The following is a 53158-nucleotide window of genomic DNA, read 5'->3' as shown; positions in this document are numbered from 1 at the left end:
CCGCCCTCCGCCTGGCCGGTCCCCGCGCAGCCCGCCCACCTCAGGCGCTCGCCGCCGGCCACGGTCCGCTCGTCTGCCGCCGACCTCCGCTGCGGCTGCCCGATCGTCAGCGACCTCCTCCGCCCGCGGGGAGTCCGGAGACAGAGGAGACGGGGGAGGACTCGCGACTCGTCTCCCTGACGGCCGGGACGGAGACGGAGACGGAGACGAGACGGAGTCCACTGAGAGGGAGACAGAGACTCGCGCGACCGGCGCCGAGGCGGACGGTGCCGCGGTGACGGGCACAGGAAGAGTCGGACCGATCGCACCACCGCCAGCTCTGAGCCAGGGAGGGAGTCAGCCACCGCTCCGAGCTCAGAGTCAGACGGTGCGTCCGCCACCGCTCCGCTCCGGCGCTCGGCGCGGCCGCGCTCGGCCAGGACTCGTGGGGTGTCGTGCCGTCCCTCCGCCGGCCCGTCTGACGGCCGCCGCGCTGCAGACGGAGCTCAGCTCCGAGCTGCACTACCTGCAGAGCGTCGACGAGTCGCTGCTGGCGCTCACTGTGGCGGAGCGACTGGAGCACGGAGGCGCGGCTGAGAGACGCGCCACAGGACTGCAGACTATATGCAGGTGAGGAGGTAGCCCGCGGCCGCAGTGGTGTTGGATATACATAGTTTCAGGTATTGATACCGTAGATGGGAAAGTGAGCATCTGAAAATGGTTAACTAGCTGGGTTCGGACCTACATCGTTGTGAAGGTTAGTAGTAAAACAAATCTGCCAGCACTGTTCCAGCTATCTGTCTGTTATCTTTCGCCGCGGTGCCACCGTTCGACTGGTCCTCGTACGAAATTACCCGTCCCCGAGCCAGGTGACCCCGCTGGTAGTCCCCACAGGACACGCTGTACTGTTTTTTGCTGTCTTCAATTAACTCGCGTAGCCTCGTAGCTAACTCGCGTAGCCACGCTTGGGCCCGGTAACGCATCCTAAACAGTAACAAAGGGCTAAGACTATCACAATAAGGTGGGCGTCATAATCCTCACAGGGAAGCCGTGCGGGAGCCGCGACCGCACGGCCGAACGGCGCAGGGCTGCTCACAGCTTTACACTGACTCAATGACGACTATAATACTGACTCACTCGCGATCTACAAATTACCGTAATGTGTAAGGGTAGCGGGACATCGCTTTCGCCCGGATCTAAGCATGTTACCGTCTGATTACTATCTACGAGTCTCATCCTCGTGCCGGAAGCTGATGGACTTACTCAGAGGCATAACATGACCTCTCTCGCATATAATCGGAGCACTGGTACTCTCATCACCTCCATGCCAGGCGCACCCTCGCCCTCAGCCGGATGGCACAGTCGCCCTACTGGCGTTACGTCAGGATGCTTCCGACTGCTGATCTGTGCGGACGACGTCGAGCTCTGTCGCTCTGACATCGCACACCCCCGCTTGCGAACAAGCCACTTCTTTGGCATTCTGGTGATCGCACCGGCTCGCACGTCATTTGATTGAACGAGGCTGTCCAGAGTGGCAAGCGATGAGGCTCAGGAAGTCTTATGCGTGGTCCTAGGTGACCGTCGAGATATCGCCGCCGCGCAACTCGCACCGGGCTGGGTTAGTTCGTCCTCATCACCCGGTAACTGGTCCTATCAAGGCGGTAAGCGCAGAAGTGTTGTAGGAAGTCTCCGCGTCCTCCCGGCAGACGGAGCAGGGTGCGACTCTGCAGTGCGGGTCGTCGCAGCAACCCCCGCCAGGGAGGGCGTCTCCCCGACTCTGTGGCTCTACTGGGTAGAGCCGCTCCAGTGGTCGGTGCGAAGCATGGACGTCCCCCCCGGCCGCCCTGTCACCGTTAGCGATGGCTGGTGATAGCTGTGGGTCCATTAGCTCTCGATACCATCCGACCGGCCAGGCCTGAGCTGTGCGGGATATAGCTCGGTGGGTGGTATGAGCTTCCATCGGGACTTGGTTTGGCAGAGAGAGCATGCTTCCTTAGTGATCAGTGACCTCACCAATCCATTAGGGCGAGCCGACAGATGTTATGCGGCTGTGACCCAGGGCGTCACTGCCATCCATTCCCGGGAATGAACTTGGACGTTCTTCGTAGTTCGCACCACGTCACGCACATTGATCCCACGAGACTGACTGTGATCGCGCTCTCCCACACCGGCTCTCCCTCGGAGCACTTCTCGAGCGATGTGTGTTAGTCACCGCGCAGACGCTGCACCATTGCGACCGTCGCTGCGCCATCTCCGACCAGGTGGTCGGATGTCCGTTCCCGACTGGCCACAGCTGTGTGCCATAAACCGGCGCTACTACGGCCGGCTGGCTTATGACACAGTTACGCGGCCGGTCACCTCAGGCTACTGGACAGTTTTGCACAAACAGAACCCTCTTACACACTGTTTTTTTTTTTTGTGATGACACTGGCGGTTTTGTTTTCACTCTTAGTTACCGCCAGACCGTAGTTTTCAGTCTCGTGCACGTTCCTCTTTCGGCAGAATCAAAAGGAGGAGCACGCCAAGGCGCTCAACGAAGCGGAAGAGAAGAGGAAGAAGCGGGAGGAAGAGGAGGATAAGCGCTGGCAGGAGAAGGTGAGGAAGCCAATGATCTCATCTGTCACAACAGTCAGTTTGCCTTTGCAACATGGTCATGTGAAGGTTATGCCGGCCACTTTTTCAGGGACTGGAATGTGTATTCTGACAATTTTTTCTTTTGTTTCGATTACTCTCCTCTCTCAACATTTTCACCTTTCACGTCGGTGTCTTTTCCGCAGCGTGAGGAGTACGCGGCGTCCACCCAGCGGGTGATAGAGGCTCAGGCCAGCGCCGCCCGGCTGAACGCTGAGGCCGCACGCCACCTAGCGCAGGCCAGTACAGCAGCGCCACCTATACCGGCGATAGTGGCGCCGCCTGCGGCGGACGCTGGAGTTGTGGCCGCCAGTGCCGTCGCAGCGGTGCAGGAGGCGATGAAACAGGCAAGTGTGCGTGCTAAGAGATGTCAGAGGGATGTTACAGACAACTGTTTTTAGTGGTAACTTGCAGTTCAGAATGCTGTGCTACAGTGAAGAACGTTTAGTTGTTCCTGTATGGGATGAGAGATTTCCCGTAATGTCATGATTTCTCCTAAGGTAGCATCTTGTGTCACCAGAAAGGAGTTAAGGATTTCGTTTCACCAATGATGTGCAGCGGTTGGCTGAAATCCGATTCTATGGTTTTCGAGTGATCAAGGGGGTTGCGAGGAACTGTAAGTATAAATAGGACACTCGAACCGCCAAACGTCAACCGGTCCTGGCGCTCCGTGGCGCTGGATCGTGTTGCTTCGAGTGGAGATGCCGCCAGCCAATCACGTTGCTTCGATTGGAATAGCGGCAGCCAATCACGTGCAAGCATTGAGTGGAGTCTCCTGGTAGAAAAATGCTCTACCGTTTCCGGGGCGTATTCGCCCAATACGTACACTGAGCTGAGAAGACCGCCAGGCTCTTCGGATACCGGTAGAGCCTGGAGTGGGCACTCGCTGCTTATTTCAGTATGGCCTTGATTTCAGTGACGTTTTGACAAAACTGGGTTGAGATAGTTATGTTTAACGAGAAGTTTTAAGCATTGAAACTATTATTTACAAATAGTACGTACCTATAAATTTATAATAACGGACACAAGTGTGGGAAAGTTCACAGCTTTATTGAATATAGAGGCGCAAACGTCACAGTCCTCGTTCAGCGTCCAATTAATTTTGTGCGTTAGGAGACCCAAGGCTGAGTAACAAACTCCGTAAGGTTTTGTTTTCATTTGGTTTTATAATTATGTTTTTTGCATTATCGAAGCACAGTTCGGTGAAATTTGTTTTTATTTAGTTGGTCAGGTAGGTATGGCATTGACCGACCCACCTTGCCTGGAAATGCCCTATTAATGTTCATAGTTAGCATAATAAAGGTGAGACCAAGCCGTGAATATCCTCTCCGATGCACCCTCATTTTTATTACCTATATTTCACTGAGTTCAATGCAAATATATTGGAAGAAAATCATTCATATTTATGTTTCCTCTCGTTTCATAAGGCGTTCATATTTGTTTCCTTTTGTTTCATAACCATATTTAGAAAAGAATGTAATTCTTTAACAGCTAAGTCCAGGTCTTGTGCATTCTGGGCCCTGTTTCATGGGCCCTAGCAGCGCTTTTTGCGAGCTGACGTCATATGGTCACGTGGGTGACACTAGAGGACGGGTTGTGTCATCCGTGAGCTTCTTCATAGCTGCGAATGGAACAGAGTTGCTGTCGCCTTGAATGCAAATGTATCGGCAACTCTGTTCCATTCGCAGCTATGAAGGAGCTGACGGATGACACAAACCGCCCTTAGTGTCACGTGACCATATGACGTCAGCTCGTGAAAAGCGTTTGCAGCGCGTTGCTAGCGCCCGTGAAACAGGGCCTTTGTAGAAGTGTTGGCTGGTATTCTTATTGGTACATTTTTTCATCAAAATACATTTTGCATTCAGAATTGAAATTTTCATGTTTCATCTTTTGCTTTACATCATCAGTTTGGCAAGTGCAAATCAACATAGATAATATAGCTACGTCTGGGCCCTGTTTCACTGGTGATAGCAGCACGGCTGACGTCATGTCATGACGCCATACTGTTGACGTGATGGGCAGTTCTGGCGTACGAATGCCGCGACCTTGGCCACGGCATTAAGTGACGTGTGTGCTTAAAAGTAAGAGTTTACACAGTCATGATAGTATATTTATTTGTAACATATATTTTTTAATATGATGTATTTAAAAGAAGTTGGGTTTAAGGAAAATTTGGACTTAAACTTCGACCATTTAGTTGATGACGTAAAACAATATTGCGGCAATCGTGCGCCAGAATTGCCCCTTACGTCAGCAGTACGACGTCATCACATTACGTCAGCTCGCGCAATTTGATAGCAGCGTGCTGCTATCACCGGTGAAACAGGGCCCTGATCTTATATGGCTCAAAGATGTTTATAGGTATTGGTACCTATTTTGCTGTTAATGCCAACCAAAGAAATCCTGGATTTTATCATACAAATTGTGTCAGGCATTACACATTAACATGTTATTTACATATTTAAACTTTGTACTGTAAAACAGGGCTGCTTTAAAACCAGGGGTATTGACAGGCCAGGGTAACTTTGATTCATGAGCACTTCTGAAAGTAACCCCACCCGGAGCTTCTTTGCTTTTGGCTTAGGTATATCTCAGGTTCCAGCTTAGGCAGTAGGCACTTATTATGTACCCTGCACTAAAGCATAGGTACCTAATTGGTTGGCATTTGAGCAAAATATCTTAAGCCATTTTAAAGTTCTGACCCAAAAGCCTTGAAATTTGTTAAAAGTCACTGTTTTATGATCAACTGTTGTTTATGAAAAGTTCATTTTGAGCAGCATATATTCATTCCACTTGGGCGCTCTGACACATTCTCAGGATTGGGGGGTTGGATCCGTAAATGCATCACTACCTATTGGTTGGCATTGCAGAAGCAAAATTATTGGGTGACTTTAACCCCTGCAACTCCTCCCCCCCCCCCATTGACAGAGCCCATGATTACGTTTTCCAGTCAGCATGTTCTTGATCTTGCAACTTGTAAATGTCTCATTTGTGTTGATTTAATTTCTTTATTAAATGCTATGTAAAACAAGCAAACATTTTGCAATGAAACACAACACATCAAATGCAATGAATGGTGGGGTTAAGATGAAAATTACTGTAACACTAAAGCACCAGATTTTTCCAAGATTAAATTTGCTCTTTTCCATGTTTTTCAATACTTGGGATCCCAAAAATAATGTTAATAAGTGCAGCAAACAGACATGTGCATGTATCCGAGTAATGGATCTATGATCTCAGTGGATGTCGAAGCAAAGTACAGGTTGGGATCTATGATCCCACCGGATCCGGTGTGAAAAATACATCTTGAATCTATGACATATGATCTGACGATAAATTAAGAACATGGATCTATGATCTGAGTGGATCCCACCATGTACCACATTTGAAACCATGTTTTAATGGGTTTCTATGCCAATAAGTGACACAAAACTGTGGATTATGACGTGCGATCACATAAAATCACTAAAACAGAACGTTTGTGAGTTGAAACTTGAAACAAGTTTTTTATATATGTTTTAATAAAAAAAAATAAGTGAGGATCTATGATCTCACTGGATCTCAAGCAAAAAATGAGACTCGGATCTGTGATCCCCATGGATCTCTCGATAAATTACAGAGTTGGATCTATGGTCCCGACGGATCCGAGATCAGTATTCGGGGGATCAGATCCCAGATCCATTTTCTCGGATCCATGCACATGTCTGGCAGCAAATAGGTATCATTATAATTCATTGAAGTGAAGTTACCTGACCTTGCCTAGCAAATCTGAGTAAGCTCAGCCTAATCCAACCTAACCTAACTTAACCAAACTTACCCTGACCAAGCCTGACAACCCAACCCTACACCCACCCAAAACCTAACACCTCACCTACCTTTGCATAAGCCCAGGATGGGTTGGGTCTGATGAGTTAGGGTTGGGTGACCTCCCCTCAATGGATTATCATGATACTCCTTGCACTAATGAGTATCATTCTTGGATTCAGGATATTGAAAAACATCCGATCAGATCAGATTTTTCTCGGGGTGTTGGCTTTGCAACGCCACCCCTTCCGTATTATCTTCGTCTGATATTCTATCGATTCTTGTGATCTTCCTCTTTGGCGTTCATTTGCTATTTCTATATCTCCATAATTGATATAAGTTGTTCTTTTTTTCCTCCATTGACTGGTAGCAGTCATTTTCAAAAATGACTGCCTGGAAAGCTTCATGAAAGAAACATGGAAAGCTTCAAAGCAGCGATATTTACCCTTTGAAAACCATGTGGACATCAGCTTCAGTCATACAAAAATAACCTTAAATTAATCCGCGCCAGGCCGGGGGTTGGGTGTTACCCTCTTGCGGTTTTTCGCAGATATATCGAAAACGGCGGCGCTGCGCCGCCATTTTTGGTACACCTGTTCATGCATCTTTTCCGCACATGTGAAAATTTCAGACCCAGGTAACTCAAGCACCTCAGAAAAGTTAGAATCCTCGTCATATCTGTAACGACCAAACGATCACCTTGAAACTTTCAGCGATTGATAATAGTAACAGTGTATACAAAATGCATATCTCGGAATTTTGATATTGGTGACCTAAGGTCAGGCCAATTTTGCGACCTCTCCATTTCAGGTAAGTTAATGGGAGATAATTGAAAGGCGCCTTTTTTGGACGAACGTCATTCCAAACATTCTCAAACATCGTGTTACCGGTAAACTCGACAAGCTGAACCGAAAAATGGCACCTGTGACCCCTCCTTTTGACCCAGAGGTCATATCAGGTCATATCAGGCCCCCAGGAGTTTTCTCTGACAATAACTTTTGATAGAGACAGCTAGAGCGATGAGAACACCTCAGATGTGTTAAGCTCGACGATACGGATCGACTGATATGCAACATGACCTTTTCCGGTCAGGCCATGACTTTGACCTGAGGTCACATTTTCAAAATGACCTTACAAGGTTAAATTATAATTCTTTCGACGCGTCTCGACGAGGGGAACACGATGCGCTGGCAAATTAAATGTCGTCTTTTCCCTGAGTCAAAAGTTATTGCAGAAAAATGTTTTTCATAAAACCGCCATTTTTGGAGTTCTTGCCCTCTGGAGGCTAAACCGTTGACCTGAGGTCAAATCTGAGGACATTATTGCGAAATCGCGTTAAAAGAGCTATCGAATGCGCTTTTCCGAGGTCAAATCTGGGGACATTATGGCAAAATAGCATTAAAAGAGCTATCGAATGCGCTTTTCCGCGCCGCTGTAGCTCTATCGGTTCCCAAGTTAGCCGCTGGCAGTTTCCAAAATTGTTGAAATGGACAAAATGTTACCTTTGATGGCCTCTGGCGACCTGGGCCCTGTTTCGCCGGTGACGTAATGGTTTCGCGCGAGCTGACGTAATGTGATGAGGTCACACTACTGACGTTTCGTGTAATCCGTGAGCTGCGTTTGGAACAGAGTTGCTGTCTCGTTGAATGCGTTTGATAACATTTGTCTGATCGCACGGCCGTAAAGATGTTAGCAGCAATATTTGATGACATCACACAGATTGACGGCGTCATGGTTTGTTGATGTTTCCATGGAAACCCAATTTGACACGTGTGATAGCAGCGTGCTGCTATCACCGGTGAAACAGGGCCCCGAGCTTTGACCTGATCTAAAAATGACCGAAGTGTTATTTTTGGCGTTCTTTCGAATGCCGCTTACTGCGTCTCGCTACGTGGCCCAGGAGCCGAGTTAGACGGGGGGGGGGGGGTTCAGAGTTCAGACCCCCCCTCCCGGCCCGGCGTGGAAGTCGCGGAGCACCGGCCCGGCGCGGGTTAATTGACAGAATATGAAAGCTACCCATGCCGTGTTGCAGCTACTGTGCACCATTAATTGTATTGCTTAGGATAAATGCGTTGGGTATACAGTGGAATCCGACAAAATCGACGGCGCCCGGGCTTCGAGCGAATGGCCGGTACCTTAAGTGAGTTTGCCTGCCGTGTTCTGCGACCGTGGAAGCTGTCCGAAGTCGCTGTTAGCTGCACTGTCGCATAATCTAACTAGCATTCAACGCACCCACCCGCGCACGAATGTGTGATACCTACCTGGAAGACACACAGGTCAAGTTTTTGGCATGCCTGAATAGCGTGAACCTTAGGTGCGAGGACGAAGGGACTACGATGCCTCACCCGGACGAAGTACGCCTGCATTATACACTGGTATATTTAATGTTTAACGACCAAACAAACAAACGAAGGAAGGGAATCGTAAACCTAAGTATCAAAGGAACAGGCAAACATTCACGAACAAAAACGCCAAACCCTGAAACAGTGTCAGGCGGTTTTAACTCGCTATTATCGTCGTTGTTCTACGCCACACAAACACCATGACGGCATCCGAAGTCAGATCTGGTTTATTTTTCTCCCCATCGACGGCGGCGGGGCGCCGAAAGGTGGCGCCAGCGGCGATCATGGGGGGGGGGGGGCGCAGCGCCTGAGCTGCGGCCGGAGAGAGCGGCCCTGAAGCAGTTCCGCCGGTGTCTGGCGTTGGACTTGCCAGGCATACAGGACACAAAACATAGACAAGACATACATACATAGGTACAAGACATACTTCTCACTTGAACTTTGCCAACCACTGATCGTATGTTAGATCAGGGTTGGCAACGGGACAGAAAACCTTGTTTCGGCTTGGGCCGCCCTTCCCCCGTCTGTGCCCCGTGTCCGCCGTCAGAGCGCCTTTGCACTGGCCGCAGGTGTTGGTGGGCTGCCGGCGCGTGTAGGGCCTCTTGGCGGCGGTGTCGTGGCCGGTGTCCTCGGCCGGGCGACGGCGGGTCTGCGCCTGTCCGACCGTGTCGGCAGGCAGGACGAAGTGGTGCGGTGGGCGGCGGCAGTCCACCCGCACCACCTGCACCTGCATCAGCCGCGGCGCCGGTGCTGGCAGGGCGACTGCGGCGATCGGACGGGCTGGCGGCAGCTGCACGCCCTGGAGAAGAGCTCTCCGCTCCGTCTCCTTCTGGTGCTCGTTGAACCTGGCGGCGAAACAAAAACAAAAATTGAGGGGTTTACTTTATACTGTTGATTGAAATGTTCGTTGGGGTCCTTGTATTCCAGAGCTCCTCTTTTGACGCTCCGATCTCTCAGGATGTCGACTTGCATCCCACCGCCTCATCCCAACTCGGTTCAGCGCATTTAGGGACAGAGTCTGGATGTATCCCGTCAGCATTGGCGTCCTCAGTAGGAAGACCATGCGGTAGATGCGCGCCGGTTTCCCAGTGCGAACAATTTTAATTTTCTGATACTCAGAAGTATTGTGAAACGTAATTGTTACAACACTGAATGCGTGTATTGTTCTGGCTTTAACACTCGCTGATAAATTTAGCAAAATCAGGTAATGAACGGGTCCGCCCCCCCCCCGCCCCCCCCCCCCCAGCAGTAAAGCCGCACACGGGCGAATATGATGGTAGTATTTTTATAACATATCTTACACCATTATTGATGAGAGGATGGACACTGGACATTCTATCAAGTCTCTGCATCTGCAGGATCGAGCGAACATATAACTCACCAGGACGTGAGCGTGTGCTGGTTCAGAGCCGCCAGGTTGACTCCAGTCCGCTGGGTGATTGCGGGACATTTGAGGAGAATGTCCCGCAGGCTGGAGTGGTGGGCCAGGATCTGCGCCCAGCGCGACTGGACCGACCCTCCGCTGCGCCTGGGGTTTCGGTACCGCTCGCAGAGCAGGCGGACGACCGTCTCAGCGAGCCGGTTCAAGTCGGGTCGTTGCGCGGGAACCGCTCCTCGCTTGAGTGAGACTCTGTCAAATAGAAATCCATCATTAAGTTCACTTTCACATGTGTTCTACGAAATTCTACGGAGCACACGTTGGACATACCTTCCAAATTGAAGGTCTCTGGCAAGCAGTATGCAAGTTGTGTTTCGTGAAAATCAATAATTAAATTATGTGATGACGTGGACGCGTTTCGTATTTCTTTTTCATCACATCAGCATGTCCAGGTTGTGACTAACATGCGTACAAAATCCTACCAGCATGGACAATATCTCACTTTTATTGCCTTTTAATAAATATGACATAATTTAATAGTTCCAATAATATGCGTGCAAACCCCAATTATTCTGCCCGATGGTGTTTCATTTGAGAACAACGCTTACAATGATAGTCCTATTTTAAAATGCGGGATCCTTACCTCCGTGCGCTGTCCACGCCCGGCACGACACCAGACAGCCGACTGGTCTTCGGCTGTTTAAACCGGCCGGTCGTCAGCCGGTGCTGGTACCGCGGGGAGGCCGCCACCTTGGCTCTGTCGCCGGCGGAGAGCTGGTGCCACAGGTGGACGATGGACTCGGCCTCTTCGTCGGCGACATACCCCCGCGAGCAGTCTAGGCCGACGAGCACCTGCGCCAGGCGGTGGCACTCGGCGTACCCCGGCTGGTGGTCGGGGCCGGTCACGTCCTTAAAACATACATGGAAAACGAGGGTGTCTGACAAGAGCATGTCACCTTCATGAACACATCAGAACATGCATTTTGCGCACTTACAGTTAAAGCAATTTGATTGTGAGACAAGTTACAACATACCTGGCGAGCCGGGTCGGGGTTCCCGAAACTTGAGGTGGTGGCGGAGCCAGCGACGGTGGGTGGCGCGGTGGCTGTGCCCGGGACGCCGGCAGGGACCGGGCCAGGGGCTCCGGCGGTAGTCGGAGGAGCCGACAGCAGCTGAACGCCGTGCTGAGAACAGACGATTTATCCTTTTATAGCAGACTGGTGTGACCGGGCCGGGGTGCATTTACACTCGTGTCAGCCGAGATACCTAATTTCATAATTAAGAAGAAAAAAAGATCCCGAGTGAAACAGAAAGGTCGAAGCAACTCGAAGCAGCCGCACCTCCGGAAGACCCTCGGCTGCCCAGTCTGGCGTCAGTGGGATGGCGGGCGACTGAGCGGCGGCCACTACTGCACCAGGGCCGGGTGAGCTGCGTCCCTCCAGGTCCGGCTGTGCGTCAGCTGGTGACCAGCTGGCAGCGTCGACGGCAGGAGGAGCCGGTGGAGGCTGGTTACCATGCTGAAAGTAGAACGGGCGAATTTAGCGCTCAGGGTGATTGGCATGATTAATATGTGCTTGCGCCCGGTGTATAGCTAACTGATGGACCATTCATCCGTTTGAGGTGGAACACACGGGACTATGTAAGCGAGCAATTAGCTGTCTGAATTAACGCTGATTTGCATATCGCTACTGGAAGTGTAACTATGGAAACTTTTGAGGTCGCAGGTGATCACTTCCAATCCTGGGGAGCTTAATGGTTTTATTTGATTGGACTCAAAACGGTCTGAATGACTGAGAAGTCCCGTCCTTAGATCAAACGAGGCTGACTACCTACCCGTGAGAGGTTGTGAGCTCTAGCGGCGGCGGGCCACGAGGCTGCAGCTGCGGCGGCTGCGGCTGCAGCGGGCCCCGGAGCAGCAGCTGTGGCGGCTGCAGCAGCAGCGGGCCCCCGAGCCGCAGCGGCAGCGGGCCCCGGAGCTGCAGCGGCAGCAGGCCGCGGGGCTGCAGCGGCAGCAGGCCGCGGGGCTGCAGCGGCAGCAGGCCGCGGGGCTGCAGCGGCAGCAGGCCGCGGGGCTGCAGCGGCAGCGGAGCCCGGTCCTGAAGGTGCAGCTGCGGCGGCTGCAGCAGCAGCGGGCCCCGGAGCTGCAGCGGCGGCCGGGCCCGGAGCTCCAGCGACGGCGGCTGCGGCTGCAGCGGCGGCGGAGCCCGGAGCTGCAGCGGCGGCGGGACTCTGAGGTCCGGCGGCGGGATTCTGAGGCCCAGCGTCGGCGGGACTCTGAGGCCCAGCGTCGGCGGAGCTGGGGACTCGGGCGGTAGCGGGTCCCTGAGGTCCGGCGGCGGCGAGGCTGGGGACTCCGACGGGAGCGGCCGGGAGAGGCGTCTGAAGCTGAAACACAAGCGATGTAGTCATGAGCTCAGTATGTTTCGCGATCCTAAGTTACCTGTACACCTATGAAATAAGTTATATGCTTGCTTCATTTGGGATGCAGAAAGTAATAGGGTAAATAACATCCATCAAAGGGTGCAGTATATCGCAAAATTGAAGTAGTTGCATTTTTAGCTTTAATTTTTAATCATATTGTTATGTTTTGGGTAGTGGGTGTGTCGATAGTCGCAGATTCGCGTTAGACAAAGATAAAAAGTGGCGCGAGCATGCCAAAACACTAGCCCTGCAGTTGGTTTTGCGTAAAAATGCGATTTGACGAGGCTCGGGCAGGTCGAAGTTACAGCGAAAAAGTCGCAGTGGACGGTGCTGTCACCTACATTGCCAATAACGGGCACTATCATATCGTGATAATTGGGGTAGTTTCAAATGAGAAATGACTTCTATTTTTGTTCAAACTGCTTGAGAAGAAATAAAACAATTCGGAAACATACATTTTTCCCAAATATCGCGTTCCATTTTTTCTTGTTGAGTTGTTAGGAAAGTGGTAAATTTCAAGGTTGACGGCTAAAAAACGAAACAGGAGGAACAGAGCAGGAATCACCAAGACGTGTGCCGCGCCGATGTTGTAGCCTGTAGATAAGGGGTGAGCAACAGAACCAGCATACCTAACGATTTTGATTAGTGATAGGTATTTTTCTCTAAATGAAAGACTATTAGTAACTCAGGCAAGCCTTCTAATATAGGTATCAACAGGGTTGCGGTAAAAGGTACAATCGATGGCACAATACAATTATTCTGAGTTGGGAAACAACACTCTTCAGATACCTACCATCAACAACCTCACTATCTCCTATATGGGAGCTATATCATCTGATTCCAGCGCCCTGAAAACAAACAGGTTATCACCAAAAATCTCTGTATTAGCGCCTACCGACATATGCTGAATGACGCTATCAATACCCGACATTTGTAAAAGGTGATTCGCCAATCGCCACACAGACCGCCGGCGTCTGAGGGGTTGAATCAGTGAGCCAGATTGCCAGCGACTCACCGCTGAACTACCGGGCATAACAAAACGGACGATGCGACATGACTCAGAGATCATCACAGACGCAACGACAAATGTAACCGAAGGTCATCTGATCTCGTGCGGAACCCTCGTTCAGATACGTAATATCGCTATCTGCCACCTCGCGGTTCCCTTGTCAAGCCGAACTCATAGGCGACGGAACGGGGAGGGCACCGCGGCACCGTGCCCCCTTTGATTTTGGCATTTTAACATTAGCCCTATGGGCGTTGCATAGAAAGAATATGGGACCAAAAGTCGGCAGTGCCCCCCTTAATTGAAGGTATTCCGCCGCTACTGGCCGAACTGATGACACGCAATGGCCAGTCAGTCACAGCTCAGCTTCCTGCGGAACAGGAAGACACATTCAGTGAGAGTCGGTGGTCATTCACTGTGTCAATATTATTGACACGGTGACTAAAGAACGGTTATATTGCGCCAATAATGTTGCCAGTAGCAGCACCACCAATCTTTTGAACTAAAATCACTTGCTATCGGTGAAAAGAAACCTTCTAGCTATTTTCAAGCAATACGCGAAATAGAGGGAATTAGAAAACCGAAAACCCAAATATTAGCACTAGATTACATCGATCTTAAATTTTGGCCAACATTTTTAAAGCATACATCAGAGGAGCTGTTGGCGGCTTACCGTCGCGTCTGTGATGATCTCTGAGTCATGTCGCATCGTCCGTTTTGTTATGCCCGGTAGTTCAGCGGTGAGTCGCTGGCAATCTGGCTCACTGATTCAACCCCTCAGACGCCGGCGGTCTGTGTGGCGAATCACCTTTTACAAATGTCGGGTATTGATAGCGTCATTCAGCATATATCGGTAGGCGCTAATACAGAGATATTTGGTGATAACCTGTTTGTTTTCAGGGCGCTGGAATCAGATGATATAGCTCCCATATAGGAGATAGTGAGGTTGTTGATGGTAGGTATCTGAAGAGTGTTGTTTCCCAACTCAGAATAATTGTAATGTGCCATCGATTGTACCTTTTACCCGCAACCCTGTCGATACCTATATTAGAGGGCTTGCCTGAGTTACTAATAGTCTTTCATTTAGAGAAAAATATCTATCACTAATCAAAATCGTTAGGGATGCTGGTTCTGTTGCTCACCCCTTATCTACAGGCTACAGCATCGGCGCGGCACACGTCTTCGTGATTCCTGCTCTGTTCCTCCTGCTTCGTTTTTTAGCCGTCAACCTTGAAATTTACCACTTTCCTAACAACTCAACAGGAAAAAATGGAACGCGATATTTGGGAAAAATGTATGTTTCCGAATTGTTTCATTTCTTCTCAAGCAGTTTGAACAAAAATAGAAGTCATTTCTCATTTGAAACTACCCCAATTATCACGATATGATAGTGTCGGTTATTGGCAATGTAGGTGGCAGCACCGTCGACTGCGACTTTTTCGCTGTAACTTCGACCCGCACGAGCCTCGTCAAATCGCACTATTACGCAAAACCAACTGCAGGGCTAGTGTTTTGGCATGCTCGCGCCACTTTATATCTTTGTCTAACGCGAATCTGTGAGAAAAACACCTCTGTCGACACACCCTCCGGTACTCTTTAATTAACTTACTGGCATTTCGAGACCATCGTACGCGTCGGTCACGAAGATGTCCTCGACGTCCTCGAATCCCTCGTCGAGGTCATCGCCAACATCGTCATCCTCGCCGTGCTGCGTGTCGGGGTCACCCACCCTGTACTCGTCGAGCCTACGGCCCGTCTGCCCGTACAGGTAGGCGACCCCGACGAGCTCACCTGAATGTAAACAGAAGCATGTGTGAAACATTATGTTTCACGACTTGTGACAACTTGACACGTCTTGGTACGTAAGTTCGTTTTATGTATATAGGTATTAGGTAGTAAATAATTTTAGCTGATCGGTTGTCGCGGCAGCGGCAACCTTTTCATAAGTTCAAATTCAATGGAGGCTAGCGGACTTAACTGCATTCGATCATTGGCATTAGTTGGCAGTTTTTGTACTGTATAATTTGTGTGACTGTAGCATGCGACTTTTTACCCGTGTATCGAAGAGGCTCGCTTCTGGTGACTAGGTCCCTCTTGAGCACCCTCTGCGACAGGTCGTTGACGGCTGCCCGTATCCGGCCGTCGTAGCACCCTGTACTCGTCCGTAGCACCGGACCTCGCGGGCGCTGTCCTGTCCGATCGCCGCCAGGTGACGATCCGCGTTCCATCTAACCAGACCCTCGATCAGGAAGGCCTGGAAGTGGAGGTCGCTGGCTGTAGTCCCTGGAAAAGAATAGAATTAAGTATTAATGAGATACAGGATAAAGTGCTTAGCTTAACCCTATTCCAGAAGGCTTTCGACCACCCTTCAGGTTTCTATTGTGTCATTGCCAAGCGATATTAGATAACCAGTATAACGCCTTTTGGGGCGACTAACGGAGCGAGCGAGAGGGTGAGCCTTGCACGTGCGAAATTGCGAGGGGGTACCTCCAACTGAGTTGTGCACGGCACCCTACTAACCGGTCTCTAGCGATGTGCCAAATTTGAGCACAATCGGCCCAGCCGTTCTCGAGATCTGGAAGCGGCACCCTGCACGTGCGCACGTGCAAAATGGGTCCCAACTGACTTTTGCACGGCACCCTACTAACCGGTCCCTAACCACGTACCAAATTTGAGCGCCATCGGTCCAGCCATTCTCGAGATCTGGAATCGACCCCTGCACGTGCGCACGTGCAGCAGCACCCCAACTCTGGCACATGGATATGCATTGCATAGTGGGTGCCTACCTACATGCCAACTTTTAGCGCAATCGGCCGAGTAGTTACCGAGATACCGTAGTTTCGTGCAACTTTGGCCACCAAGGGCAACTTTGGCCCATGCCTGGAAAAGGGGTGACCTCTATCCAGACCATGTTGCTTAACATTGTACATAAAAGATGACTTAATTATTGAGGCTCAACGAAAAAAGTGGGCCAAAGTTGCACGAAGCTACGGTATTGCAACTATTACAAAACTGACACCTCTTCTTTTTGCACGTGGCACCTACATAAGGGATCATCCACATGCATCTAATGACCATCTCGATTTTCGTGATTGGTTGTCTGGGATCCATGCCCATGTCTGCTTGGAAGAACGAATGAAGCTACCCTACAAAAATTACCGCAGGTAAATCGGTCAAGTGGTTGCTGAGATATAAGCCTCGCAAAAGCGTCCGCACGGCCGGCCGGCCGGCCGCTCATACCCAGAAATTTCCGTTAACCCGCGCCCTGCTGGGGGTCTTGGATTTCCACGCCCTGCTGGGGGGGGGGGTGTTTGAACACCCCCCCTTGTAACTCGGCTCCTGAGCCACGTAGCGATACGCGGAAGGCGGCGTTCGAAAGAGCGTAAAAAATAATGACGAAATCACTTCGGTCAATTTTTTGGTCAGGTCAAAGGTCAGGTCACCAGAGGTCATTGAAGGCAAAATTTCGCCGATTTCCAGGTCGAATGTCGAAAATTTCCAAGAAGCCAACGCATAACTCGGGAACCAATAGAGCTACAGCGCCGCGGAAAAGCGCATTCGATAGCCCTATTAACGCCCTTTCTGAGTAATTCTCTCAGATTTGACCTAACGTCAACGGTTTTGCCTGCAGGGGGCAAAAACTGCAAAAATAGCCGATTTTTTCGAAAACAGTTTTTCTGCAATAACTTTTGACCCAAGCCTTGTATGAGCTTACTTTCACCGGCATCGTGTTCCTCTCGTCAAGACGCATCGAATGAACTATGACTTGACCTTGAAAGGTCAACTTGAAAATTTGACCTCAGGTCAAGGTCATGACCTGACCGGAAAGGGTCATGTTGCATATCAGTCGATCCGTATCGTCGAGCTGAACACATCTAAGGCGTTTTCATCGCTCTAGCATGCCTCTATCAAAAGTTATTTGCGAAAAACTGTTAGATACCATTCGTGACCTAAGATGACCTCAGGGCATAAACAAGGGTCACGGACACCATTTTCAAGTTCAGTGTGTCTAAACCATTTGTAATTCGGTGTTTGGGAGTGTTAATAATGTCTTTCATCCAAAAGAGGCGCATTTCAATTTTCTCCCATTGACTTATAATGGGGAGGTCGCAAAATTGACCTGACCTTAGGTCATCGATATCAAAATTCTGAGATATACATTTTGTACATGCTATTGCTCTTAGCAATCGCTGAAAGTTTCAAAGCGATCGGTCACTCGGTGTAGCTATGACAGACATTGAAAGTTTTTATGAGGTGAGGTCACTTCAAGTGACCTGGTGACCTGACCTTGAATGACCTTGGTCTGAAATTTTCACAACATGTGTAGAATTGATGTATGATAAGGTGTACCAAAAACGGCGGCGCTCCGCGCCGCCGTTTTTGAGATATTCGCGAAAAACCACAAGGGGGGGGTGTTCAAACACCCCCCCCAGCAGGGCGCGGGTTAATCTACGAAAGACTCCGCTCGCTTCGCTCGCTCCGTAATCATGTTTTGGCAGCAAAGAACAAGAAATGCCCACACAATGAGGTACTCTAAGAGCAAACAACACAAGTGAACAGCCAGTTTGGGTGGCAATGACATATTATGTTTATAATTACCTGGCCTGCAGCATGCCGCTCAAGCTGCAGATTGGGCTGGATGTTGGGGCGCTGCCTCAGCTCCGCCAGACGGCCGGACTCAACATATTGCCGGATCCGCTGGATCCCAGCCCTGTCATGGGGGTCCTAGAGCATGGGTTGGATGCAGCTCAGCGTACTGAATTCAGCCACCATCATGACCATCATGCTCTAAGTATGCAGCCCAAGCAAAGCATTTGCAAAACCAAGGAAAGAAAAATGTCATGAAAAGCAGTGAGGTTAACAATAAATGGGATAAAACAAACTTGTGAACATAAGTTAACCAGCCACCACACCATTGCACTGTTGTGTTAGCTCGCAAGCACCAGCACTAAGCCTGGGGACCTGTGCAACAACACAGCACACCTTTACAAGTAATAGGTACAACTCTCAGCCCAGGACACCACAGATGTACTCAAAATACTATACTGTGCTATTGTCCAAGCCATCCACCACCCCCCCCCAAAAAAAAAACAGCAAAACAGCGACATGTCCAACACCAAGCAAATAAATTAGTCAGAAATAGTGATTAGAAGCATCAAATAGGACCACCCAGCCACAGCTGACATTCTAGTGAGGATGCAAGAATGGTGCATGATGACTGGGGCTCTGAAAAAGAATGAGACCTAGTTACTCACTGAAAAATGGTGCACTGTTATGGTATGCGTATTGAGCAGGATTCTCTTTAAAAAAAATAATTTAATCAAACACATGTGAACATGAGTTCATAAGGGCTTTCTCATACTCTATGGTGTATGTTTGCATCCCTGTACCAAAAAGAAGTCATTTAAAACCACAAGTATATGGGAACTAGGCATCAAGAAGTTCTCCATGAATTGTCTGCTCTTACACTGTGCAGTCCACAGTTACAGCCTCTTTGCAGCGCAGCCACCCCCCGGAAGGTCAGCGGCTGCTGGCTGCCGCACTGCCGTGGGCATCTTTGGACCTGAAACACAAATACAATCATATATTATGTTAATGATAATACATACCAATTACCATAGACCTCTGTATACCTCTGACTAAGAAGACTAAGATAAGAGACTAAGAAAATGTAGATTTTTCGGAAAGTTAACAATTGATGGTAGGCGATCTAAGCTCCATATGTCTCCAACTCACCTTGTTATACAGGTCAAGGACAGCCCTCGGCTGTCTCAGACCGGGCCTGCTGCCCATGTCCGGCGTCCAGCATTTTTGTTGTGCGAATTTTTTCAGGCGCTGGGCCCAGATGGCTTGTCCAAAGGCTTTGTGACTTTTCCCCATTGTTTTCTGTCAACAGTAGTACGGTGCTTCAGAGGGCCTTCATATAAAATTTCCATGTTTTAGGCGTCTACTGTTTTAAGCTTAAACAGTGTAATTATTTCAAAAATGCTTGCTCTCAATAAAATTAAATCATACTTAAAAAAACCTATGAACAATGCATTTATTTTGACTAAAATGTAATGTCCTTTTATTTGACATCCTCCATGCAAACCTTATCATTATGACAACTCCGGTGATACCAATCAAATACGTTGGAACCTCTAACAATGTCGATGCAAAACTGAAACAGAAATCGATACTGACAAGGTACCTTCTTCTCTACCCACTTTCAAGACTTTCAACATAAATATATTCAGCATAACACTGCCCATGCATGCCATTAATGTAAAAAAATTAATAACCTACACTTGGCGCTGTATGTTCGCCAGACTCACGTGCTTTGTCCAACGTTTGTTTACATTTGCTGGCTCCGGGATGCATTCTACCGATACGACTGAATCTTGCTTCAGTAGAGCATACGCATCTCCGGCATCTCCAGCACCTTTTGCTAAAGCTCATAAGAGGTCCACTGCTCCACCAGACTCGGAACCGGTAGATCATCGATCGGTTCCGCCCTCTGATTGGTCGAGGGAGAGACTGCAACGCCCATTCCCCAGCATAGGAAACTATCATCAAAGACTTCAATTGATACCTCCCGATCACAAGAAAGGAACCATAGCTTTCGCGTGGAATATCTCCCGACGGAATTAAGGGAGGGCGACGATATTGACTCAGTGAGCTCTTGGATGCTCGTAGTTGAGAATGAGTGCCTTACATTGGACCGAAATGTATTACAAAATCTTTTCTTTCTCCTTCCCTCTTCCCGTTTGGAGTTCCCCCGCTGGCAACACTAATGTTCCCCAGCTTTGGCGCAATGGATAACGCGTCTGACTACGGATCAGAAGATTCCAGGTTCGAATCCTGGCAGGATCGAAACTTTTCCATTTTCACAGTCTGCGCCCCACTCGGTTACATTCACCGAAGTTTCGTGTGACAGACGCCTTTGACAGTTCGTCCGTTGGAGACGCGGGACCTTATATGTATGTATATATGTCTATATGCTCGACATTCACTTTTCACTGATGATGTCCCCGTTGCCTGTTTCAGCTGAGGCGTCCTCGGCCGGCGCCGAAGCGGCCCCCGTCTCCTCCGGTATCGTCAGCGGCTGACTCCGCTCAGTCATCAGCGACCACCTCCTCTCAACCATCAGCAGCCACCTCCGCTCAGAGCTCAGCGACTAGTTCTTCTCAACACTCAGCAGCCAGCTCCGCTCGGAACTCGGCGACTAGTTCCGCTCAGAGCTCAGTGGCTAGTTCCGCGCGGAACTCGGCGGCCAGCTCGACGCGGACAGCACCCGGGGCCGACTCTCAGCCTGCTACCGGCCGCAGTGAGGCGGCCCGTTCCGTCTCCACCGAGGAGCCTGATTCCAGCGCGGCGACTGAGCCCAGCACGGCACCGGACACCAGCGCGGCCACTGAGCCCAGCACAGCAGCGGATACCAGCGCCGGGGCGGAGCGGAGTGTCCCCACGGAAACCAGTATCTCCACAGAGGAGAGCGGGACGACCGAGACGAGCGCCGCCTCCGCGGCCAACACGGTGACGGAGAACAGCGAGGCCGGCCGCCGGTCCTCCGGGTCCTCCTCAGCTGCGTCCTCCGGGAGGACGGGGGCGGAGGACTCGGCACGCTCGGCCGCCTCGGAACGGTCGGGCGGGGGCGGCGCGGCGGCCGAGGGCGGCGCCAGGCGGCCGCCCAGGACCACGGCCAGGCAGAAGGCGGCCAAAGGTAAGACTTCGGTAACACACTGGAGATTTGCACACTCGTGTGATATTTCTCAGCGGTGTGATGCATCCACTGTAAACTATTCGTCAGATCATAATCGTAGGCTCGACACACGGACTGCATTTGTGTTCGAACGTAAACATATGCTTCAAACCCATCTGCGTCCACCGATCACTGTAACCCCAGTAGCGGTTTGACACTGTACCTTCCCTCCCTCTTCAGCCAGTCTGTCCGAGTCTCGTCTTCTGGCCAGCGACTCGACCGCCTCGCTGCGGGCGTCACTCCGCTCCTCCAAGAGTCTGAGCAGCCTGGCGCGCTCCGTTCTGCCCGACGCCACTCAGTTCACACTGGATATCGTAAGTGAGCCGCGGGAGAACGAGAGGTCTGTGGTGGGCTCTTGTCTTGAAATACGATAACTTATAGAGTGTGTGTGAGTCAGGGTACTCCACTTGGGTGTTTTCTTATTCTACTTTAGTTTAGATGTCAAATGTCTGGCGTTAGTTTGGCTGTAACCATGCTTCCGTCCTCATTTCACTGTGTGTCATGCATGAGATCCACTGTACATAGGTACTCACCAGTCGGGCACTGTTGTCCATGTTTCGCCGTGATCTGCACGCCTATCTCCGATGTATCACCACTGCGACTGATGCTTATACGAACACACAGACCGCACTGATGGACACCATATGAGCACAGCTCCAACTGAATGGAGGACGCACAGTGCACACCCTCCCTTCCCGCTCTGTCACCACTGTGGTGTGGTGCCCTCGGAGAGCCGGCGAAGTCTTCAGATGTCGTAGTCGGAGAGGGAGAGGCTTTGGAGAGTCAAACGGGATTCGCCACTGTCATCCCTCGTACTGGGTAGATGTCCCAGCCGGTTGGGCCGTGTCCCCCGTGCACTCTCCTCCACCCCTATGATCGATACCCTCCTCAAGGTGGACGCTGGCCCGTCCCAGTGGTGCCCGTAGGGCTAAACCGCGCCGTAGGAGGTATAGGCGTATATTTAAACGAGTGAGGCTCGTGTCGATCAAAGAGACCAGTTGAACAACGGAACTGAACAGTTTGGCTTTACATTGTTGAGCCACGGAGAACATTGGTAGTAACGGTGAAAGTAAAAGTGACATCTGTGTGTAGCGGCGCAAGTAGAGCTTCGCGGTCTGCCGCCAGGGGCAGACTGAGCAAGCGAGGTGGCGCAGCTGTCGCTACACCACCCTCCCCCCAGACACGTCGCTGTGGAACGCGACGTGGAGAAAACGCGCTGGTGGGCGCACAACACGGCCGGATCGTGTCGTGCGGAGACACGGTCGTAGCGGTGGCGGCGGGGGCGGCGGCGGGGGCGGCGGCGGTGGCGGCTCAGGGCGAAGTGGCGGCAGGAGGAGCCGCGGCCCAGCGGCCGGCACCGCCGAGTTCGAAGGTCGGCTGACGGGGCCGCAGTCGGCCGCCGCGGCCGGGGCGTCAGGCGGCTCTACGAAGGCCGGCTTGACGCGGTCGATGGACACTGTTTCCTCGCGGCCGTTTCGCAAGATGCGCACAGTTTTGTCACCGCACTGCTGCACTCGGTACGGCCCGTCGTACGGGCACGCCAGCGAGGGTCGCGCCTCTCGTCGAACGAACACATGAGACGCGTCCCGGAGTGTCTGCGGCACGAAGCTCGGCCGGTGAGTGGCCGAGGCGCGCGGCACCACTGGCGTCAGGTCCCGCATGTAGCGGCGGAGCTCAGTGGCGTACGAGGCTGGGTCCGTGACGGCGGCGGTCGGCGCGTCGCCGAGGAACTCGGCCGGCAGGCGGAGTGGCTGGCCGTACACCAGTTCCGCGGCTGTGCAGTCCAGGTCCGTCTTGACGGCTGAACGGACGCCGAGTAACACCAGCGGGAGCGAGCGGGTCCAGCGTTCGTTCCCGTGGGCCCGGAGGGCTGCCTTCAGCTGGCGATGCACCCGCTCGACGAGTCCGTTTGCTTGCGGGTGGTAGCTGGTGGTCCGGTGGCGGGTGCAGCCGAGGATGGCAGACAGTTCTTGCCAGAGGTGCGACTCGAACTGCGAACCTCTGTCGGTGGTGACACGTGTCGGCACGCCGAAGCGTGCGATCCAGCCGGACACGAATGCATTGGCGACGGTGGGCGTCTTGATGTCAGGGAGAGGGATAGCCTCCACCCAGCGGGTGAAACGGTCCACGCAGGTGAGGAGGAAGGTCTGACCTTCGCTGGGCGGCAGCGGGCCTACCAGGTCGATGTGAATTTCCTCGAAGCGACCGGAGGGAGGCGTCCATGTTGCTACCGGAGCGCGGGTGTGCCGGTGGACCTTGGAGCGCTGACAGGCGACACAGCTGCGGGTCCAGTCGCGCACGTCCTTGCTCAGTCCCGGCCAGACGAAACGGCTGGAGATGAGCTGCTGTGTCGCGCGGGCGCCGGGGTGCGACAGACCGTGCAGCAGCTGGAAGTAGTGCCGTCGGAGGGCAGTTGGGATGAGCGGTCGCGGTGAGCCGGTCGACTCGTCGCAGAGGAGCGAGCTCCCTCCAGCGAGCGGTACGGCGCGCACCTGCAGGCTGTGGGGCGTGTCGAGGTACGCCTTCAGCTCGCCGTCTTCCTGCTGTGCTGCCGCGAGTGCCTCGAAGTCCTGAAGCGGCGGCGTCGGCGACTTCAGCATGCTGACAGTCCGGGACAGTGCGTCGGCCACCACGTTCTCGCTGCCCGGCACGTGACGGACGTCTGTTGAGAACTGGCAGATGAAGTCGAGATGCCTGATCTCCCTGGGCGAGTAGCTGACAGAGCCGGAGCCGATGGCCGACACAAGTGCCTTGTGGTCGGTGAAGATGGTGAAGGGGCGGCCTTCAAGAGAGTGCCGGAAGTGTTTCACCGCCAGGTACACGGCCAGCAGCTCACGGCCGAACGCACTGTAGCGGGTCTCCGGCGGTTTCAGCGTCCTGGAGAAGAATGCCAGCGGGCTCCAGGCTCCGTCGATGTGCTGCTGTAGCACGGCGCCGACCCCGGTGTCCGAGGCGTCAGCCTGCAGACTCAGCGCGGCCCCGGGCGTGGGGTGCGCGAGCTGGGTGGCCTGTGACAGGGCGATTTTGACGCGCTGGAAGGCGTTCTCTGCGTCTGGTGTCCACTCCAGCGGTGCAGCGCGTTTGCGCTTGTGGTCCAGGAGACGGTGCAGCGGACATAGGAGGCTGGCGGCACCCGGCAGGAAACGATGGTAGTGGGTTACCATACCGATGAAGCGGCGTAGCTGGCGCTGCGTGGCGGGCTGCGGAAAGTCCTTCACCGCAGAGACCTTCTCCGGCAGAGGGGCGATGCCGTCCGGTGATACGTCGTGGCCCAGGAACTTGATTCGGCTGGCGCCGAACACGCACTTCTCCGGGTTGACGGTGATGCCGAACCTGTCCAGGCGCTCCAGGACTTGGCGGACGTGGCGGCGGTGTTCCTCGTGGGACGTGCTGGCGACCAGGATGTCGTCGAGGTACACGTAGCAGCACGTCAGGCCGCGCATCACCTCGTCCATGAAGCGCTGGAATGTTTGGCCGGCGTTGCGGAGCCCGAAGCTCATGCGGCACATCTCGAAGAGGCCGAAGGGCGTCACGATCGCCGTCTTCGGAATGTCGGCAGGTTCAACCGGAATCTGATGGTACGCGCGCACGAGGTCTATCTTCGTAAAGACCGTGCAGCCATGCAGATTCGCGGCGAAATCCTGAAGAAACGGTATCGGGTACCGGTCGGGCACAGTTACTTTGTTGAGTGCGCGGTAGTCGCCGCACGGTCGCCACTGTCCGGGTGTTGGTTTCGGCGCCAGGTGCAGCGGCGAGGCCCAGCTGCTTTTGGATGGGCGAGCGACGCCGATCTCCACCATCTTTTCGAACTCGTGTCGAGCGAAGCGGAGCCGGTCCGGCGGCAGGCGGCGGGGGCGCCCGACGCGAGGGGGGCCCCGCGTGACGATATGGTGCGTCACGCCGGACGCCAGTGGTGGGCCGCCCGTCTTTGCTGGCGCGAGGGCAGACAGGCGAGCTAGTTTCCCTGCCACGAGCAGGGCTGGCGGCACTGGTGGGCGTCAGCGCCGAACCGCTCGTGATACCAGCACAGCCCGTCCGTTGCCGGCGGCTGCCGAGTGTCGGCGCGGGCCGTGCCCGTGCCGGGCGTCGCTGGCCGGCGTGCCGGGCGGGACCTGCTGCGTCGCCGAACGTCTGCGCGGTGGCTCTTGTACGATGCCTCCATCCGCGCGACGGTCGCGGTGAGAGCGGCCACGGCAGCTGTGAGATCCGTCCCTGCCGACTGCTGACAGTTACAGGAGTGGCTGGCCGGCGGAGCGACAGCGGCGGCCGGCGGGGCCACAGCGGCGGCCACCACGGCACCTTGCGACGCCTCCTGGAATCGGTCTGCGGCGCTGGCGAGGTCGTCGATTCCGGTCGATTCTGGCAGGAGGGCCAGGGCAGCGCGCGTGGTCTGCGGCAGGCGCTGGAGGAAGAGCGTCCGCAGGAGGCCGGTGTCATCTCTTGAATTACCCAGCATGTGCTGCATGTTACGCAGCAGCTGGGTGGGCTTCTGGTCGCCTAACTGCTGGTCCCGGAGCAGGGTCTCTAGGCGAGACGCGCGAGACTGCGCCAGCCGAGACCGCAGCGCCGTCACCAGGTCCGTGAAGGACGGCGGCGTGGCCGTCACTACGTCACGTACCTGGGAGGCTACGTGCACCGGTAGGTTCGCTACCAGCAGCTTAAACTTGGTCGCATTGTCGGTGATGTTTGCGACGTCGAATGCGCAGTCTACCTGCACCAGCCAGAGTTCCGCTTCCTCCGGCGAGAAGGCGGGCAGGCGAAACGTTGCGGACGGACGCGAGTCTGCAGTGTCGGGCATGGTGGCGGAGGTGAACGCTCGTCGCGCACTCGCTGTGCAGCCACTGGGGCGCCCGCTGCGCAATCACAGAGCGCTCGCTGCGCTGTCACTGGAGTGCACTCGCTGTGCAACCACTGAGGCGCCCGCTGCGCAATCGCAGAGCGCTCGCTGCGCTGTCACTGTAGCGCACTCGCTGTGCGGTCACTGGTGCGCTCGCGGCGCAATCACTGGCGGGTCTCGCGGGCCCGAGTGCCACACACACACACAGTCAATCCGCCGGGCAATTACGAGCCCATTCTTGCCGAGGCGATGGGAGGCCAGGTTCGGGTAGAACCTATTCTTGCCGAGGCGGAGCTGTCAGAATCTCGTAGGATCACGTCGGGGTCACCATTTGTGGTGTGGTGCCCTCGGAGAGCCGGCGAAGTCTTCAGATGTCGTAGTCGGAGAGGGAGAGGCTTTGGAGAGTCAAACGGGATTCGCCACTGTCATCCCTCGTACTGGGTAGATGTCCCAGCCGGTTGGGCCGTGTCCCCCGTGCACTCTCCTCCACCCCTATGATCGATACCCTCCTCAAGGTGGACGCTGGCCCGTCCCAGTGGTGCCCGTAGGGCTAAACCGCGCCGTAGGAGGTATAGGCGTATATTTAAACGAGTGAGGCTCGTGTCGATCAAAGAGACCAGTTGAACAACGGAACTGAACAGTTTGGCTTTACATTGTTGAGCCACGGAGAACATTGGTAGTAACGGTGAAAGTAAAAGTGACATCTGTGTGTAGCGGCGCAAGTAGAGCTTCGCGGTCTGCCGCCAGGGGCAGACTGAGCAAGCGAGGTGGCGCAGCTGTCGCTACACCACCGACTGTCGCGACGGTCCTCCCCGTGCCATCGGTGGGCTGGGCACCGCGCTGTCTCCCCTCCCCTCGGCGCGAATACGACACCGCCCCGGCTCCGACTCTCAATACGACACCGCCGCGCCGAGCGCCGGTCCGTTCTCCAATGATACACCGTCGGCCGACTGTCCAATTAGAATACGACACCGCGGCGCGTCGGCTCGCGAATACGACCCTGTCGCCCGCCCCTCCCCCAGTCCGCCCGGGCAACAACACAAGCCGTCGTAAACTGACCCTTGTTACGGCGGCACGCACGGGCGGCCGGCTAGCGCGGTCGAAGACTGGGCGTATGCGCCCGCCACTGGCTGCTGATAACTCGTTATGTTACTGGATTGGTGGAATCAGTGGAAGACGTACAGATAATGTGGCCTATGACCCGGCACTATATGTGACCCCGTTGTGACCTCTGACCCCTCTGTGACCCCACTGTGACCCCTGTGACCTCTCTGTGACCCTGTAGATGCGCCAGCAGCTGCAGGAGGAGGAGCGTCACTCCCACCACCGGATGACGCTGTGACCTATGTGACCCCACTGTGACCTCTGACCTCTCTGTGGCCCCTCTGTGACCTCTCTGTGGCCCTGTAGATGCGCCAGCAGCTGCAGGAGGAGGAGCGTCACTCCCACCACCGGATGACGCTGCTGCGGGTCCAGGAGAAACAGCTGGTCGACTCCACCACGGCCCAGATCAAACGCCTAGAGATGGAGAAAAGGTGCCGTAACAACCGCGACGACCCTTTCTCAGTGTTCTTTTGTTGATTTATTACTTTTCTGCCATGTGCTGGAAAATTTGAAATAATGTGAGAAAAAGATTGTAGGGTGAAGTCGTATAAGAGTACGCACTTAGTGGATTTCTTGCTCTCATTTGTTTAATATTTGAAGGAAAGAAATCGCAAATAGGGAATATTAAAGCTCATTGAATTAGCCATCAACCCATGGGGCAACGATCCTTCAGCGTAAATGGAAGTGGTCTAAAACTGACATTTTCTGAACCGTTAACTTGCGTACTCTTACCATATGGGGTGTGTAAGAGTACGCACGCCAGGCGGGTGGAGTACGCAAGCATATGAACACACACCTATGCAGCTTGCACTGTCCAAATGCTTAACTTCAAACTCAGAAGGCATTTACCTAAGTTAATTCTAGTATCGAAAAAGAAAAACATAAAATAAATATTTCAAGTCTATAAATCAGGAAATAATCATGTCGTGCGTTTCTTAAAAAAATGCACAATCAAAAAGGAGAATAACTCGTATTTGGAAGAATTTCGGGTACGCATCTGCATCACAGTGCTCCATTGATGATATACCTACCTACAAAACAAACGTCACTGAGCGATAGATTAATAATTCTATATTTCTGTATATTCGATTTATTGTACCAGTAAAACGCCTTTTGGGCGAAGAACGAGCGAGCGAGATAGTAAGCTTTGCACGTGCAGAAGGGAGAGAGGGTACTTCCAACGGGCTTGTGCAAAGCACCCTTCTAACCGGTCGCTAGCGATGTACCAAATTTGAACGCAATCGGCCCAGCCGTTCCTGAGATCTGGAAGCGGCATTCTGCACGTGCGCACGTGCAAACGGGGTCCAAAATGACTTTTGCACGGCACCCTACTAACCGGTCCCCAACCGTGTACCAAATTTGAGCGCAATCGGCCCAGCCGTTCTCGAGATCTGGAAACGCCCCCTGCACGTGCGCACGTGCAGTAGCACCCTAACCGCAACACATGGGAATGCATTGCCTGGTGGGTGCCTACCTGTATGCCAAGTTCCAGCAAAATCGCCCCAGTAATTACCGAGTTACTGAAATGGGAACAAATTTAGCACCTCTTATTGTTGTATTTTGCACGTGCAGTGGGGGTCACTCACATAGATCAAGAATATCCGACCTTTGGTAGAAGGGATGCAGCTACCCTATAAAAATGACCGCAAGACAATCGCTCAAGCCGCTGCTGAGATATGGGCCTCTCAAAATCATTACTTTTGCAAAACTGCTTGAACACCCTTGACTTTTCACGTGGCACGTGCCACGGCGGTCACTGAGATGTATCAAAAGTAGTCAATTACGGGGTAGAAGGGATGGGGCTACCCAGCAAAAAAGACCGCAGGCCAATCGGTCCAGCGGTTGCTGAGATATAAGCCTCTCAAAAGCGTTACAGGCCGGGCCGGGCCGGGCCGGGCCGGGCCGGGCCGGGCCGGGCCGGGCCGGGCCGGGCCGGGCTGGGCCGGGCCGGGCCGGGCCGCTCATACTGAGATTTTTCCGTTATATTGAAAAGACTCACTTCGCTCGCTGCGCTCGCTCGCTCGTAATAATTCTGCGTACTCTTACCCTCCTGAACAGTGCGTCCTCTTACCGTACATGCAATTCGCGCACAAAACAACCCCGAAACGTTGTGCAAAACTTCGCAAACAGAATATTGCACTGTACAGTATTTCCCCAGATAACCTCACAAGTTTCCCACAACAATCACGGAAATGTACCTTATCTCAACTGCCAAGTATCAAAATTATTGTACCATATCATAATAATATCATAACGCTCGAAAATAATATTCATCGCCTTAAACTCAACAGCGTCGCCGCTCAACGCCCACGTTCCGTTGGTGACATGCACGCACTGGCGGCTTCATGTCACTTCATGAACTCGACAAACCCGCGTTGCTAAGCAACCGAAACAGCTGATGCGTACTCTTATCGCCCGCGTACTCTTACCCGCCCTTACCCTATATAATTTTAGGAGAATTTGTTAAAATAACGTTATTTCTCCCATATCCTCTTGTATCGTTTCCTTTTGTACGCGGCAACGGCTGCTTTGCTCAGAATCCCTGATGTACCGTGGCCGTTGCAGGAAATGCAAGGAGGACGGTCAGGATGAGAAGGTGTCGGCCATTCGCAAGAAGCAGAGAGCGCTCATTATGAAGCTGAATCAGAGGAAGGCCGAAATCGAATGGTGAGCAATTGAGAATGTGTACGAATACGACTACTAGTATTTTCAGTCTTTTATTTCGATTTTCGTCGTTGACTAATATATCATGGTTCCCGTTCACCGACGCACGGCGCGCGTACTTCAGCTTTTGAGTGCTAATTATTTTCAGTTAGGAACTAGTTTTTTTGGGGGGAGTAATCACACGATGTCAAAATGTGAGTGGGAATGGCAACTCGTCACAGTTAGCGCTAAGAAACAGAAAAGGTCAGGTCCCGCCGAGATTTGAACTCGGATCGCAGGATTCAGAGTCCTGAGTGCTAACCGTTACACCACGGGGCCGCTGGATGTTGGTGCCTGAGAAGGTGAGTCGACTGTTGTTTAGCATTTCTATGCTTCAGCGAATGGGTGTTGATTCTGCAACCTCTTTGGCAGGCTGAAGGAGGGGGAGCAGCTGGCTGCCAAGGACCGTCAGCTGATTGCCAGTCAGCAGGAGCAGCTGGCGCGCGCGCAGCTGACCGGCCGGGACCGGGGCGGCGGTACGGAGCGGACCACCCAGCCGCAGGTACCGTATTGCCGTACTAACTCGCTTTGGTGTCTTAGTTCATGAACACAACCCTAGACTTCATCAGTCAATCAATAAGTTATCATTACCTGCGCCCTAAGCATCATTTGCTGGAAATGTTTGGCTACTTCGTTGTTTTGCTGTCTGTCCTGTTCACCACTCAGGCGCCAGTCCGCCACTATATAACATTCCCCTCCCCGGTCTCTCTCGCTCAGCCGTCTGCGGGTGCCGCGGCGCTGTCTGCCCGACCCCGCTCCGGCCGTCCGGGCTCCCCGCCTCCTCCTCTGGAGTCGTCCGTGACAGCCAGCGAGGGCCGGCAGTCTCTGAGTGAGCCCGAACAGGGCGGTGGCTCCGCGCCGACCGGGGCGCTGGAACAGAGGCTGCTGCGGGCGCTGCGGCGACTCGAGGGCAGTCGACAGTGAGTCAGGGGGCGGGGGTACTAGAGTTCTGAGGGAATGTTGTACACTGACAGTAAGTCAGGGGATAGGGGTCTGGAGGGATGAAATGTTTTACACTGGCAGTGAGTCAAGGGGTGCGGGGTATGGGAGTACCGTAGAACTAGAGTGCCAGTGACAGACAGTCAGGGGATAGCCTTGGGTTTGGAGGGAGGGAGTTACTGTGCTGGGTTGGTCTGCGGGTGCTGTGAATGTGACTTCTGTTGTGGTCGGTTGCCGTTCTCGAGCCTTTAGCTCATCAGTTACCGATACAGACGAATCACCTCCCCATACCGTCCGTCGGTGATCTGACCGTCTGACACCCTCCCCCGCAGTTGATCTGACCCCCCCGCCCCTCGTAGTCAGCTGACGGAGCGCGAGCGTCAGCTGCTGGAGCGGCGCCGGGCCGTGGAGGAGGTGCTCCGGCGACAGGCGGCGCTCGAACATGAGGAGCGGGCCGTGCGCAGTCTGGAGCGGCGCGCACTGCGCCGGGGCGTGCCCGGAGACGGTCAGTGGGTGCCCCAGCAGCGGGAGAAAGCTGATGCTATAGGTCTGTGGGAGTAGACCTGTCCGGAGAGCTGTTTGGGAAAGTCTGTATGTTTGTAAAGGACGCCATGGAAAGATTTGTACGGTTAGCGGGATGAAAGTGCCTGACTCGATTTAACGGACCCATTTGTAGACCGTATATCTGCCAGGTTTCCTATAACTGCTCCGACCTGGAGACTGGCCTGCAATGACCTTTCTGCGCGTGGTGTGTAACGATGCCACATCTGTGTGTTTCCTAACTGCCGGTCGATGACTGACCTAACCTGACCTGTCTGTGTGGCTCGTAACTGTCTGGTGTGATCGTGTGACCCGCACCCGTCGGTCTGTGCCCCGCAGGTGCCGCCTCCTCTGTCCCGGCGGACCGGCCGACGGCGGGGACCGGTGCCGACACCTCCCAGTCCCAGGAGGAGGGCGGTCGGTCGGCCGCACGCACCGCCACCGCCACCGCCACCGCCACCGCCTCCCAGAGCCAGGTGAGTGGTCAGGGACTCGACAGGGGGACACGCGGGATCTCTGCGCCGCCTGTGATTGTATTTGCATTAGTGCTCTGAGTAGTAGGTGGCTTTGATGTCAGTCTTCGGCTGCCCTAATTTAAATTGGTTGGATGCTACTATCAGTGTAACACGTAGTAGCAAAATAACGCAGTTGTTCGTGCATTCATTGTTCGCTTCTTCTCTGACTGAGTTTCCCCCTTCCCTCCTTTCAGCGGTCTGGCGGTAGTAGCCGGAGGACGCGGAACACCACTGCCGACACCACGGCGGACACTACTAATGACACTACAGCAGACACCACGGCGGACACCACGGCGGAGCGCGTCTCGGAGGCCTCGGAGGAGCTGCCGGACCGGTCCAGTGACATGTCTGACTCGGCCGTGCCCACCGCGTGAGTGACAGTGGGGGAAAGGCTGAACGATGACCGGTGAGGAACGATATTCCGTTTCAGTCCCGTAGCTCGATCAAAAAGCAGCCGTGAATGGATGTTCTTGCTCGACGTCCCAAACAGCGAATGTCTCGTTGATTTGACTTGAAAGGTTGGCGCTGTCGCGTATTAACAGCTTTCCTTTTGTCCTGTTGACAGGAGTTCCATACAGGAGGCGACCTCGAGGTCGACCCGCGAGGTCACTACCGTGTCGACACGGGAGGTGACCTCCGCCTCCGCACGGGAGGTGACCTCTGGCTCCGGCACTACCCGGGAGGTGACCTCCGGTACGACCACCACCTCGAGTACCTCTCCCTCTGGTACCAGTACCTCAGTCAGTACGCGCACCATCCGTTCCCGCTCAGCCTCAGAGCCGGCGCTGGTCACGGGCCGCGCGGCCGGCCCGTCCCCCGCCGGGACCGGCGGGGGCCGCGTGGTGCCCATCAAGTCGCCGCTCTCCCCGCGTTTGTCGGGCCCGGCGGCCGCGGCCGTGAAGGCCGCCCGGCGCCGACACTCGAGCGGCTCCGACGACAGCGTCAGCTTCAGCCAGAACGGTGAGCAGACGGAATGCTGGAGCTGTAATTTGGTGTTGAGTGTCTTTTAGCAATGTGTATTCATGGCTGCTCTGATTTCGGCGTAGGCTGCATTTTCGACCCCGGCATTGCGTATCCGACGCTGTCTTCTCACCCCTCTCTCTCGGCTCCCACAGATACGTGCTCGGACCAGAGCGATGTGGAGGGGCGCATATTCGCGCTGCAGGAGGAGCTCAAACGCAGGAAGATCGAGGCGGAGCGTCTGCGCCGCGAACAGAGGCGGAAACACCGCGAGAAGCTGCGACAGCAGGAGCAGTCGCTGCGCAAACAACTCGAGGTAAGAGACGACATCGAGCGCAGGGAGACTATCTTACCGGCTGGCGTTATCTGGACTGTTCACCGTTTGAGCTGTAAATGGACCCAGGGTTTGATAGGTTGTTTGTCCCTAATTACCTACTGCACTTGTGCATTCATTTTTATGTCTTTTTACATTTAGCCTCTGCTGACTGTCAGTATTGAGCATCCCTCCTCTGGCGTCGGTGACGCCCGTGTTCTCTCCGTCAGGCGTATGACGCCAGCATCCGCCGGGCGGAGCTGGAGCTGGAGACCCAGCTGCTGGAGCAGGAGCGGCCCGTCCGACCCGTCATCAAGCAGCCGCGCGTGGCGGAGCGGCGGGCCGGCCGGGCCTCCGCGGTGGCCCCGGCCCCGGGCTCAGCCGGCCGGCCGGGCCCGGCGGCGCCGGCCAGCGGGTCCTCTGATACGAGCGCCAGCGTGTCACGCGACTCGAGCACGGAGACGATCGTGCACAGCCCGGCCAAGGCGGCAGCGGGCGCCGAGCCGGCCGAGGGGAGCGGCAGCGACGGCAGCGTGTCGGTCGTCACCGACGAGGGCACGAGCGGGACGAGTTGGGAGCGGCCGCGGACCGTCAGCCATGTCACAGCACCCACCGAGGAGTTTGAGACAGAGAGTCCGACCAAAACGTCTGTCAGTGTCGCCACGGAGAGCGTGGAGACGGAGGAGGCCTCCAGTGGCTCATCTGTCCGCACAGAGGGAGCAGAGACTGAGGGCCGGAGCTCGGCGACCTCGACTGTGCGGAGCGGCCAGGTCGACACTGAGAAGGCGAGCAAGACGTCTGTCAGCGCCTCAGTGCCGACAGCAGACTTCGAGACGGAAAGTCCCAGCAAGACGACCATCAGCACCGCCGCGCCGACCGCTCAGAGCGAGACAGAGAGTGAGACGCGGACCAGCGCCACGGCCGAGAGTCCGAGTGAAACGCGGACCAGCTCCACGGTACGGACGGCGCAGGACGTACCAACAGAGGTGGAGGAAGTCAGCGAGCGCTCCCTGTCGCCGCTGAAGGCCGGAGGCAAAACCGCAGAGGAGAGCAGCTCGGATAAGTCTTCATCATCCTCTTCGTCGCCTTCTTCCACCTCCTCGTCGTCGAGGAAGACGAGCTCGGCGGTGTCGGCGGCGGTACGGACCGCGCGAGATGTCTCAACTGACGCGGTCACCACGGAGCAGCCGACCGCCGGACCAGACAGCTCAACGAGCGACACTTCGGCGTCCGAGCCGCCCAGAAAGGCCGACTCGATCGCCGCCGAACAGAGCGAGCGGGAAGCTGCTGTCAGTCGTGAGTTAAAGGAGTCGAAACCCGAGACTGAGTCGGAGTCGGAGTCGGACGGGACGTCGGTGTCAGACGCACAGACCAAGTCAGTCAGTGAGTCTCGCTCCGAGCCGCGGTCCGAACCCAAACCGGTGCTCGGCGAAGCAGAGACCTCCGCCGCTGGATCCGCGGACCATAGCTCTTCGTCATCTACATCCGCAGCTACTGATCGTAGCGTAGAAATCGAGTCCGGTGCGGAAGAGAAGCCGGCGACGAGTGTATCCCCTACCGAAGACACAGGGCTGCTCGGTCGTCTGCCTGCTCTGGATCTGCGCCCGGCCGGGACGAAGGTCTCCACTGAGCAGCAGCTGCCGAGAAGCCATGAGACGACTTCCAGCGAGGACGAGTCTTCGGTTCCGGGAGCGGACCGCTCGGCAGAGTCCGTACCGTCGGAGGCCGTGACTGAGCGAGCCGAGACAGAGGCGGCGTCGGAGGGAACCCTGTCCGGAGCGGACCGGTCCCTGAAGCCGTCCCTGGTGATAGAGACAGCGGTGGAGGCGGCGGAGAGATCCTGGGAGGGTGAGCGCGAACCTCCTCACAGTCCGTCTCCAAAGCCCGCGTCTGGTGACGAGGCCAAATCGGCTGCTGAAGAGCGGGACGACAGCGACGCAGCGGCCACCGACACCTCGCTTTCGATCGCAGAGGAGGCGGCTGAGCCCAGTCTCACACCTGAGGCTGAACCGAAGGCGGTGTCCGCTCGGCCGCCGTCACCGCCCGCCGCCCAGCCGGCGCCCGAGCGACCGGAGCCGGTCGGCCGCGCGCGCCTCTCGGACGAACAGCGCGAGCGGCTGGCCACCTCCATCACGGACCAGCTGCTGCGCTCGCTGTTGGACGAGTCGTTCCAGAGCCGCGGCTGGCGGCCGTCCCTGTCGCCCGCCAGGCCCGACAAGACGTTCATTGTGCTGGAGGAGTCCACCGGGGGCGCCGCAGCGGCGAACCAGCCGGGAGAGCCTGCCACAGCCGCGGCGGGAGAGCAGGATGAAGCCAAGGCTGACGCGCTACTGGAGGAGATTATTGGTAAATCCCGCGCCCGACTGAAGGAAGACGTGAAGATAGCACAGGCCGAACCGGCAGAGAAGTCGGAGAAATCAGAACGAGAGGAAACCGAAGAGGACAAAACCAGTCCGGACACCTCCGAGTCCAAGCGGACGCGCACGACGGAGACGTCATCCTCATCAGAGACCAAGACGACCTCGTCTGACCAGGACACGTCCGGGGACTCGTCCATCACTGAGGACCTGTCCACGGCGTCCTCCGAGAGCCAGGAGGACGGCAGCACCTCCCGCGAGGACAGGGCCGGGGAGGAGCACAGCGCCGCCTCCGAGGGACGCAGCGCCGCACCAGAGGATAAAAGTATCACCACCGAAGATAAAAGCGTCGCCGAGGACAAAAGCGTCGCCGAAGAAGAGCACAGTTCTGCCGGTGAGAAGGGCGACATCCCGGCGGACCGCCACAGTCCGGTCGACGAGGAATCGCCTCGGGAGGACGAGGACAAGCCTGCAGCCGACGAAGACCACTCGTCTTCGTCCGGGGCCTCGGAGGAGCTGGTGGCCGTCACCGACTTTGCGCCGTGGCAGCGGCCGGCTGGCCGGCGCGCGCGAGTCGTCTCGCTCGATCCGGAGACCCTCTGTGAACAGGTGGAGCTGACGTTCTCGATTCCTACCGCCCGCCCGGCCGCGGCCAAACCGGTCCCGGCGCCTGCCTGGGCGCAGGAGCCGGCGGCGCAGGAGCCTGTGTGGGTGAGGGAGCCGGTCCCGGAGCCGGAGCCGCGGGAGGAGCGGCCGGCCGGGGAGCCGGACTCCCAGCAGCGCACCGAGCGGGTGGTACAGGCCGTGCTGACACGACTGCTGGACGACGCCTGGCTGGAGATCCTCCGCCGCTGGCGGCGGGGGCAGCAACGGGCCGGCCCGGGACAGCGGGACGATCAGGGACAGCAGGTGGAGCACAGCGAGCAGCCGCACAACGGTGAGCACGGGTGCAGCAGTGGCATGGTACTAAATTATTTTCGAAAATTTGATGGCTCATGATAGTGTTAAATATGGAGTAAATCATTGTTGCGTGGCAGCGATTCTGTTCAAAGCTTGCCACATTTAAAAAGCTCTATAAATTCTAGTAAGTATCGCTGAGATACCAATATTCTCCCGAATTAAGATCGCTCTATTCATATTAACCTCGATTGTGTCCCGTCCTGGCGTTGACCTGCCTCTCTCCGCAGATGGTGACGTGCTGCGCCCGCTGGCGCCGCGGCTGCACCCGCCGCGGGCGCCGGCCGATCCCGTCTCAGTCCAGGATGTGTGGATGGACGACGACTTCGGGCTGAGCGAGAGCCGCGACAACGAGCTCAGGAGACAGGAGCAGGAGATAGAGCAGGAGGTAAGGAGACAGGAGCAGGAGATAGAGCAGGAGGTAAGGAGTCAGGAGCAGGAGATAGAACAGGAGGTAAGGAGACAGGAGCAGGAAATAGAGCAGGAGGTAAGGAGACAGGAGCAGGAGCAGGGGCGGATCCAGAAAATCTCCAAGGGAGGGGCCATTAGAAACCAGGAGGCCCCCATAATCCCACCTGTTGGAGGCCCCATCTTCCCACTTGTTGGCCCCCCCCCCCAAAAAAAAACTGCGTCTATTGAGCTTATCTAGCTGTTCAGGCAACATCTCAACATGAATAGCCACTTTATTTTCAGGAGGCCCCCTTTTCAGCTTTTTAACTTTTTATTTTATTTTTGAAAAAAATCGGCCAAGGGGGAGGGGCATGGCCCCCATGGCCCCCCCCCCCTTTATCCGCGCCTGAGCAGGAGATAGAACAGGAGGTAAGGAGTCAGGAGCAGGAGATAGAGCAGGAGGTGAGGAGATAGGAGCAGGGGATAAGGAGACAGGGACAAGAGATGGAGCAGGAGGTAAGAGGATATAGGCGGGGTGAAGAGACAGAGCAGGAGAGGAGAATTTAAGGGGTGAGGCAATGGAATGGGGGAGATGGGAGGATAGACCGCGAGAGGAAATTATGTGTGGCGCCGTATCACGGCTGTGCCGTTGTTCCTCCGTCTCATGGGTGTGCCGTCCGCTGTCCCTCAGATCCGCCGTCTGGAGGAGCTGCAGAAGCTGCAGCAGCTGTCGGGCGGCGGCGCGCTCTACGTGCGGGAGATTCCCAACAAGCCGCCGCCGCCGTACCGCGAGCAGGCCGAGACGGGCCGCCGGCTGAGCCGCGCCGACCAGCAGCAGCGCGCCGCGCGCCCGCTCCGCCTGGTGCCGCACGGCGCCGGCCGCGTGCTGCCGATCGTCCGGCGCGCCTGCGACTCCCTGCTGGCCGACGGACAGCTGCCGCCCGGGGAGGGCGACGAGCCGCAGCCCTCGGAGCAGTTCCTCAGCGGGGAGGGCGAGCCAGAGGACGGCAGCGGCTCCGGCTCGGACGGCCGCGCCAGCGACGGGGACGAGCAGCCCGAGATAGCCGACGAGAGACGCTCGGCCAAGCGCCAGTTCCGACGTTTCCTGTTCCGGCTGGCGGCGGCGGCGGCGCAGCAGGCGGCCGCTGCCGGCGTGGCGCCGCCGCCGCCGGTCTGGCTGCGTGGTCGGCCGGCGCGGCGGCTGGCGGCGCGCCCGCCGGCCGACCCGGCGGCGCTCACGGAGGCCGTGCTGCGGCGCACCGCCGTGCTGCTCGGCTACCGGCCGGCCGCCGCCCGGGAGAACCTGATGGTGCGCTGGGCGCGCAAGCGGCGCGACCGCGTCGACGAGGTGCTGGTGCGCGAGCTGCAGGAGGAGGAGGCCGACTGGATCAACTACGACGCCGACGCGGCCACCGTGAAGGAGCAGCTGAGCAGCCAGCTGGCCGGCGACCTGCTCACAGACGCCACGCGGCAGCTGATGGCCGTCTGGCGGCGGCGCTACGTCAGACAAACAGAAATCTGAGCGCTGATCTGTGAACGCCGGTAAGTCAGCTGACCAGTGGGCGCCTAGCCCTTGGCGCGGACCAGCTGCAAGATATGGGCTCTGGGCGCGTAGCTAATATAGGAGCTGGCCTCTGAGCGCCGAGCTCTAAGAGTCGGCCTCTGAACGGTACGTCAGTGGGTGGGACGGTGGTGCCTTCTGATCTCAGGATCTGCCGGTGAGTGGTGCGGCGCCGCGGGGCCACCGCTGGTGGCAGAGCGCGTCTGTGCTGCTGTGATTCACTCCGCCCGGTGAGGGCTGTCCGTGGGACCAGCCTGTGTGCTGAGTGGTGGTTGTGTGCCGCACAGTTCACTTACCTGTGCTGTGTTTTCCGTCCCACTGTGCCAGCTGTGCGGCCTAGGGTTGTCGGCGTAGGATAGAGAATTGAACTGTGAATGTGGCGAGTCGGAATATTGTCCGTCCACCAGCAGACTCACCGTGTATTGCCTCTAAGCATGTTAAATATTATTGGGCCAGTGGGAAATAGAGAGCCTGTGGACCGTCAGAACTCATCGAATTGCCCATCCGTGCTGTGTAGCTTGCCTTCCATCGTGTTCCAATATTTGTTGTCAAATGCAAAGGTTGTTGAAGATGAATGTATTTGACGCATGTATTGGATGGTAGTGCGGCACATGTCAAAATTATCGTCATCGCATTATGAAGGACATCGACGCACCGTATGGGGAACATCAAGACGCCGAGTTCCTTGGAAACCATGCACTGACACGGCGAACCGTTACATTGGACCACAGTCTCCAAAGCACTGCACTGCAGCAAATCGTTCTGAAGAGCGATATCTGTCAGTGGACAGGACAGTGTCCTGCACGGTGCGTACAGCCGAGTCCGCTGGAATGGCCGACTGAAGAGAGAGACCCACGCACTGAACCACGACACACAACCCTTCCCACCCCCGGCGGAACAGCGGAGGCAGCTTCCCCTCCCCTTTCACGTGTCCCTGGCACTGCCTAGGACGGGTCTGGCGTGTCACCGTCGCCGGTGCCTTGCACTACCCAGGTGACCACACCTTTCGGCGGTGGCCGGGGGTCGGCCGCCGGCCCCTCCCTCGCTGAGGCCGGGCGCTCCCCCAGCTGGCGGGACCTCTCAGCAGAGGCCTCCACAGCAGACATGACCGCGTACCTGCAGAGAGACCGGCCCCCGTCAGAGGGGTGCAGGTACAGCCACTGACTGATCAAGGTAATGACTCAGAGGACGGGAAACCAGCACACAAACACAGGCGCACTGACACACCAACGCATATAAGGTATGCTTAGACATCACTGGGGGGTATATGTCTGGCGGTGACCCCAGCCTGCCTGCCCGCCCCTGTCCGTCTGTCAGCCAAAGTCTGTCGACCCAGGTCTGCCTGTCCTAGTCAGTCATGGCTCCAGTGTCAGCCCTAATCAGCCCGTCTGTGTGTCGGTGGAGCCGCTCACCCGAAGCCGGCCTTCTGCAGAGTACGTGTTCCGGCCAGCGTGGCTCCGCCGGCGGCCGCCGCGTCTCGGCTCAGTTCACAGAGCGGCCGGTCCGAGTCGAGCAGCAGCTGCGCCGCCCCGGCCGTCTGGAACAACAGGGGAACATCAATAACATTGTAACCCTAAATACTGTAACACGGTAACACCGTCAGGAATTACACGATCAGTATGCCGGAATACCGCCGGGACATAGCAGATTCAAACACCGCGCCAGCTGCCCCCGGTGCCCCTGTATGGGCTATCCGTCTGTGCGCGCGTGCTCCGTGGTGTGTCTATCCTCACCGTTTTGGCGGCCATCTGCAGTGCCTCGTGCCAGGGAACGCCGAGATGGACGGCGCCGCTGGCCAGCGCGTCCACGAAACTCAGCACCTGAGGGCCAAAGAGAGGGATTGGGGTGATGATGTAATGGGACTCATATACAGTGGGGTAGGTAGGGACACTGACAGACACAGTGGAGCTGTCAGCTGCCAGCCACTAGTAACGGACGACACTCACTATTCTATCAAAACCGCATACAGCAAAACGCCAGCGATCAGGGGCACAAAATTGGCGCCAAAATTAGATCAGAAGAACGCTAAAATAGCCGACAGTTTGTTTCTATCCCATCCTGTCTTGCACTGTTCAGAGATCCGGTATGGTAGCACACCAGCAGGTCGGTCACAGAGCTAATACCGTCCCCCACCCCGCCCGGCGGGGCGCGGCGCGCTAACTGACGTAGGCGGTGCCGCTGCCGAACGCGCCGCTGTAGGCGTCCATTAGCCGCTCATCCACCTTCTGACACGAGCCCAGCGCCGAGAACACCATCTCGACCGAGAGGAGCCAGTTGCGCGGCAGGTCGTCGCCGCAGCAGTACACTGAAACGGCGGGTATATGTACGTGTATATGTCAGTCGCCGCCAGGAGCCACTTTTGAACAGCCAGACAGGCTGGGTAGAGACTAGACTAGAAACATTCTTCCTCCATTACCGGAACAGCACACGATGGAGACACCCTTTCCATCCCAATCTCACCAAGATCCGTCGGACGGACCCCCCCCCCCCCGAACTCCGCACTGTTCCGCCGAGTTCCGTCGAGCTCACCTGTGCTCCCCTCGCCGATCGAGACGGGCAGGTTGGGCACGCAACGTACCACGTGAAAAGGCGTCTGCTGCGCCCCCACTGGACGACGCGAGCTGATCGTCTGTCGGACAAACGGGAACAGAGTGACGACAGAGCTTCCAGATCAACAACGATGGGTTAACGGATAAAAAATAATAGACAAATCGCGTTTGAAGAAGCTAGGCCGGCAGCACGATCATCTCTAAAGTTTTGCACTTATTTTACGGCTTACGCCTTAATCTCCTTGATTTTTCACTTATTTTACACCTTAATCTCCTGACGAATTTCCCGATTAGGTGCGTTACCTCTATGATGCGCTGCCGGGTCCATCCGGTGACCAGTGAGACGAAGCAGCGCTCCTTGCCGTCAGTGAGGGCCGCCCCCAGTCCGGCGAATACGGACTCGGCCACCAGGGGCTGGACGGCGACCAGCACCAGGTCCGACTCCCGCACCACCTCAGCTACACGGGGCACAAACAGAGTCACAAACATAGACAAACACCAGGGGCTGGACGGCGACCAGCACCAGGTCCGACTCCCGCACCACCTCAGCTACACGGGGCACAAACACAGTCACAAACATAGACAAACACCAGGGGCTGGACGGCGACCAGCACCAGGTCCGACTCCCGCACCACCTCAGCTACACGGGACACAGAGTCACAATCACAAACATAGACAAACACCAGGGGCTGGACGGCGACCAGGACCAGGTCCGACTCCCGAACCACCTCAGCTACACGGGGCACAAACACAGTCACAGTCACAAACACAGACACAGAGTCACACACTCACAGTCACAGACACACAGTCACCGGATCGGCTACATTCCACCGTTCAAATTCAGATAATCGCGGAAACTCTTATGTACTGTGCCAGTATGGCAACTCCTATGGACGTCTGAAAATGCCATCTTTCCCTCACCACTGCGCGAGACCCGTCCCGTCTAAATGACCACGTCGACCCATTCATTCATTCACTCTACCCTGACGTCGACCCGTCTCTCACCACTGTCCACCCGCCTCCCAACGCTGTCCACCCGGTTCTCACCACTGCCCACCCGTCTCTCACCGTTGTCGACCCGGTTCTCACCACTGTCGACCCGTCCCTCACCGTTGTCGGCCCGTTTCTCACCGCTGTACACCCGGTTCTCACCAATGTCGACCCGTCTCTCACCGTTATCGGTGGTGGTGGAGCAGCCCCAGAGGCGCCACGTGTCCAAACGGAGCCGGGTCGGGGCGCTGGTGATCACGCAGGCCGGCGAGACGATACCTGCCGGTTACACACGATCAGAGAGTTACCTACACCGCACACCAGCAACACCGAATCAGAGTGAAAACTGGCATCAGTTACACCGGATCCGAGTTACACCGGCGCCAGGTACACCGGACAAGAGGGTAACACCGACACACCAGAGAACTGATCAGAGGACACGCCACACCAATAGGGTAACAGTTAACACCGATACCTACTGGTTACACCAGATCAGAGGGTAACACCGATAGCTTCCACACCGGATTAGGACGTGACAAATCGTACACCAGTGACTCAGTGGTCAGAGTACTGCAAGAGCCCAGGTGTCACACGTGACTGACCTTTGTCGAGCATGCCCTTGGTCGTGGCCTTGGCGATGTTACCGGCGCCCACGAAGCCCACTGTCAGGTTGTGCAGGCCAATGGAGTAGTTAACACGGTCAATGTCCTGAAACGGACGGCACCGGGCACAGCTTAGATAATGGTGACAAGGATAAGTGCCGACTGCCAACTGGCGGCGAACCTCAGTATCTGTCCAAATATCTATCTCCCAAGCAGCTCGCCACGATCCCATCTACCCCCCCCTCCCCCCCCACACACACTTCTTGTCTCCGAATAGGACTCCCCCTCACGCCGCCCTCACCCCGTAGGAGACGTCGGCGGTGGGCTGCGGCCGGCTCGGCGTCGGGTACCCGGAGGACGGGGGAGGCGAGTCCTCCGCCGGGCTGAAGGACCGCTCCGGGCTGCCGCCGGAGCGCTGCGGCGACTGCGGCAGCACCACCGTCACCGCTCGGCGTGAGGTGCGCCGCCGCCCGCCCTGCGCAGGCGCCGCCAGCACGGGCGTCATCCGGCGGCCGCGGCCCAGTCGCGCCGACGGCGGCGGCGGCGGCGCCGGCCGCGCACCCCGACTCCGCTTCAGGTGTTTGGCGCTGCGCGCGTGGAGCATGAGGTTCTTCAGGTGACAGACGAGTCCACTGCAGCAGTGGCGGCACCACGCCGAGTACGGGTCACCGTCGACTCCCTGCAGCCAGTCTGGGGAAGGGGAGCGGCGGGAGGGACCGGTCAGCCTGGGATGGGAAGAAGGGACGGTCCAGTCAGCATACCGAAACAAACGATAGCTCTCCGGGACCCGAATGGCACCGTAAGAGCAGCGTCAATTACGCCCACCTTTTAGCTCCGGTATGTTCTCCCATGTCGAGCGGTAGCGCTGCAGGCGCCGGGACTGCGGCGGGGCCTTGGACGGCGAATTGTCCCCGGCCGCCTCCTGGCTGGTGGCGGCCCCCGACTCGGTCGGCGCGCCCACCACGCTCAGTACGATCGTCTCCAGCGTGTTCGGCCCCGCCTCCACTCGGTCAATGTCAAGGGGGTCAATGGCAGCCTCCGAGGCATTGGTGGAGGGCGCGGCGGCGCGGCGGTCAGTCTCCGTCTGAGCCTGAAATGGTACACAAGTATTATAACAATCATTTGAGAATTGCATTGATCTAGTCCCATTACAATAACTCTTGCAGTTTTTCACTGGTTATTCTACTCTCGCTGACATTTCTCGGAAGTCGTAACCACAGTGTATATAAATATAGGTTGTTGGTCGTAACGATACAACAACAGGCTGGGGTGAGGGTGAGGCTAAAAAAACAGCCAAACTAAGTTATCTTAATTGTGTTTGGTTTGCCTGAGCCGAACCTGAGCCATCTTTTAATTACTGCCTGGCTTGAACTTCGGCTCACCTCCTCCATCGTAGGGCAGTAGAAAACAGATAGTCGATTACCCGCAGAATCTTGCCCGAAAACCACTACGCCATTTGCAACTGTAGTGGTGAAATGGATCCAAAGAAGTTTTGAGTTGTTGAGTAAAGCTGACTGCCGAGATTTGACAAATAATGAGAAAAACTGAGCCAAACTCACGATAAAGTTTTTTTTGAAGTTAAATCTTTGCCTTACCAATCATTATTTGTTCAATTAGCTCATATAATTGTTTTTACAAGCGAAGAAGGAAGAAAAAGTATTCAGTGCCAAGAACCGATTCTAATTATTAATGAACTCTGAACGCTACTATCTCTCCTCTACAAAAATGACGCACCAACGACATATGTCGAACCCTGTGTTGTGTATGGGCCTTGGTAGAATTTTATTTCGAATCAGAATGAAATGTTTGTTTACTGTTTAGATACCTACTCAGTACTCGGTGTGTAATTTCAAATGGACAGAAATGTCAAAATATCAGCGATTCATAAATAATTAAAGGGAAATCAATCGTAATTTCTTCCTAGGCATGCTTTTAGGAAGGCAATCATACAAAAGACTAAAGAGTAGTATGTCAATGTGCATGTCAAAAATATCGTTATCAATACACATACCATATCATGATATTGAAATAAAGACATCAATCAATTTTCTGATAAATATCCACTCAACAAAGGCAAAAGCTGGAAACTTTTACATTTAAATTTGAATAGTACGAAATTGCCTGAGTCGACTTGGGCAGTTTCGTACTATTCAAATACTAAGGTGATCACCTTACATCAAATGATCAAAGAGAATTGTCTAAATTTTTATCTAAAATTGATGGTATACACCTAGGGTAGGACTGTAGGTACATTTAGACAGCATTCAGAGTCTGGTAGGTAGTCGTAAAGCAGGCGTCACACTTGTTTTTTCCAACCAAGGAGAGGTGCTATACCTACCCAAAGATGCTTTCTAATCAAACCAAACCAAACCTTATTGACCTAATCTTACCTACAACCTTCAACTTAAAACCTACAAACTAAAACCTACAACCTAACCTACAGCACCTCTCCTTGGTTGGAAAAAGCAAGTGTGACACCTGAATTACTGCCTTCTGCCCAAAGTCTTTGATGACAACAATGATACGTGACATCACCTAGGATCTATGATGCAATGTAAAATGCAATCTTCTTGACATTGTGCTGCATCATTTTTAATAGTTGCTGTTTAGGCGACTCCAAATTGAAATGAGTCTTATTCTTGCCCAGTAGGAACCTTCTGCAACTGACTTTGCTTACAAATACCATTTGATGATGGCCTCTTGACATCATCATTTGTCTTTGTTTATGAAGCCTCAGTACGCAGTACGCACCTTAGGCATGCTCTTGTCTGCTACGAGACTGGCTGTTACTGAATTACAATCTGTCATACTTGTGTCACCATTTTCTTCTTTGTGTGCACCCAGTCCCAACTACCCTGTTGGCTTCCCAATCAGTTTCCTTTAGGTAATCCAGGACTATGGATTTTCTATTTGCACTGTATGCTGATGAGCTGTTCTGTTTCAGGAGCTGTGCTGCAAGCATATGAATATATTGGCTGGAAAGGACAGGTCATACTAGGGAAGACTTGTGTATGGTAGAACCAAAAATGGTGTCAGACAGTGAGCCATGTGTCTTTATCTATGGTCCAGAGGCCACCATAGTGAATAGAATTATTCATTGTAAGTGAAAATCACTCATACAATCCTTTATTCCATAATTTGTCAGTATAATGTACATATCTGTGGCATTTTTAATTAAAACGCTGCCATAAATAATGTCCATATGATAACTTCCACATGAACCATCCCAACCAACTGAGAATCAACTACTCTACAGTACTATTTGTGAAAAGTACCTTCCTAGGTGCCCATGAAAATCATACAAAGGCCTTGCTATTAAGGGGTGTGCTACTAAAGTGTGCTACTTAAGTGTGGCCACTTGGATATCTATGAAGGCAAACTATCACTTTATTTGTCTAGATTATTGCTAACTATTAGAAGTATTCAAGTCTTTTGTGAACTTAATACTATTCCCCACACCACACTGGCACCCAGTCCCACTCAGCCCCTCAGCCCCTCTGACCCCTCTGTGGACCGCGGCGGGCAGACATGGCGGGCGCGGGCGCCGAGCGGCAGGATGTCTCCGACATGGCCGTCTGCTATCCGTGGCGCGTCGACAACAAGTACTACACGGCCGACGTGCGTCTGTGCCACGTGCAGCGGAAGGGCCTGCCGGACCAGGCGCTGGCCGACCGCTGCGAGGCCGTCATCATCTACTTCAACTCGGACGAGGCGAGTTAGCTGCTAGCCGCTGCCAGTCGAGGCCGTTTCACTGTGGCAGTATTGGAAATGGAATAACGTGATTCAACTTCGTTTTCTCAATGTTCCTTTTGCTATCAGGTATGAATAGGCTCAGTGATTCATTTATTTCGATGTTTTTGTTTTGGCCCGCAATGTCAAACAGGGTTTATTGTACTACGGGAATAAATAGCCTGCTAGGCTGAGTGGTGGACTGTGTGAACATAAGCATTACTAGTCTCCTTGTTGCGTGTTTATCAAAATATTTGTCGAAGCCAGTCCTCTATGTGTGATGGCGTGCCCCATTGTGCGGCAGGCGAACGGACTGGACGAGGTCGACTCGATCCTGACGTTCACCAAGGAGTTTGAGCCGGACGTTTGTATGCTGGTGTGTGAGACGTGCAGCGAGAACACGCCCGTGTCACGCCTCAGAGGTGAGCCGTCAGGGGTGGTCACTGCGGCGCCGCCGCGCCACCGTCAAACAGGCGCAAAGTGGCTGACTTTCTGATGTGCACTGTGCAAGTTCAATAACGAAATTGATGTTTTTATGTCAATTAATTACATATTTCACGATGCTGCATGAACTGTATTCAATGGGTCTGTTACAAACCGCTCTAGTTAGCCTCGAAATCGGATACCATATGTGCAATTCAGCAAAATGATTCGTTCTCTTAAAGTAACCTTGAATAACCAGCAAAGCTTCCCCCCCCCCACACACACACACGCCATTTAACGATCGTTTCGTCCCCACCCCGTCTGACCCTCCCACCCCGCCCCTTCGTCCGGCCGCAGCCCAGGAGTGGTGCGTCAGCCACGGCTTCGAGCTGGTCGAGCTCTCCCCCGCTGACGAGGCCGATCCCGATGACGACTTCCCCGAGACGACGGGCGTGCAGCGGATAGTACAGGCGCTGCACGCGCACACCTGGTCCAACCTGGAGATGAAGGGTGGGTGGCGACGGACCGGCCGGCGCCAGGCCGGGGACGGGACTCGTGCTGTGGCTCTGCAAGGTCGTAAAGACGTACGATATAGAGATCAATATGAAATTTGACGGTCGTTTGTTATTGGTGGTTTGGACCTTACGGTAATTTTAGATACTGAGATGTAACTTTACTGTTTTTTTTTGTGCATCGTATTTATTCAACTTTCAAAATACTCAGCTTAGTGTGTATTAGGTTATGTATGTATCGCATTAATCGGATGTTATATGTCTAGTTAGCTCACTTGATACTCTTTTCTTCCATGTTCAGACCACCAGCCTCCAGTGTCCAACAAACTGGTGAACGACGTCACTGCTGAGCGGGTACCAGACAACGGCACCCAGGGCAGCGGGGGCGGGGGCGACGCGGAGACGACGCCGGCGTCCCAGGCGGCCGCCGAGGACGCCGCCACCGCCGCCTCTGTCGGTGGGTGATCCGCCGACTTCGTGTGGGGAGGCTAGTATCGGTGGCCGGGGGCTGTCGTATCGGTAGTGTTTAATCAGATCGAGTCGGGTCGTACGACGCCGGGTCGTGGTGGATCCTGACTGCCAGACAGCGGATGACTGAACCATTTCCGGGATTTTCCTTACAAAAAGTTACTGAGTTATTTTTATAAAATGTCACTCGCTAAAAATATCCCTTCAGGACGCCAGTATCGAACTAGCTACCGCCTACCATACCAACCACCACCGGTGCTGTTTATCGCCGTCTCCTCTCCGTTAGACTTCTGGCTCACTGCCCTGTCCGCTATCCACTTATAGGTCGACCGTAATGCTCGCTGGTACGGACGCCCTCCCTCTGTGCCCGCTGACCTCCGCTGCCCGCCCGCCGCAGACACGCTGGTCACGGAGCTGGCCGGTCTGATGGGCTCCGGCGGCGGCGGCGACCGGTCCGAGCCCGGCGGCGGCGACCCGTCCGAGCCCGGCGGCGGCGCCGACGACTTTGAGCTGCTGTTCTCCCAGCTGTCAGAGCTGAGGGCGGCCGCCGCGCGCGCACCGCCCCACCAGCGACACGAGATGGCCGAGCGGGTGGCCATGGCCTTTCTCCGGTCCATGGGAGGGGAGGACGGGGAGGACTCGGAATGAGGACTGCGGGGAGGGGAGGACTCGGATTGAGGACTGCTGGGAGGGAAGGACTCGGATTGAGGACTGCTGGGACGGGGAGGACTCGGATTGAGGACTGCTGGGACGGGGAGGACTCGGATTGAGAACTGAGGACTGCCGGAGGGACTGGTGACTGGTGAGACGGGGGCCGACCAGGGGCCGCGGGGGGGGGGGGGTGAATCTGCCTGTTATCTGTGTTTGGAATGGAGTCATGTTATGTCAGTGATGGAAACGGTGAGAGGTGACGCTCGTTGGTTGGATATTTGTCGTGTTTCGTAATGGTGCCTATGGTGCCGCTCATTGCCCTCGCAAAATGGGAGGTTTGGCCGTCACTGTGGTGGTCTGAGACCATAAACATTAAACAACGTTGGTACGGAAGAACGAAAGTGAGGCGGACCCTCCGCACGTTACATTTATGTATTGTTTGTGACTCGTAGTGGACTGGACGACCACATTGAATTCGCCACTGAATTGTTCCTTCCTCGTATCGCTGTAAACATAACTATAAACTACAGCTTACCGCTAGGTATCTTACCACGCTTCACGCTACACGAGGGCATCCTGTTTTTTTATTTTATACTTCGTGTCTTCTGCTGGTGCATTTCATTTATTTTTTTCTGCTGCGTTCAACACGCATCATGTTCTTTCTCCCTGTGTAGGTATGTTAAGCCTCGGACTGATGGTTATTTGTTTGATGCTGTATCGTATGTTGTGTGATTATGAGTTCCAGGATACTTACGCACCGTATACCGTGCATTTACGTGAACTTTGTCGCGTATACCTGCAACATGTCGACTATTTCCGTCGGACCATACGTTCCACAGGTACACGTTAGCAATGGGCATTTTGTCCCGCGGGCTGTGGTAATACGGTTAGATGATACATATGTCTGAAATACACGTGTATATCAGTGATGTGAAGAGTGTCGCGGCTGTACTCGAAATAGTTTCCAACATCCAATCACGATATCCGCGGTTTCCTCAGAATCCATGAGTGACGTTTATGTGAGGCGTCTCTTAAACTATAACCCAAAGGACACATCGCATTTATTATAAATAATTACAAAACATGTGCATGGCATCAACTTCAACAACAATAGGCATCGCCAATAGGAACGAGGCAATGCACCAGCTCAATTAGGACCATGGCGGCTCTCCAGACCCCACAGATGGCTGCATCACAAAGGTCCCGGCAGGGCCGGGGGGCTCCCCAGTCCCCACAACTCGCTGCATCATGACGAGTGTGGATGGCGGAACGGGCACCGGCGAGGGGCTGCCGGCGGGCTCCGGCCAGCGCCACAGCCAGACAGGCACTATCGTAACGCCTCTGAGCTCTGTGCCGACACCTCACAGCTCACGACACCAGTAGTCACCCAACCCGGTGTCACCTAGTTACCGTCCTGGCGTCACCCGAGTAGAGATCACTGACCAAAAGTCCCAGTCTATGACCGCCGGCCGGCCGGCTCAGCCGTCGGCGCCGGGGAAGAAGAGCAGGCCGGCCATGCCCTCCTGGAGGGCGCGCAGACAGCCGAGCGAGGCGGCGTACCCGCCGGCCCGCTCGGCGTCCCCCACCCGTTTGATGTGCGACAGGTAGCCGTCGGCGGAGAGCCGCTCCGAGTCGGGCGCCGCCGGACCGTCCATGGCCAGCTGGGGCGCCGCGTACACGAACGGTTCGCCCTCGTCCTGCGGGACGATCGGCACCGCCGGCAGCCGCGTGCCGCCGATCCGAACACCACTCGAGAACTGGGTCGGCTTGGGGCGCGGTTTGGGAGCCACCGGCGCCTCCGGCTCGGCCACCTTGGTGTGAGAGGCCACGATCTTCTTGGCGTCACCATACGAGGTCATGAGCTCGTCTATTAGCGCCTCTTTCTTCTGCACCTTGTTGCGCTTCTCGGCCTGCAGCCGCTCCTGCTCCTCGCGCGCGCGCTCCTCGTTCAGCTCGTTCTCCATCTGGAGGATCTCGTCGAGCTCGTCCTCCTCCGTGCGGCCGCGCGCTCGATTCCGCACGATCGACTCGCGGTTGTCCCTCTTGTAGGCCTCGATCTTTTTGTTGGTGGCGAGCACGTCGATGCCATTGACGAGGTTGTAGATGATGGTCTCCACGTCCTCCAGGTAGTCGTTGTACTCGCGCAGAGTGGCGAACTCCTCCTCCTGTTTGTTGAACTCGCGCAGGATCCGGCGCCGGATATCGATGTCCTTCTCGACGCCGGCGTCCTCGAACAGCTGCACGCGGAAGCCATTGCGGCGCAGCGGGACGTCGCACTGCGGACAGGTGCCCGAGCCTGCGCCGGGCGGCGAGCGATGGTTAGACTGGTCGGCGGTACTACTACTGCTGTTGGTGGTGGGTGAGTACAGGGTGCTGGTCTTTTGTCAGAATAAACACTGCTGAGTACAGAGTGCACACAGGTAGTTGCAGTTTATGATACACATCAGTCTAAGTGCTTTTCTATACTAGTCACTATAGATGTCATGAGAGCAACTTATAGTTCTGACATCATTTCTAGATAGAATTAACTTTCCAGCTTTAATTGATAGTGTACTTTAGCATCATGCAAATTGAGAACCGTGAAAATTTTAAGAGCTTAGCAAACCATGCAGTATAGTTTGCAGTGTAGGTGATGCATCAGCTGATAAATACATTCTTGTTACACAATTTCCTATTACCTTTGGCAAAAAGAAGGTTCACACAATTTTCACAGAGAGGATGTCCACACACATTAACCATTAACTTCATTGAAGGATTTCTGTACTTGCTGGTCTTGCATCTTGGGCATACTTGGTCTTCATCCATGTTTGTTGAACCTCCAATGACTGAAAAATTGAAAATGATATAAATTGGCACATAAGCATAACAAAAAGCCTGAACCATAGACAGCAAAAGTCTGGGTACCAATCACACAAAATGGTGATGCTAAAGGGAACAAATGGAAAGGCTGATGCAAGGCTGATGTAGGGCAATGATGTTTTGAGAGAAAGGTATCAAAGTGCAGACATCTCAAAATAATAGGTACCTAACCAAATACAAATATTTTATGGGCTGGGACATGCACCTTGTTATTCTAGGCTAGTGTCTTTTAAATTGTGTTTATTTTACATCTGACTTTATCACTAGATGGGTACCTACTCCATGTAGGTACATAATGTGTGGAATACAATATAAGCAATCACAGGTCTATAGTTACTCTTGTTTAAGCAGTTTACTTAGAAAAACTGTAAAATTGTAGGAAATGAAATAAGATCTTTCACCCATCTGATCTGATTTATAGATTAGCAAGTCAGAATTCTCCCATAATTGAGGGAGTTAATTCCTAGCTTAATGCATCATTCAGGTAAATTCAAATGAGATTGAAGCATTTTTAATTATCAAAATATAGAGGTAATCAAAACCTAGATATTGAGCAAATCGAAATCAGTTGGGGAAACTACGAGGAGCCAAACAAAAATTGGATTAGCCAATCAGCGGCTGGAGTGGGCGGGGCGATGACCATATATGGTCATAAAATCAGACAACTTCATCTTTTCAATGAATTCTAGCATTCAAATGAAAAAATAAGGCATAAGAATGTTTTTTAACCACACAAGGCCTACACTCACCCGGTGCATAATTAACTGGCGGCTCTAAATCGCAGAGTTACAACGCAAGGTCAAACCGTGATTGGCAAATATGGCGGATTGAAACAGACACGCCAAAAAATGTAAGCATTACCGTGGTTTAGAAATGTCATTATTTTTATTATTTTGTTTATGGTTTTTCTAATTGTAGTTAAGTTATTATCTTATATTTAAATATTTCTGTTTATTGTAATTAAAATAAATCTTTTAACAATTTTCTTTCATAAAACCAATCCATTTATTGAATGGCCAGCTGATTGTGACGCCCAGAACCTGCAGAAAAACCGTTTTCCTATCGCCATTTTCGAGTCAATTCGCTGAATTTAATCAAATCACACTGATTGCTAGTGAAAAATGGAAGCCTTTTCTCTCCAACAAGTGGACGCGATACCGCAAGTACCGGCTTGTTAAACCGTTTTTCACCCTTAGTAGCGGGGGCTGCATTTATGCCCATATATGGTCATCAAAAGTCCATTTATTGACCAATCCATTTTTTGACATTCGCCTCGTAGTTTCCCCAACTGAAATGAGGGGACTGATTCAAGAATGCGATATAGGCAACAATTTCACAATTTCCCTTTTAAAATCATTTACCAATTTCAGACGAATAGTGAAGGCTGAACGAGCCCAAATATTTTGTATTGCTTCACGACAAAATCAAAATAACACAAGGTGGAAATGCTTCTGGTTTCAGCTTTGCAAAATAAGATAAAAAAGACACAGACTCCCACGCGGGGGATTTTCCCAAATCGTTTGAAACAGCTGCGTCATATATGCAACGCATTGTGCTACCATTTTACGAAGGTTTCCTTTTCTGCTCAAAATTCATCAAAATGGAAGTGAATTCGTAGAATCTTTTCGATAAATGTCTTTTATTGCATAATTTATGATACAACAATACTTCACCCTGAAAAATAAGAAGTTATTAGAAACAAATTTGCTGCGAGTCTTGTATCTAGGCCGAGTAATTTGTATTTGACGTCATCAAAAACTTTTTAATTTAGCTGTAGCGAGGGCCCTACGGCCCTACCTCTTTTATCCATGGCCCTACCACTTGCTGTGATCGCTATTTATCATAAGTTGAAACAGGGGGATGTCGTCCCGGTTCTTCCCATGTATTATTCGCCAAT

General features: G+C 54.2%; 5 protein-coding genes, 1 long non-coding RNA gene and 1 other non-coding gene across 13 annotated transcripts; 3 read left to right on the top strand and 4 right to left on the bottom strand.

Moving 5' to 3' along the window:
- Positions 1-12276: 12276 nt before the first annotated feature.
- Positions 12277-20253, bottom strand: LOC122375174. Of its 2 annotated transcripts, none has more exons than XR_006255356.1 (7): positions 19847-20253; positions 19298-19447; positions 19029-19124; positions 18161-18787; positions 15615-15844; positions 15171-15352; positions 12277-12519 (listed from the first exon to the last, which is right to left on the bottom strand). It is a non-coding gene; the product is annotated as an uncharacterized LOC122375174 (long non-coding RNA). The 2 variants fall into 2 exon arrangements; XR_006255355.1 differs by having other exon boundaries at positions 19876-20253.
- A 101-nt stretch (positions 20254-20354) lies between these two features.
- LOC122375177 (pneumococcal serine-rich repeat protein-like) lies at positions 20355-30493 on the top strand. Its single transcript, XM_043354418.1, has 6 exons — positions 20355-20432; positions 20588-21263; positions 21483-21616; positions 27550-27674; positions 29809-29910; positions 30319-30493. The coding sequence occupies exons 1-6, from the start codon at positions 20355-20357 to the stop codon at positions 30491-30493; spliced, it is 1290 nt and encodes a 429-aa protein (XP_043210353.1).
- Trnaq-cug lies at positions 30154-30225 on the bottom strand. Its single transcript has one exon. It is a non-coding gene; the product is annotated as a tRNA-Gln (tRNA).
- A 1122-nt stretch (positions 30494-31615) lies between the features above and the next one.
- Positions 31616-39049, top strand: LOC122375176 (serine-rich adhesin for platelets-like). The gene is made up of 8 exons (XM_043354417.1): positions 31616-31637; positions 31765-31901; positions 32135-32310; positions 32506-32900; positions 33056-33216; positions 33444-36507; positions 36758-36915; positions 37609-39049. Exons 1-8 carry the CDS (start codon positions 31616-31618, stop codon positions 38437-38439), a joined length of 4944 nt encoding a protein of 1647 aa, XP_043210352.1. The 3' UTR covers positions 38440-39049.
- Positions 39040-44316, bottom strand: LOC122375180 (pyrroline-5-carboxylate reductase 3-like). The gene is made up of 11 exons (XM_043354427.1): positions 44002-44316; positions 43445-43709; positions 42921-43309; positions 42620-42725; positions 42201-42296; positions 41331-41485; positions 41008-41107; positions 40644-40783; positions 40212-40298; positions 39891-40015; positions 39040-39594 (listed from the first exon to the last, which is right to left on the bottom strand). The coding sequence occupies exons 1-11, from the start codon at positions 44008-44010 to the stop codon at positions 39423-39425; spliced, it is 1644 nt and encodes a 547-aa protein (XP_043210362.1). The 5' UTR covers positions 44011-44316; the 3' UTR covers positions 39040-39422.
- A 163-nt stretch (positions 44317-44479) lies between these two features.
- LOC122375179 (alpha- and gamma-adaptin-binding protein p34-like) lies at positions 44480-49331 on the top strand. 3 transcript variants are annotated; one of them, XM_043354424.1, is made up of 7 exons: positions 44480-44517; positions 45564-45718; positions 46146-46330; positions 46653-46770; positions 47129-47281; positions 47585-47740; positions 48149-48566. In XM_043354424.1, exons 2-7 carry the CDS (start codon positions 45631-45633, stop codon positions 48397-48399), a joined length of 951 nt encoding a protein of 316 aa, XP_043210359.1. In that variant the 5' UTR covers positions 44480-44517; positions 45564-45630; the 3' UTR covers positions 48400-48566. The 3 variants fall into 3 exon arrangements, with proteins under 3 accessions (XP_043210359.1, XP_043210360.1, XP_043210361.1); XM_043354425.1 differs by lacking the exon at positions 44480-44517 and adding an exon at positions 45038-45084; XM_043354426.1 differs by lacking the exon at positions 44480-44517 and having other exon boundaries at positions 45125-45718; positions 48149-49331.
- Positions 49332-49446: 115 nt separating this feature from the next.
- On the bottom strand, positions 49447-52779 carry LOC122375178 (CDK-activating kinase assembly factor MAT1-like). 4 transcript variants are annotated; one of them, XM_043354423.1, is made up of 3 exons: positions 52623-52779; positions 51081-51227; positions 49447-50698 (listed from the first exon to the last, which is right to left on the bottom strand). In XM_043354423.1, the coding sequence occupies exons 2-3, from the start codon at positions 51205-51207 to the stop codon at positions 49881-49883; spliced, it is 945 nt and encodes a 314-aa protein (XP_043210358.1). In that variant the 5' UTR covers positions 51208-51227; positions 52623-52779; the 3' UTR covers positions 49447-49880. The 4 variants fall into 4 exon arrangements, with proteins under 4 accessions (XP_043210358.1, XP_043210355.1, XP_043210354.1 ...); XM_043354420.1 differs by lacking the exon at positions 52623-52779 and adding an exon at positions 51804-51822; XM_043354419.1 differs by lacking the exon at positions 52623-52779 and adding an exon at positions 51663-51683.
- Between the last annotated feature and the right edge of the window lie 379 nt (positions 52780-53158).

Source organism: Amphibalanus amphitrite, unplaced genomic scaffold, assembly GCF_019059575.1.
Source record: "Amphibalanus amphitrite isolate SeventyFive unplaced genomic scaffold, NRLGWU_Aamphi_draft 001790F_arrow, whole genome shotgun sequence".
NCBI lineage: Eukaryota > Metazoa > Arthropoda > Thecostraca > Balanomorpha > Balanidae > Amphibalanus > Amphibalanus amphitrite.
The sequence above is the reverse complement of the archived record's forward strand: the minus strand, read 5'-3'. Positions and strand labels throughout refer to the sequence as shown.

Excerpts from the sequence above, each read along its gene's own strand:
- LOC122375177 (XM_043354418.1), top strand. The coding sequence starts at position 20,355 with ATGGATAACGCGTCTGACTACGGATCAGAAGATTCCAGGTTCGAATCC. Across the intron at positions 21,617-27,549 it reads CTCAGTTCACACTGGATATC|ATGCGCCAGCAGCTGCAGGA; the intron begins GTAAGTGAGCCG and ends GTGGCCCTGTAG. Across the intron at positions 29,911-30,318 it reads AGGAAGGCCGAAATCGAATG|GCTGAAGGAGGGGGAGCAGC; the intron begins GTGAGCAATTGA and ends CCTCTTTGGCAG.
- LOC122375176 (XM_043354417.1), top strand. The coding sequence starts at position 31,616 with ATGACCTTTCTGCGCGTGGTGT. Across the intron at positions 32,901-33,055 it reads CGTCAGCTTCAGCCAGAACG|ATACGTGCTCGGACCAGAGC; the intron begins GTGAGCAGACGG and ends CGGCTCCCACAG. Across the intron at positions 33,217-33,443 it reads CGCTGCGCAAACAACTCGAG|GCGTATGACGCCAGCATCCG; the intron begins GTAAGAGACGAC and ends TCTCTCCGTCAG.
- LOC122375180 (XM_043354427.1), bottom strand. Across the intron at positions 40,299-40,643 it reads TCGGCAGCGGCACCGCCTAC|GTGCTGAGTTTCGTGGACGC; the intron begins GTCAGTTAGCGC and ends TTTGGCCCTCAG. Across the intron at positions 39,595-39,890 it reads CTGCAGAAGGCCGGCTTCGG|GTACGCGGTCATGTCTGCTG; the intron begins GTGAGCGGCTCC and ends GTCTCTCTGCAG.
- LOC122375179 (XM_043354426.1), top strand. The coding sequence starts at position 45,631 with ATGGTAGAACCAAAAATGGTGTCAGACAGTGAGCCATGTGTCTTTATC. Across the intron at positions 46,331-46,652 it reads TCTACTTCAACTCGGACGAG|GCGAACGGACTGGACGAGGT; the intron begins GCGAGTTAGCTG and ends ATTGTGCGGCAG. Across the intron at positions 46,771-47,128 it reads GCCCGTGTCACGCCTCAGAG|CCCAGGAGTGGTGCGTCAGC; the intron begins GTGAGCCGTCAG and ends GTCCGGCCGCAG.
- LOC122375178 (XM_043354419.1), bottom strand. Across the intron at positions 50,699-51,080 it reads GAACCTTCTTTTTGCCAAAG|GCTCGGGCACCTGTCCGCAG; the intron begins GTAATAGGAAAT and ends CGCCCGGCGCAG.